Source organism: Schistocerca piceifrons, chromosome 4 (genome assembly GCF_021461385.2).
Source record: "Schistocerca piceifrons isolate TAMUIC-IGC-003096 chromosome 4, iqSchPice1.1, whole genome shotgun sequence".
NCBI classification, from domain to species: Eukaryota; Metazoa; Arthropoda; class Insecta; order Orthoptera; family Acrididae; genus Schistocerca; species Schistocerca piceifrons.
Genome location: NC_060141.1, coordinates 267,973,081 through 268,045,169, shown reverse-complemented (window position 1 = coordinate 268,045,169; position 72,089 = coordinate 267,973,081). Strand labels below are relative to the sequence as shown.

The window sequence follows — 72,089 nt, the reverse complement described above, 5'->3', positions numbered from 1 at the left end:
TCACATCATGCAGAGGTTGTTGATGTGATACATGAGGATTTTCGGAGCTCCAACGTCGAGTGTTCTGATACTTTACGTACCCTAACAAATGAAGCCATGTCTTATCAGAAAAAAAGCGTTTCAGGATCAATTTCCCCATTGTGCACAGACTGTAAAAGCCAGTTGCAATAACGACATCGAGCAACAGTATTTGAGTCCCTCAGTTGATGCTCTCCCGTTATTTTGTATTTCAGTTTGTCCACAGCTCTGTGCGCAGATGCTCTTAACACCAGTCGGAAATGCCAAACGGCGCAGAGATTTTCTCAAACATGTTTCCAAGGCCTCCCCTATCTCGTTTTAATTTTCGGTAAAAACATTAGGTTCTCTAGACCTTCGTTTGAGTAACAGAGATCCAGTCTCTTGAAATTTCTTCACTAATCTGCATACGGTCGAATCATTGCGGAAATGCACATCGGGAAATCTTCGTGTGAATTCAAGCTGACATTCCACACACGATTCTGTTTTTACATAATCAGCCAAAGAAACACTCGTTGGTCCTTCGTGTATGCCATAACGAATGGAAACTCGACAGGAAGCACAAACAAAACACCCGAAAACTCAGTCGCACAGCATAGACGACACGCGCACAGTGTTTCTGTCTGAGGACCGGGCCCAGCGACATATGAGCAGGGAAAGCCCCGGCTTCGGCGCAGTTGCAGTAATGACATCTAGCAACAATATTTGAAGCGATTCAACTTGACAAAAAACTCAAAACAAAACGCCATTACACTCAGTCCCACAGGGTAGGGGGCACGCCCAAGTATTGGCGACCAAAAACTACTCTTTGCGGCAACCAGCGGACGCAGCGGCAACAGCCGGCAAACGCGCTGCGCTACTCGCGGACCCCGCCCGGGCATCTTTTCGTTCAGTGCAGATACACACCAAGCCCGATCTCTTTGGCAAGCCGAAAGGACAAGTGAGAGGTTCGTGGGTAGATGAAGCTACGCTAGTAGAGTGCAACAGGCTGGGAAGTGTGCTCGGATGGCCGAAGCGTTTAAGGTGACGGTTCGCATTCGAATTGCGATCCGGCATAAATTTTCACCTGTTGCCACTGATTCATTTCAATGCCCAAATGCGGTTAATTTCACTGAAAAACTTTATACCCCTAAGCAGGACTTTTCGGACCGTTTCACGTGGCTGTATGAACGCCCTTTGCGTTGTACCTTGCTGGGGGGAGGGGGGGGGGGGGGGGTGGACTATGTAGAACACCTAAAGCATCAAAACCACTACCATCTTTACTTTTCTGTATTTTTTTTTATTAATCTAATTCTGAAACTTTTTCGACGGACGGGGTATGATACAAATCATCGGCAATTGTGAAGAAGGTAATCAACTGAGGGAAAAGAGCCATGATATGGAAACGAATGAATCGATACTTATCAAGCCAAAGGTACTACGGCATAACTCTGCCAGTGGGATAAGAGGCAATGCAAAACGTTTGTGGTACAGTGTAGTAATTTTTTTTATTATGTCCACAGGTGCTAATATTGTTGGCTAGGAAAACGCGACCAACGTGCAGGCGTATATCATACGGGTCGGGAACGGAAACTCCACTTATGTGCTACAGACTGCCACGGTCAGTCCTTGTGTGAATGTTTGTAAGACTGCAGTTTGTGTTTACACTTAAAAGTGTACAGACTAGCAGCGCTGGTGTAAAGGATTGTACCCAGTTACGAGATTGGCAGACTGTTTTTCATGTATGGACAATCAAAAGGAAACAATAACGAAGTCGAATGGTTATACTGGGACAACTCTAAACGTAACAGCCTGCATCAGACGTTCCCAAATAGGGAACAGGAGCTCATACAGCTGATCTGGCACTATTTGATGCCGTCTTTTGGAATCATGTGAAAACACTTGAGACACTTGTCGATACTGAAGAGGACGTCCTGACAAGGATTTTAAAGAGGGTCTCCTAGCAAGGATTTTATTTTTCTATGACGTTGTTCGATCAGCTCAGGTGTTATGCGAATGGGTTAAGAGCTGAGAGAAGATGAGACTGGTATTTTGAACAACTACTCTTAAGGCAGCATATTCCGCAGGTTGTGCAGATGAATACGTTATTACAAAGATGTGTTGGATTTTTATCTTTGTCAGCAGACCTACACTAAATCTATGATTTTCTCATTTTCGCTTATAACTTTCCATCCAGCCATTTCAGGACAAGGTTCCCTTCTTCCAGTTGACACGTCTGCCCTCCTCCATCAACCTTGAAAGTGGAATCACCAAAACTGCTATCCAGTCAGTTGTTGATTTGTTCGCGTACCAAATTGGAAGGAGTCAGAAATTGCGGGGATTTCTGTCAGGCAGGGAGAAACGTATCCACAGCTTTTTGCAAAGGGTACCAATTAGAATAATGCAAATTTGCAGAATGACAGTGTTCCCTGTTCTGCGTAGTTATTACTGCCATGGTGTACTGTAAGGAAGGTAATAGGCTGTCGCTGCCGGCCAGAGTGGCCGAGCGGTTCTAGGCGCTTCAGTCTAGAACCGCGCGACCGCTACGATCGCAGGTTCGAATCCTGCCTCGGGCATGGATATGTGTGATGTCCTTACGTTAGTTAGGTTTAAGTAGTTCTAAGTTCTAGGGGACTGATGACCTTAGAAGTTAAGTCCCATAGTGCTCAGAGCCATTTGAACCATAGGCTGTCGCCTCTCCGATCGCTTTCAACAGAACATACGTCCATATAAAAAGAACTTGAGATAAAATATCGCTTTTAAACTGCCAATAATTGGTACACCTGAATCAGTTTCTCATCAGTCACCTTCGCAACCATATCTCTGTGGAAGACGCCAGACTAGCCCCACATAATACTGGGCCCAGTAGGACATTCCGCAGCAGACAGAATATTAAGCACGAAAAGGAGCAATTCTAACAGGCCAGAGAGAATTTTCTGCTGCCTCTTATTTCTAAACAGTTCAAAGATTCGACTAATAAGCTCATTGAAAAATGGCATTGAATTCAATAACTTAGTAATGATGGGAAAATATCGGAAACGTGTAATTTTAACTTAAGAAAGCAAGCCGTTCAAGGCACATAACCCCAATGTAGCTTTTGACGTAACGTGAGCTCATAAATTAGCAATAAGGAAGAAAATTTCGGATGTTTCCGTTGCTGTACGAATTGGACGATTGTGGTAAGCGCGGGATTAAGCGACGAGTTGCCCTCGCTGTACTGTCATAACACAGGGTCAGTGGGCGGCGGCGCAGCATCAACACGTCGATTAGGGACACTTAACCCCGGCGGCTGACTGTTAAGGACATGCAGCTCCGGGAAGGACCGCTACCGCCGATCATCCTGCGTGACGGTCACCATGAGGCGTCTCAAGGGCCCCGTGTTTTCCCCGTTGACTCTTGTTGTGGTTGCAAGTACAATGTGTATACCTGTATTTACACGTATTGGTTGTAAACTGTAATTGTGTACAATTTACCACAGTGGTGCAGAGGAAGTCGAAACAAACAATTTGAAATATGACACTTATACTCTATTAATCCGAGAAACAGCACACTACAAACTAGCCTACAAAAGACACCAAGTTACAACGCACTTGCCGGCCGGAGTGGCCGTGCGGTTCTAGACGCTACAGTCAGGAGCCGAGCGACCGCTCCGGTCGCAGATTCGAATCCTGCCTCGGGCATGGATGTGTGTGATGTCCCTAGGTTAGTTAGGTTTAATTAGTTCTAAGTTCTAGGCCACTGATGACCTCAGAAGTTAAGTCGCATAGTGTTCAGAGCCATTTGAACCATTTGAACAACGCACTTGCGCCGCACACGATTTTCAATAACCTCTCTTGCGGTGCCTGCTTAGCTATTTCCTCAACATTATTAATTTATACCGTTAGGCCCGCGCCGATAGCTGAGTGGTCAGCGCGACGGTATGCCGTGCAAAGGGACGCGGGTTCGATTCCCGGCTGGGTTGGAGATTTTCTCCGCTCAGGGACTGGGTGTTCTGTCGTCTTCATCATCATCATCTTATCCAACGGGGTGGCGATAGGAAGGGCATCCGGCCACATCTTAAATTAACCATGCCAAACCCGACCATAACCATGCCGACCCTGCGAAAAATGCTGGACAAAGGCACAAGACAAAGAAGAACAACATTAATTTATACCGTTATATTGTATGTCCGACAGAACATATATATATATATATATATATATATATATATATATATATATATATATATTTATTTATTTATTTATTTATTTATTTATTTTCAGCTTCCCGTACCTGTGGGTTTTATGCAACCTGCAACACCTTCAAATATCACGCACAGAATTTTCCTATTCTCTTGTTCATGACACATAAACTATTACTCATACAGAAAAAACGAACAGGAACTTTTTGTAGGAAATTTAATATAGTTAAATTTTATACTGGTATATATTTTCGCTAGAGGCCTTAGTTTTCGAATCTTTCAATAAAATCGTGCAAAAGTGGCCTTCAAATGTGTTTTTCTTGAGTAGCTCGAAAACTATATATATAGTACATCTTAGGTCTGACTACCTTGATAACTTCAGTGTGGACGCACAACAGGGTCCGACGAGCTTCTTGTTGAAATCAAGGACCCGCTGCGAGCAAGTAGGTGAACGGACAGTGAGTGCTACTAGTGTGAGACAAGCTGAAATTTGGGTCAGATGGGAAGCGTTTCCAGATGGTCGAGGCAGTGTCTCAAAGCTTGCAGACTTGTTGCACTTGAAGGGCTCTTGGGGTGTGTGAATTGAATTAAGTAACTTGGTGAACAGCGGCGAACACGAAATAATAATAATGATAATAATAATAATAATAATAATAATGCAGCTAAGGTAACCGCTTGCTTTAAATGGGAAATCAGGATTCGAATCATGGTCCGGCACAAATTTTCAACTTTCACCATCGAGTTATTTCGATGCCCGATTGTCTCTGATATCGGTCTTTTCTTCGAAATTATTAATTTAAAACTTCCCATGATGTTAATAAAAGAAAAAAGACTTTCGTTGACGTTATGTAAAAGCTAAATGCTTTCAAAATTCACTCTAATCTCAACCTTTACAGGCACAATACTTTGTAATAAGAAGGCTAGACACCAAAAACTATTTAATTATAAGGTTCTCACGGTTGAAATACAAAATATTTTGACACAAAGTTTACACAAATGCCAATTTTAAATTTTGTAAGTGCAAGAATGAGGGGTTTATAATATTCAAGGACGACTGTAGCCACAAGCTCACACTCTAACTTGGTAACTTTTGTAGGCCAATTTGAGGCTGTGTCCCAGCCTGATAGATCGCAAGCATTCTGTAATCTGTTCCTCTCGACTTCACGTAGGTGTGTTGTAAACAGTTATCAGTTACACCCTGTATGCTCCACCAACAACATTATAGGGTGTACCAAGTCTATAGTCAGATAGTGACATTCTTGGAGTGTAATGTGGCACAAATGGAAGAATTAAATTCTGAGAGAAATAAGAAACAAGTTTATTTAAATATTGTAATATCAAAATCATCATCAATTACCAAATAGGAGGTTTTATCAAGTGGCACACAAGAATCAATGATTATTCTGTAAATTTTTGACTCACACATAAACTTTAATTTAGAATGATAGTCACTGCTATGTAGCAGTTGTAATAGCCAAGGGAGTTCTAGTTCACCTAGCACTATTCCTAGATTTCCCCCCCCCCCTACCCTTTTCCCTCACTTTATGACATTATGCACAGTGCAACATTCCTCCCTCTGCCTTCCCCAGCTAATCTGATAGACGGCAGTAGCAGTAGGATAAGTGTGGCCCCACTCTCCATTGTTGCCACATTTATTCAAGATGGTGGATCCAAGACAGTGGCAATGGATATGGCAACATCGCAATGACGTCATGGTGGGAAGTACAATTTTTGGCGGGAAAATAGGTCAGTTGGGCTACCTCCACTAACCTAACCCCCTCCCCTCGCCCCTCCGCCGTAAAATGGCAGGAAGTTCAAATTACAGCAGGACAATGCACCACACCACAGCTGCCTCCACTAACCTAAGAAAATGGCGGGAAAATAGGTCATGTGCGCTACCTCCACTAACCTAAGTCATCTGATTGCCACCTCTTCCTAGGAATTTGCTGGGAAAAGACTCAGCCTGTGGTGGATAGGATGGATGTAAGTCTTTATTTAAACAATTGGAGGCAGTACATCCAACCAGTGTGTTCACCATGAGGTCCAGAGTCCAACTGACTTAGTACACTGTACCACCACCAGAGAGTGCTGTCATCCCTCCCAAACTGTAACCCAAGGTGGCGGCCTGGGATGGGGTAAAATGATGAGAAAATGATTCAGCCTGCACTGGGCTGCTGGAGAGAGGAAGGAGCGTACTTTATTTATTTGGGAGCAAATTATTTGGGGACAGATTACACATGGTTTATTTATTACACTGATACAAAACACCCACCCTGATGTGCTTGGGGTCACAGTAAATAGTATACAGACCTGCAAACTACTCGTAAAACTGTCGAAATAATGCAGTACACAGCATAGAGACACGCAAACTACTCGTAAATCACCGAACTAATGCGGTACACTGATGTACAGACACGCAAACAACTCGTAAACTGCCGAAATAATGCATTGCACATCCTACACACACGTAAACAACTCGTAAATTGTCAAGAAATAATACATGTGTAACGCTAAGCAGACACTCTCACAATGCTTAAACAGCCGAAAATAATGCAGTGCACAAACACTCAGTGCACGTCAAAAACGCTTTTGAACTGTCGTCAACCACAACATATCAGCAAACTGTTCCAACATGTGCACGCATTGACACTGCTGCGAGCTATTGCTCACACGCCGCTGCAGATGGCAGCCAACAGGTGAAAGTCGCGTCTATTTTTGGGTATACAGTTAAGAGTTCTTCGAGTGTTATACTGACGTCACATTTCTATGTAAATAAGAGCCAAGTCACCCTCTGGGCCGCGCACGCAGGTTTACTGTTGCTGGTGTGTAACCTCTCTACCTGTGGATACTGATGTCACAAGTCATGCTATAGAAATGTGTTCCAATTCTTCCCAGAATAGCATAGGGTGCATTGTTCCTAGCGATCCTAACGGGACAAGTGAGCTGCGTATAGCCATGCACACGTGTTTGTCTACCTAGCGTGGCTGACGCATCACCACGAAATGTCCGCATGGTGACTCACCATCTAAAAGGTTCTCAATGTTATACTGACCTCAAATGGCTGTGTGAATAAGCGTCAAGTCAACCTCTTGGAAATTGCAGTGTGCTGCAGAAATAGTTAACGATCACTTTTCTAAGAGCTTTTATGATGTCTCAGCCTGTTTGCATGGAAATTCTGGTTCTAACAGGACCTGTTAACGAAAATAGCCCAGAATAATACCTAATGCTTTCTTCCTCGTGACGCTAACGGACCACCCCGTCCATTACTTATCAGTTCCTTCTAGGAATTAGTAAAGTGCTGCAGAAATACTTAACCGTCGATTTTGTTGTAACTTTCGTGACGTTTCAGCTTGTTTGAATTGATATTCTTGTCTCAACAGGACTTGTTAACAAAAATAGCCCAGAATAACACAGATTGCATCCTTCCTGATGGTCCTAACGAGGCATCACGTGTTGCCCTTCCCAGAAATAGTAATATCCTGCTTTCAACATACGTCTGACAAACGGTAAACTTCTCGCCGCTAAAAGCCTTCGTAAGGTATGTGCACGCTTGCAAAAACACCATTATTCATAAAAGCATTCTTGTTACATGGAGAGAGAGAGAGAGAGACAATGGTCATATCAAGCACTTCCAGAAATAGTTACATTCCATAAAAGCTTCTCATTGGCTGAACATTCAAATGAAGCTCTCTCACTGGTCGCCTCAGTCTATATATAAACCCACAACCAATCTCCACCGTCCTCATTCTGCTACTGTCCACCTTGTTGTGTGCTCCATCGTCTCTGTGTTTACTTGTAGTTTTGTCTCCGCAAGATGAAGAGAGGCAGCAATGCTTCAATGTGTAGTGGCAAGAGGCCTAGAGTCTGGAGACAGGATTAACAAGTGAGTAAATAATTTCTCTTTTGAGAGTAAATTTTCGAGTGTGTATGTTAAATTCGCCTTATTAATTCCATCTTCTTGTTATAGTACAACTCCAGGATTTTGCTTGGAGTGTGAGGAGAGACAGGAGGGGGCTGGACCACAGCAGACTCTCGAAGTCCAGCATCCTGTGTTGGGTTCACAGCCAGAATTACCATGTGAGTATAATTTTCATTGTAATTTGTTCTTGTAAGTAGTGATTCAAAATTTTCTTATTTCATACTCCTTTTTTCCTCTCTAGCTCACTTGATGCACATGCAAACTGAGCTGTAGGATGTTCCACGCAGCACTACTGCTGCTGCAGTGGATAGTTCTTTTCAGCCCTCAGCTCTGCCTCCACTCAAAATAGAAATTATTTACTCACTTGGTAATCCTTTCTCCAGAACTCTAAGCCAAATGCTGCTGCACATCTTGCGGAGACAAAACAACAAGTACACACAGAGATGATGGAGTGCACAACAAGGTGGACAGCAGCGCACTGAAGACTATGGAGAATGGTTGTGGATTTATATATAGACCAAGACGACCAGTGAGAGAGCTTCATTTGAATGTTTAGCCAATGGGAAGCTTTTATGGAACGTAGCTATTTCTGGAAGGGCTTTGTCTCTCTCTCTCTCTCTCTCTCTCTCTCTCTCTCTCCAAGTAACAGGAATGCTTTTATGAATAACGGTGTTTTCGCAAGTGTACTCATACATGATGAAGGTTTTTAGCGGTGAGAAGTTTACCGTTTCTGAGACGTATGTTGAAAGCAGGATATTAAGATTTCAGGGAAGGGTAACACGTGATGCCTCGTTAGGACCATCAGGAAGAATGCTATCAGTGTTATTCTCGGGTATTTTCGTTAACAGGTCCTGTTAGGACAAGAATATCAATTCAGACAAGCTGAGACATCACAAAAGCTACAACAAATTCGACAGTTAACTATTTCTGCAGCACTTTACCAATTCCTAGAAGGAACTGATAAGTAATGGACGGGGTGTCCTGTTAGAGTTGCGAGGAAGAAAGTATTCGGAGTTATTCTGGGCTATTTTCGTTAACAGTCCTGTTAGGAGCAGAATTTCCATGCAGACAAGCTGAGACATCATAAAAGCTATTACAAAAGTGACCATTTACTATTTCTGCAGCTCTTTGCAATGTCCGAGGGGTTGATTTGGCTCTTATTTACACAGCCATGTGAGGTCAGTACAACACAGAGAACCTTTTAGATGGTGAGTCACCATGCGAACATTTTGCAGTGATGCGTCAGCCATGCTGGGTAGATAAACACGTGTGCATGGCTATACGCAGCTCCCATGACCCGTTAGGATGGCTAGGAGCAATGCACCCTATGCTATTCTGGGAAGCATTGGAACAGATTTCTATAGCGTGACCTGTGACATCAGTGTCCACAGGTAGAGAGGTTTCATGCCAGCAACAGTAAACATGAGCGCGTGGCCCAGAGGGTGACTTGGTTCTTTCTTACAAAGAAATGTGGCGTCGGTATAACACTCAAAGAACTCTAACTGTATACCCAAAAATATACGTGACTTTCACCTGCTGGCTGCCATCTGCAGTGGCGTGAGAGCAATAGCTTGCAGCAGTGTCAATGCATGCACATGTTGGAACAGTTTGCTGATATGTTGTGGTTGACAACAGTTCAAAAGCATTTTTGACGTGCACTGAGTGTTTGTGCACTGCGTTATTTTTGGCTGTTTAAGCTTTGTTAGTGTGTTTGCATAGCGTTAGACATGAATTATTTTTTGACAATTTACGAGTTGTTTTCGTGTCTGTATGCTGTGCATTGCATTGTTTCGACAGTATATAGTTACCGAGCGTGTCTGCAGAGCGTTTTACATGCATTATTTTGAGAATTTACCAGCTGTTTGCGTGGGTATACACTGTGCATTGCATTATTTAGACAGTTTACGAGTTGTTTGCGTGTCTGTATGCTGTGTTATGCACTGTTTCAGTGACTTACGAGTTGTTTACGTGTCTGTACATCAGTGTACTCCATTATTTCGAGAGTTAACGAGTAGTTTGTAGGTCTGCAGACTATTTACTGTGACCCCAAGCACGTCAGGGCGGGTGTTTTGTATCAGTGCAATAAATAAACTACGTGAAATCTGTCCCTAAATAATTTGTCTCAAAATAAATAAAGTACACTCATTCCTTTTTCCGGCTTCCCATCACAGGATGAGTCATTTTGCCGCCATTTTCCCCCCACCCCAGATCGCCATCTTGGATTACGTCACAGGAGGGACAACTGCGCTTTCTGATGACAGTACTGTGTACTATGTCAGTTGGACTCCAGACCTCATGGTCAACACACTGGATGGAGGTTCTGTCTCTAATTGTTTAAATAAAGACTGAAAATAAAGACTTACATCCAATCTATCCACCACAGGCTGAGCCCTTTCCCAGCCAATTCCTAGGAAGAGGTGGCGATTGGATGAATTAGGTTGGTGGAGGTAGCCCAAGTGACCTGTTTTCCCGCCAATTCCTTAGGTTAGTGGAGGCAGCTGTGGTGTGTTGCACTGTCCAGCTGGAATTTGAACTTGCCGCCATTTTCTGGGGGGAGGGGGGGGGAGCAGGGGGAGGAGACGAGGTTAGGTTAGTGGAGCTAGTCCAATTGACCTATTTTCCCTCCAAAATTTGAACTTCCCATCATGACATCATTGCGACATTGCCATATCTATCGCCACCATCTTGGATCAGCCGTCTTGAGTAAATGTGGCAACAATAGAGAGTGGGGCCACACATACTTTGTCCTACTACTGTTGTGTACCGTGATTCATCACTCCACACAACGTTTTTCCACTGTTCAATTGTCCAATATTTGAGCTCCTTACACCAAGCGAGGTGTCATTTGGCATTTACCGACATGATGTGTGGCTTATGTGCAGCCGCTCGACCATGACATCCAAGTTTTCCCACCTCCCTTCTAACTGTCATAGTACTTGCAGTGGATCATAATACAGTTTGGAATTCCTTTGTGATGGTCTGGATAGGTGTCTGCCTATTACCCATTACGCCCCTCTTCGACTGTCGGCGGTCTCTGTCAGTCAAGAGACAAGGTCAGCTTGTATACTTTTGTGCTGTATGTGTCTCTTCACTTTTCCACTTCACTGTCACGTCGGAAACAGTGGACTTAGGAATGTTAAGGAGTGTAGAAATCTCGCATACAGACGTATGACACAAGTGACACCCAATCACCTAACTACGTTTGAAGTCGGTGAGTTCTGTGGAGCGTCCCATTTTGGTCTCTCATTATGTCTAATGACTACTGGGGTCGCTGATATAAAAAACAAGTATTTGGCGCATTTGTTAGATCAGCTACTGCTGCTACAATTGCGGTTATCAAGATTTAAGTGAGTTTGAAAGTGGCGTTATAGCTGACACACGAGCAATGGGACACATCATCTCGAAAGTAGCGATGAAGTGGGGATTTTCCCATATGACGTTTTCATGAGTGTAAGTTGAATAACAGGAATCCAGTAAAACATCAAATCTCTGACATCACAGTGGCCAGAAAAAGATCCAGAAAGAACGGGACCAAAAACACCCGAAGAGAATCGCTCAACATGACAGAAGTGCAACCCTTCCGCAAACTGATGGAGATTTCAATGCTGGGACATCAAAAAGTGTCAGTGTGTGAACCATTCCACAAAACATCAGCGATATGGGATTTCAGAGTCGAAGGCCCGCTTGTATACCTTTCATGATTGCATGACACAAAGCTTTACGCTTCACCTGGGCTCGTCGACAACACCATTGGAATTTAGATGACTGGAAACATGTTGCCTGGTCGGACGACTCGTTTCAAATTTTATCGAGTGGATGGACCTGTACAGGTATGGAGACAAGTCATGAATCGATGGACCCTGCATGTCACCAGGGGACTGTTCAAGCTGTTGGATACTCTGTAATGTTGTGGGGCGTGTGCAGCTGGAGTAGTACAGGACCCCTGACACGTCTAGATATGACTCTGACAGGTGACATGTACGTAAGCATCCTTTCTGACCACCTGCATCCATTCATGTGCATTGTGCATTCCGATGGACTTAGACAATTCCAGCAGGACAACACGACACCCCACACATCCACAATTGCTACAAAGTGGCTCCAGGAACATCCTTCTGACTTTAAATACTTCCACTGGCCACCAAACTCCCCAGACCTGAACATTATTGAACATATCTGGAATGCCTTGCAACGTGCTGTTCAGAAAAGATCTCCACCCCTTGTACTCATACGGATTTATGGACAGCACTGCAGGATTCATGGTGTCAATTCCCATCAGCTCTACTTCAGACATTGGTCGAGTCCATGCCATGATGTGTTGCGGCACTTGTGTGTACTCGTGGGGGCCCTACACGATATTAGGCAGGTGTCAGTTTCTTTGGCTCTTCAAAGTATTAATCGACAACCATTAGGTATTTCTACCAAAGTCAAGAGCAATCAACAATTTTGAGTACATATTCCGCGTGAAGGAGCAGTAGTTCTTTGTACCTCATTACGCAATACCAGTTGCATACAGAGGAAAAGCAGAGCCAGAAATAGGGCGCATGTTTCATGAGGGTGTGATTCAATATGTCATTTCCAAATATAACAGCCTCCTGAGAGTCGTTTAGAAGAAGGACAGATCTATACACCTCGTACTAGTTTCCATACAGATCAACACAATAAACAAGCAAGAGATGGAAAAGTAGACAAATTAGGAGAACTGTGACAGAGATTGGACTGGGTTATACTCTTTTTGTCGATCGATCTTAGATCGAGCTTCTGGCAGGTGGAACTGCATCATTCCTGCGATAGATATGCGTCTTTCCAGCTTTTGGTCGATGTTATCAGTTCTGAAGATTTCCATTCGACCTAAACATATCTTCAGCTGCATTTTTTCGTGGGCTTGATGGTATCCTTAATAAATCAGTAAAAAAGGTGATTACCCATTATGTGAACAACCTGTTAATTTCAAAAGAAACTTGGAAGTATTACAACAGAATCCTATAGGTGTTGGTTGGTACTCTGAGGAACCACAGAACAGCCATGAATTGAGAGAAATTTGTTTTGGGACATGGAAGTTGAGATTTTCAGGTCACATTCTTTCATTGGGAGGAATTACACTGAACACAGAACAGTTAAAGGCGATTGCAGTTCCTGACACCTCACACCAGGAAGAATTTAAGAGGATATCTCAGAGTCATCAGTTCTTATAAAAAATTATCATAGTGGACTTGTTAACAGCTCCAAGACTCTGTGTATTAATGGAAAAAAGGACATTGGGAGTGTGGGATGCGAATTGAAACAAGCTGAGGAAATTGATTTTTTTAATTTCGTCCATATCTGTTACATTGGTTATCAGTTTTTGATTGACTCATCCATTCTCAAACCATACACTCAAAATTACAAAATACTTGTCATACTTAAATGTTTACATACAGCATGCATGTCCATATTACACAAAATAGCACTTTATGTCTATAAGCATATAAGTACATGTAGTATGGATGCATACTACATGTAAACATAATTGTACAACATGTACTTTGTAATTTTAGGTGTGTAGCTTGAGAATGGGCGAGTCATACCGAAACCGGTAACCAGTGCAAGAAAAAGTTGTATGTCATTGCCACTGAGATGAACGTAATGAAAAAATGAGCTGATTTCCTCAGTACTGAACTGTTGCAGACCTACCATCCCATGGCATCATGGCTCGAATCAGAAAAATTGAAACATGCACTGTAATGGCACCAATACTATCACATCCCAGTTTATCAGCAGATTGGGCGTGGCTGCTGAATCGGCGAAGCTGGGAATTGGAGCAATGATATTTCAGAAGACTGAGAAAAACAGAAATAGTGAAGAAGGCAATAGCATTTGGTAGCTGTGTGCTATCAAAGCGTGAAAGGAATTACTCTGTGACCGATTCTGAGGCTTTAGCTGTGGTTTTGGCTATTTAAGAAGTTCCACTATCTCGTCTTTTGATGTAAGATTAGTATGTATACGGATCACTGAATCCTAGAATTTCTGCCAAGTTAACACAAAATAGACAGATGTGATGGCTCCTTTTTCTACAAGAATGCGATTTCACGATCAAGTATGTCCCAGACAAAACAAATATTATAGTTGAAGCTCTGTCACATTCACCAGTGGGCCAGATGGAAGAGTTAGCAGAGGCCATTGAAGATACTCACTTCAGTTTATTTTATCTGATAAAAATAGCCTCTGAGAACATCATTACTGTGTCACTGCAGGACATTATCAAGGAATAGCACAAGGTTTTGGCACTCAGAGGGCTACAGGAGAAATGACATCAGATTGTTTTATTTGGTTAGGAATGGAATCCTGTTCCACCTTAGGAAACTGACTCATTGCGGGCCCTTTGTATTTCAAAAGAACTACCAAATAAAATAATCTGCTATACACACCTCAAGTATGTGCATTTTAGGCCAAAGAATTTTTTAAACCAAGAACACAGACGACGCAAGCACCACTATCCTAGTGTAGCCAATAAGTGGGGTCGCAACGCAGCAGCAGGCTTAATGGGACCATTGCCCTTGTTGCAGGGTGGCTTTTGCTATATACTGGTTGTTGCTGAACTCACGTCTAGATTCGTGATTCCCACGCCATTACGTGAAGCTACCTCACTCACTGTATCAAAGGCACTGCACAGGAACTTCTTAGTGCAAATAGGACGTGTAGATAGGAAATCTCAGATGATGGACCTCAGTTTGAATCAGAGTGATGTAAGGTGGTTCTAGGAGGCACAGGATGCAGCGTACAGATATTTCAGCCTAACATCCAGTTTCGAATCTTGCTGAATGTATAATGAGAGAACTTGGAAATTCGTGCAGAATCTACTGCCACAAGCAGCACAGATAAAAGGCGTACTGTTCAAAGAATTCCAGAATGTACTCAACAATATGCCATACAGATCAACTCTGTTGCCACCAACAAGGATAGAAGCTGAAGAAATAAATTCAATTTTGTGTCACACCTGGAACCAAGGTCTCCTGCTTACTAGGCAGATGTGCTAACCACCGCACCATCTACCCTTCAAAGACAACGTTGAGGCTCACATTTCTGCAGAAAAATGTAATTTCGTCTGTTGCCATCATTGAGCATTTTCAAGAATAGGATGTCAGCCAAGAAACTGCCAGAAATACTTGACTACACGCCAAGGATAAGGGTTCAACCCCACAAGATAATTAATCATGCACTGCACAGGATCTGTGAGGCAGGAAGAAAGAGGAAGGAGAAAGCAGGCAAGAAGGTGAGGGTAAAGAAATATCTGGATAGGACAGACAGTTCTTTTGAAATCATTCTGTCTGTCCAACAAGTGAGGTTGCGCCATAAATTATTTTCTGTATACAACGAGCCACTGAGGATTCAATGCACTGCACATCCAAATGCGTATGAGTTAGAAACCTTTAAGCCTAAGACGATAGTGTACACCACATATCCCGCATCAAACCATTCATAAAATAAATGAAGATGCGAGATACAGGAATTAGTGCAATAGCAAAGGTGAGAAGAGATGCCGGGAAAGGGTTACCATCTGATTGTACATGGTATACAATTAACAGAACCAATTCGTGAAGTGTGAATGTGGCAGGAGCTTGTAGAGATAAATAGCATTTAGCGGGAGTGAGGGAGAATTAATTTGAATGCATTTATCATACCCAGTTGTGCTGTATTTTTTTAAGAGAGATTGCATTACAATGGATTCGAAAGAAATTTGTATGGTGAACTACACTGCCACCCAGTACCTACAGGTGGACTTTATTAGTTATGCAGGCGAGGAGTGTCTGGCTGAAGAAGGTAAGTTCCATAACTGATGTTGCGTCAAGTCAGATGGCTGTTGCGAGAAATAAGTTCAACACTGATCCTCAATTGGCGTTTTGTAATTCTTAGTTGACAAGGTAGTCTAGTCATCAAATGATAATGTGGATTTATATGTTGTTTTATTAGGTCGACGCCGACCACTATCATTGATGATGATTTATTTGTTTTGATGTTTGGCGGTGGCAAACAGGGTCGTTTGTCAAGTAGAGTGTGACATGGATGGGAAATGACTATGGGAATACACATTGTGCTACTGAACACCCAGATGTTCACCGAAACCAGCAACAGCACAGAATTATGATATGGCACACACTGTTTCATACTTCATCAAGGCCAGAGAACTTGCTGTTCTTTTGTTTTATTTTTATTTTATTTACACTTCAAGTTCCATATTTCCAATTGAGGAGCAAATCTCCAAGGTCATAGAACGTGTCAGTACATGAAAATACAACATAAAAGTAATAACAGATAAAAACAAAATGTTTATGAACCTGGAAAAAGTTAACCCATAAGTTAAGTAAACGCAATCAACAATACAAGAAGAATAATCTTAATTTTTCAAAGAACTCCTCGACAAAATAAAAGGAGTGACCCATGGGGAAACTCTTCAGTTTCAATTTGAAAGCGTGTTGGTTACTGCTAATATTTTTAATTCGAGTGGTAGCTTATTGAAAATGGATGCAGCAGTATACTGCACACCTTTCTGCACAAGAGTTAAGGAAACCCAATCCAAATGCAGGTTTGATGTCTGCCAAGTATTAACTGAGTGAAAGCTGCTTATTCTTGGGAATAAGCTAATATTGTTCACAAGAAATGACAGTAAGAAATACATATATTGAGAGGCCAATGTCAAAATACCCAGACTCGTGAACAGGGGTCGACAAGAGGTTCGTGAACTTAAACCACTTATTGCCCGAACTGCCTGTTTCTGAGCCAAAAATATCCTTTTAGAATGGGAAGAGTTACCCCAGAATATAATACCAAACGACATAAGCGAATGAAAATAAACAAAGTAAACTAATTTTCGTGTTGAACGATCACTCACTTCAGATACTGTTTGAATAGTAAAAATTGCAGCATTAAGTCTTTGAACAAGATCCTGAATGTGGGCTTTCCACGAAAGTTTATTATCTATCTGAACACCTTGAAATCTGAACTTTTCAGTTTCGCTCATCATATGCCCTTTCTGTGAAATTAAAACGTCAGGGTTTTGTAAATTGTGTGTTAGAAACTCTAAAAACTGAGTCTTACTGTGATTCAGCATTAGTTTATTTTCTCCAAGACATGAACTGCACTATTTGGAACCAAACCAATCTTGCACACAAGATCCTGTACTACCAAGCTAGTGTCATCAGCAAACAGAAATATATTAGACTTCCTCTTAATACTAGATGACATATCATTTATATAAATAAGGAACAGGAGTGGCTCCAACACTGATCCGTGGGGCAGCCCCCACTTGACTCTACCCCAATAAGACCCCACATCACATCCATTCTCAAGATGGTGAATGATGACCTTTTCCTGTCTTTTGCTTTAGGTGAAACAATTTTGAGCTACTCCCCGTAACCGTAATGGTCCAACCTCTGGAGCAATATATTGTGTTCAGTGCAATTAAATGCCTCAGTTGAATAAAAAAATATGCCTTGTTAAATGGCTTCTAAAGCCGAACTGTACATTTGATTGCAAATCCTGTGATATAAAATGATAATTATCCTTACATACACAGTCTTTTCAATAATTTTAGCAAATACTGATGGCATAGAAATAGGTCTAAAATTATCTACATTATCCCTTTCTCCCTTTTTATAAAGCGGCTTTACTACTGACTACTTTAATCGTTCAGGAAACTGACCATTCCTAAAGGAGAAATTACAAATATGGCTAAATACAAGGCTAGCATGTGCAGCAGAGTACTTTAATAGTCTGCTAGGTACTCCATCATAACCATGAGAGTCCGCAGTTTTCAGTGATTTAATTATTGACTCAATCTCCCTCTTGTCTGTATCATAGAGGAGTATTTCAGACATCAATCTCGTAAAGGCATTTTCCGAGAAAGTTATATGATTCCCTGTACAAACTAAATTTTTTTTAATTCACGAGCAATGCCCAGAAAATGATTGTTAAATACTGTACATATATCTGATTTATCAATAACAGAAATTCTTTTACTATGAACTGACTTTATACCATTGATCTTGTGCTGCTGATCAGACAATTCCTTCACAACTGATCATATGGTTTTAATTTTATCCTGCGAATCAGCTATTCTATTTGTATACCACATACCGTTTGCCTCCCTAAAAACATTTTAAGCACCTCACAGTACTGTTTTTAATGGGCTACTGTAGCCTGATTCTGACTACTTCTAACATTTTGATATAATTTCCACTTTGTTCTACATGATATCCTTACCCCACTAGTCAGCCACCCGGGCTGCCTACCACTGCTAGTACCCCATTTAGAACGTTCTAATGGAAAGCAACTGTCAAAGATCATGAGAAATGTGTTAAGAAAGGCATTCTATTTATCATCCACGATATCAGTATTATAAACATCTGCCACTCTTGTTCCTTGACAAGGTTTAAAAAACTCTCTATTGCTGTTGGATTAACTTTCCTACATAGTTTGTAATTATATGTGACATTTGTTTGACTACAAAAGCCTTTTAGTGTTAAGATTTTTGCATTGTGGTCTGAAAGACCATTCACCATTTTACTAACAGAATTCCCATCTAGTAATGAAGAATGAATAAAAATATTGTCTATGGTTGTGCTACTTTTCCCTGCACCCTAGTTGGAAAAAACACAGTTTGCATCAGATCATATGAATTTAGATCTACCAACATTCTATTTCTTGCACAATCATGTACAAAATTGATATTGAAGCCACCACATATAACTAATTTCTGGTACTTCCTACAAAGTGAATCAAGAACCCTCTCTAGCTTGAGCAGAAATGCTCTGAAGTCAGAGTTAGGGGACCTATAAATAACAACAATTAGAAGTTTAGTTTCACTAATTTCAACTACCCCTGCACAACATTCAAATATCAGTTCCGTGCAGTGCCATGATGTGTCTATGGACTCAAATGGACTGCTGTTTTTTATGTACATAGCCACTCCCCCACCCCACAAGGAACTCTTTGAAAAACAACCAGCTAATCTGGCTGGTTGGTGGTTTAAGTGAATCCTTGCAGATCATAAAGCACAATACCTCATAAGATCTATTAACTGACTGAATTGAAATGTCGTGTCGTCGTTCCCTACTTACAGCACTGCAGCGAGTTGTGAGGACACTGTTATGGAAGACTGATAGATTGTACTGATACAGTGCAATCTCAGGGCAGGTCTGATTCAGGTTTATTACATAACTGTAGCTGCCACAAAGGGCAGAGACGCATATACAGCCAATATTTATAGGTAAAAGACACACTGGGTAGCTCTTGTATATTCCATAAGAATCTGTTTTCTGTGAACTGGGATCGCATAAGATTTTTGCACTGAAATATTCACATCGTATATGACTGGATGGCACCGAAATGACACTCTGAAAAATAGCTCAGAAAGGATTCCACTACCCAAACAAGCGCATCATTGCCCATTAGAGCAATTAGAATGTGACCAAGCAAAGAGGAGACACCTTGAGAGTAGTCACAGCTTTTGTACCAGCAAGTCATGCTGGCTGTATTATGAAAACAGCTCCAAGATTCATAGCTGACTAGTTCTTTGCATACAAGATGTGGGCATGTCTCAAAGAGAGGTACAGGAATGCTGCAGGGCCATCCCTGCCACCTATGACATTAAGAGATGCTCGACTTCTAAAGCATCCCCATCGGATGGACCTGGTCGGCACAAGTTGCCAGTAGTAAGTGGGCAACAAATGAGGTCCTTGTACTGTTTTTAGCTGGGTTGAAAAGAAAGAAAGCATCTCTGTGTAGCCAGGGCGAGAACCTATTTACTTTATGAACGATTGCAATTGCTGAAGCATTGCTTCACAAGGAGATACATCCAAGCTGTATGGAGTGTGGGATGTTGCGAGATCTTATTCATTGACCTCGTGTAATTGTTTCTGTGATTTATCGATAGTGGACTTTAGCATGAAATGAAACAAATCGACCAGAAAATTGGCAAACTTGTTACACTGTTTAACAATTTTTTATCACTGTAATGCCTTTAATTAATTACATGTCATAATGAAATATATTTTTTCACATTCAGTATGAGCATCCTATGTTTATCTAAAGAGCTACAGAACACAAATTGACTTCTACCGATCAACTGTAACTCTGTTCCCTCTTTCTCATCACTTCTTTAAACTTCTCTCTTACATTTACATTGATTAAATTAATGTTACTATACAATTAATGTTAATTTGAACTTCTGTTACTTACACATAGGTATATTTTATATTTGTCTATGAAATCACAGACTATGGATATTCTACACTATTTATTGTCTATTTTTATTTATTTTTATTTAGCTTATGGCATATAACACATCATATAGAAAAGACATAAAAATCATAAGACACAGAAATAAAGAGTAGTCACAGTGTGTAACATATAGTTGTAGATATAAAAGTGTTTAAAAAAAGTGTATATAACAAACAAAAGTTCACAAACAAACATCCAGATTTGTGACATAGTCTATTGCACTTTCAGTCGCGGTCAGAAACTCATTGGGGTCTCCTGCAAAACGACTCAGAGGGCAATCTTCCACGATGTGACGAATCGTCTGCCGGTCCGCACCGCAGTCACATCTCGGGGTGGTGATTTTACCCCACCTGTGGAGGCTGTCTGCACATCTGCCGTTATTTGTCCGAATTCGATTCAGGGTCGTCCAAGTTTTCCTTGGCAAATTGAATCCTGGTGGTTGGACATTGATGCATGGCATATTCTGCAGGCTTTGGGGCACAGATTCTCTCCACCGCATTTTCCAGAGGTTGCCATAATCCGGGTTGAGAGGATGCGTATTTTTTGCCTTTTTTAAAGAGGGGTGTCTTGAGCGCAATCTGTTCATCTCCAGGGCAGGAACATCCTTATGGATTGGCAGTTTCTCGTTGTTCAGCACTTTTCCGTACTCACGTAAGAGAGCGTTCATCTGCGCAGGTCCGGTGGGGGAATGTTGCTTAGTATAGGTAGCCAGTGTAAAGGCGTTGGCTTTATTGTTCCTGATATCATCCTCATTGTGTAGTTTAGTTGAGCATCGATCAAGCCTGTGTGTTTACTGTTTAGCCATACCGGTGCGGCATATTCTGCTGTTGTGTAGACAAGTCCCAGAGCCGAAGATCTCAGTACAGCCGCGGAAGAGCCCCACGTGGTCCCACATAGCTTCTGTATGATATTATTTCGAGTTTTAAGTTTTGCGGCTGTATTACATAGGTGTTCCTTGAATGTTAGGGTTCTGTCAAAGGTGACGCCTAGATATCTGGGGTAATTATTATGGTTTAGCTGCCTGTTTTCGAAATGAACGTTGAGCTTTGTTTTTGCTTGGGCATTGTTGAGGGGGTGTAAGGCTAGTTCGCGTCCGTAGTAGAATACTACACGTGCACCCTGGGTAACGCTAAATGAACTAGCACTAAAGGCAACCAGATAATCCAGATAATCCTGTGCTGGATCTCCTGGTAAACACATCATGAGTAATACCGACCAAATGAACGATTTATTGTCTGATTAAACTGTTGTGGGTTAACAAAACTTACCTCATTAGTTTTAAAATAACCCATAATACAAAATTACATTCAAGTGCAAGAGCAAACAAAACAACAGAATGCTATATCAGAAAAAAAGTAAATATAGATCATCGGCTGAGCCAAAGAAGATATTCCACAGGAACTTCATTTGTGTATAGCACTATACCATCCCCTTACTGTCACTGGTACTTCTCATTAAACTTGATGTATCATCCAGAATGGGCAACAACAGGTCACATACTGGTTGCTGCTGGTTTGCTGGTGGTTGGCTCTGACGACTATTGTGGCTGCTCTGGAGTGTGTGGTGATATGGCAGATGTGCTTGTCATATCCATAGTGGGTGCAACTGTGTCATGATCTGTGGTGGTTACACGAAAGGCTGGCTTAAGTGTATTGACATTGATAGCTGTCAGTGTGGCCATTATTTCGACATTGAATCTTTTGTCAGGCCTGCTAACTACATGGTATGGTCCATCATGGAGTACCTGTGGCAGGTTGCTCACATCACGTCAGAAGAAACGTAGTGACAATCACATAGCTCGCCACCACGAACAGGCAGTGGTTCAGCTGATTCCTTGGTGCCACTGGACATAGCTATCATAATTGTGTGCACAGCATTAGCTTGCATACACTTCAGACCGATTTTGGCAAACAATTTAGTTGTATATGTTGCAGGATAAACAACAAATTAGAATTAAATTATATGCATATTCATAGAGTCATTATTGGTCTTATCCACAGTACAATATAACTGAATACGATGTTTTATTGCAAACTGCAGAAATTCGTAAGTATTAAGTATGGTAAGGCTCTTTCATGAAACAAGACTCAGAATCCATTCTCACACAATTTGTTTATGAATTGTGATGTCTTCTTGAAAAACGCTCTTGCCAAATCTAGGAAATTGTTTGAAACTATATTTAATCTAGTCAAAGAAACTTTCAACAAATTCTTTATTATGGTTCCATATGCACAGTCATTATCAATTCGCTTAGCCCAGTATCGATCGGTGAAAGCGAGGTTGTGAGTTGCCATCTGTGGCAGGAGTATAGTATCGGACTTGAAGAACTAACAACGATATAATTTATTAATGGCCAAAACAAACTCCTTAGTGTATGTTTCTTATCAATTTTTTATAGTAGCCACAAAGTGCTGAGAATTTAACCACCATTTCAAAACATCGACGTTTATTTGATAACAAAAGTATATGCAAACAAATACATCGAAAATATCTATAGGAATAAGTACAGTATGTTTATCTTATCCACTGTGGTATTTTTACCTAACTAGTAATGTTATAAACAACTGTTTTTTTCTCCTTCTTTATAGCAGACTTTCTCACTTAGAATGATATTTAAATACCATGCTTGTGGAAAGACACTCAATGCCGAAGATATGGAACATTTGCAATTTGCAACGAAAACAAACCACAAAATAAAGGCCGGCCAATGGGGACCGAGCGGTTCTAGGCGCTTCAGTCTGCAACCGCGCCACCGTTACGGTCGCAGGTTCGAATCCTGCCTCGGGCATGGATGTGTGTGATGTCCTTAGGTTAGTTAGGTTTAAGTAGTTCGAAGTTCTAGGGGACTGATGACCTGAGATGTTAAGTCCCATAGTGCTCAGAGCCATTTGAACCATTTGAACAAAATGGATAGTAATGAGAAACAAAAGCACAAAGTCCACCAATATGACATGAGTGAGCGCGGGGAAAATAGGTTAACTTCCGATGTTAGCAGACGAAGACTTAAAATTATCTTGCTCAAGAAATCTTGACGTGACGTGACAGTCCATTGACGGCCTGTGTGAATGGGCCCATTTGAAATGCTTTGTGGAATGTTTTGAGATGACGTGACGTCCAGTATGAATTGGCCTTTATGTGTGTACAAGTTTCAGATGTATATGGAAATCCATATTACGCATGATACTTAACGAAAATAGTAGCTTATCATCTCTTTGAATCGGGATTACTTTTTCATTGTTTCATACACTCAATTCTTAATTGTTTTGTCATTTAATAGCGTTCCTGTCAGAGTTTCAGATATATCCGGCGAAGTATTTTCTATGGTGCGTTTCCTTTTACCTTACACATTTAAATAGAAAGAGCTTTTTTTTTATTTGCGGTGACGCTGATATTTCAAATGATATTTTTCGCCAGAGTTAGCACTTCCGTCACACTTCCACCTTGTATACTCAATGTGAACACTATCTCTTTGATTATATTGAGTGCGAACTGTGAACGGCTTTGGTATGTTTATGCTCCACCTCCAGGCTGTTGTTAAAACGTGGTCAATATGAAGCTCTTGCAGGGTAATGTTAGAGAAGTTAAGAAGAAAAAACATATTTCGAAAAAACGGAAGAAATCATTGAGGAAATACATTGACATCAAAGATGTTGATGATTTTCTTGAGGATAAACGGCTAGAAGAACGCTTGGGGTAAGAAGTGTTGCGCTGTTGTTACTGTGACAGATTTTGTATTTGCTGTGTGATTGTTATGATACGGTGTAAATTAATTTTCTTGATTACTCCAGTGTCTCTTTTGTTGCACGACAGCAGTACGTGTTGGTATTGGAATGCCAAAGCACTATTGGGGTTTTCGGTTGTGGTAAAATGGTGCACTGCTGTTCGAAATAAACTGAGTTCGCAACTACGTTTACTACTGTCACCGTTTTTGGACTAATCTCCCAGCTTGATATGAAATATCGCAAGTTTGGCCTTATAGCATTTCTCTTAGGAATGTAATGTTTGGCAATACCTGTGACAACCTAGCTGTAGGGGTGTTTTGTAGTGCGAATGATTGCATTTTCCAAGTGAAATTTTTCCTCAGTATGTGGGTAAGTTAGACTCTTTGACGACATTTTCATGCGGTGTGTTATATGAAATGGAACCAAATTAAGCGTAATAGCCATCTCAAATACCCTTCCGAATTCTGTTAGGAAATGTATGTTCTCGAACATCCTGTATTGACTGCTGATTCATTTTTTGTTTGCCCACAAAATATTGTGTGCACTTAAAAGTACGAAGTTGTTTCTGTGAAATATTTTCAAGTCAAGTTTTAGTGCTATCTATCAATAATGGGGTAATTATGGAAGCATGTGAAGTAAAAGCCGGCTCTAGATGTTCGAAACTCGATGCAGGATTTAGCTTACTCCTGCATTCAGGTAGAGCACTTCTGAACATGAGTCGTTTCTAACCAGTAGTCAATAAGTGTAACGATAAGTTGCTTCAACTACCAAATTGTGAATGACAGTATCGTAATTTGCAAGGTAAACATTTCAGTCCAGTGTTGACTTATACGTCAGTTTCCATTAGGGATCAGGCGCCTTAGTGCGACTACTGCCTACTGTTTGTACACAGCCTTGCTGCAATGCACTTTTACTGTTGAGGGCTGGAAACTGTTTGCATTTCAAGATTACAGTTCTGACTGGCGTAGCAGGAGAAGGAAATGATCTGTTAGTGCACCCATGCTTTGAATCGCCTAGAGCAGAAATTTAAAAGGTGTAGATATTAATTGTTAATCTGTGAGGGAAAACATCTATTGTGTTTTATGAATTACAGTGCATTATCCCTTTTATTTTCTAAGATGCTGAAGATGGAAGATATTCTGCTATATGTTAGTACTTACATATTGCCCACATTGCAGTTCATTCACTCAGTGTATTTCATATAATATGACAAACTGATGTTTAATGTTAGTTGTTATTGGAAGACAAAATTTCATGTGCAACATAGAAACTGCCTTGATTGTGCCTCAGTATTTGTCAGGAATGTTATAATATCTCAGTATAAACTTGAAGTCTGCCTGAAGGCCGTGGGAAACTATGAATCTTCTGTTACCACCTGTCTCCTTTGACTCGATATCACAAAAATGGCTGGTAGCAACCACTGAAAATTTGTAATAAAGTTAGATTTATTGTGCAGAACAGTTTCTGGAGGAGGTAGTAGGCCTAGTTCAGTGCTGCTCTTGAAAACGATGAAAAGTCAGATTTTCTCATATTCAGGAAGATGTATGTTGAAATCCCCATCTGGCCATCCTGATTTAGGTTTTCTATTGTATCCCTAAATCACTTAAGGCAAATGCCAGGATGATCTGTTTAAAAAAGCATGGCTCTTTTCTTCCCCCAATATGATCTTGTAGAATCTCTAATGACATCATCTGTGGAAACTTTCCTTCCTTCAAATTCATCACAATTGTAACTATGTTAATTGCTTCTTGTCCTAATTGAGCAAAGGTATATTTGTAGTATTTACAAAACATCAGTATCACACTGCCTGACAGAAAAAGTCTAGCACCCAGAAGATATAGTCAGGTGTCAAATTAACTTAATACGCTTACACAGCATTGTTGGGTACGTAAATTATAAGGTTTGCAATTCTTATGATAGATAGACCAGAGTGTTTTAATATTTAGTGTTGTCACTGGGCCTGGTAGGATACATAAGGGACATGAAGAGCATCAATTGATGGGTAATCACTGTAAAGGACATAGAATTGCTCTGAACTTGGGCGAGACAGCTTTGTCAGCACCAGATGGATTTTGAAAGAGACCTTTTCATGGGTCTCCATTTGGCTAGCTTGTCATTTTACTAAATATCCAGATTTCTGGGTCATAGGGATGTTACAGAAGCTTGATGTTGGTGTTAGACTACATCCAGAAAGTGAAGGCAGGCATGATTGTCGTCAAGGTTCCAGTTGGCCATGTCTGACCACCATAGGGGACATTTGATGTATTGTGCACCAAGCACATCACAGTCCCTTCACATATCCACCTGCCATCTGAGAATAAGTAGCATTCGTCCCGCTCCATAGATCAGACTAGCAGCAGCCGAACTAGGAAATTACTGTCTCATGCTTAGGGGCTGCTAACACCAAAACATAATTGGCTGCATTTGGAGTTGTGCTGTGACCAGGAAGTGCGTACTGCTGCTGAATGGCATCACATTGGATTCAGTGATGATCGCAGTTCTGCGCTACCACAGATTACAGTTGTCAGTGAATATGGGAATGACCTGGGGAGAGGTCTCATTCTTCCAATGTTTGGAGAGGTGCAGCAGTGTTACTCCTGGAGTCATGGTTTGGGTAACCATCAGACAACTTCAGATCACAGCTGGTAGTGACTGACAGAACTCTGACGGCACAACATTTAAAGTCACGGACATCCTGCATCTGTGTGTTGTCTCCCAATGACAGTATTGTGGATCCATTTTTCAACTGAACAGTGCTTATCTGTACATGGCACATAGCACACCTGTCTGTGTGATGTTGAGGTACATACTCCCATGGCTAGCAAGAACTGCAGATTTGTTCATGATAGAATATGTGGGACCAGCTTGGAACTTTACTCCATCCCAGAGTTGGTATCTGGGTTATCAGTGACCAGTTACAACATTTGTACGCGGCTCTCGTAAGGAGAGGAGACAATGGCTTTGACATCTTCCCCAAGCCAATCAGTGCCTGCATTCAGGCGAGAGAGGATGCTGCATTATACTGATACATGGGCTCATACTACAAACTTCTTTGTAAGTTGGACTATTGTAAACACTGAAATAATTATCACATACCTCTCAACCCATGAAGTTTCATTTTGTGTTGTCCTACCTTTCTTGGTGCTTCTCTTTTTTTCTTTATTTTTGCAGGCAATGTATTTTGTTTTAATAAATCCAAATTGTGTGAAGTAATATTCTACTGCCTACATAAAGTTGAGATGCATCTAAGTTTCAGATTCCAGAACTGTGGCTTCGCTATTATTGCTATGGTATGCAATAGGCCTACATTAATTTATGAATATCAAGGAATTATAAATCCACAGAAATGTTTTACATTAAAACAAACCTGCATCTCTCTCTTATTGCTGAAGAGGCCAGTATTTTTATTAGCCTCTTTAATGGTCTCCATATGATGTTTGCATGCTTTGCAAAGATCTTTCTGTACAATCAAATGTCATGGATTTGTGACCCATGTTATAGAATAATCCACTGTTTAGCTGAGGTTTCCATCCATAGTGTTAGCTGAGTTTGAGTGTAGGCTGTCCTACAAAGTGAAGAGGTTTCTCTAAAGAGAATTTTGTAATCAACTGGGGAAAATATTGCAGTACTCTGGAGTGTTTTAAAGTGCAACTTTTCAGGTAAAGTTACAGTGTGTAGATATATCATTCTTGTGCTTGAATTAGGCTAATTGTTTTATTCTGGTCATGTTTGTGTGGGATTTGTATCTTCCAATTGAGAAATGTGCTGGTATATGGTGAAAATCTCGGTAAAAAGTGAATTATTGACCAACACACTCGGAAACAATTTGTAGAGTTGCTGAACAAGTCTGCAAATAACTCATTTACATTATGTATTGGAACAAATTTTTGTTGTAAAATTCTTCCTATATTGTTTACAACCGATTGCGTGAGGTGTGAGTTTTTCCAGTTTTTACAGTGTACTTAGTTATTGATGAGGTGTTGGTCGTGCATTTAGCGTAAGTTAATTTTTTGCAAGAGGTTAAGTAGGTTGGATACACAGTACACGTGATCTCATTGATTGCTGTTTGATTATTCGTGCAAAGTAGTTGTTATCAGGTTGCAAGGCCAGTTACCCAGGTGCTGCTGACAAGCCTCTTCCAGCTTTTTGTATCCATGTACAGCTCCTCAACATGGGCCCTATCTGAAAGCAGACCACTTTCAGCGATGTCCTTAATTATGTCGAGCTGTCTTCTCCTTGACCACCCAACACATCTTTTCCCATTTATAGTCATTTCAAGGGATTTATCCAGACTCCGCATTTGATCTCAAACATTTTCTACTGAAACACAGCTGACACATCTGCAGAGCATCTGTACTGTCTAAGTAAGTGCCTTGGATACATTTCTTCTCGCTAGGCACTCTCGGATTTAGGATCTTGGGACACTGTCATAAGCTTTTTCTGTAGGTAGGAAGACAAGTGTGATGCTTCTGTACCTTTTTAAATAGTGTTCCTGTTGCAAAGATCAGCTAAATTAAACTGCTGTTTTTCCTAAATCCATACTGTACTTCCAGAATAGATCAATTTATTCTCCAGTCTCTTTTTTTCTCTGTTCTCCTCCAAAATTTTTAATCAGTGCGAAAGCAGTATTACACTTCCATAATTTTCAGGCAGATTTTCATTACCTTTTTGGAATAACTGTGTAATGAAACCCATGATCAAATTGTCAGGAATGTTGTTCAATCTCCAGATTGTGTTTAACAGCCATTATGTTCAGCCGCCTTGATAGTAACTGCATTTAATTTCACAACAAAAAATTAATTATTCCTGTTATTATTTGCAAACCAACTTAGTTGCCATTCTTCTCTAACACTTCCATTCTTTTCACAATACCGAGTCTGTGTTTCATTATTGTTCAGGTTGTTATCCATGTCTCCATTCAAGAGCTGTTATGTTCTTTCAGAAATGGATTACATCTTCCACTACCCTATGAGCTGATATGCTGCTGGTAACACTAGTTGCATAGAATGCAACTTCAAAAAGATAGTCAGATTGTCACATATGCTTTTTTGATTTCATGAATATAAGTGGATTGCTTTTTGAGTTTCATTGTAGTTTCACACTTTGTGTAGAGGACCAACTGGAAGCAGAACCTGTCTCGAACATTTTCCTGCACAGGCAACATTTTGTTGACAGAGTCCACAATTTGGTAGCCAGTGATGCTGTGAGTTAATCATGAGATTACTGCATAAATGAAAACTCAACATTCTCCCTGTCCCTATGTGATCCTCCGTTATTGTTTGTTGTCATGCTTGAAAGTTGTCATGGAGCTAGCTTCAGTAAACAGAAATGCTGCTCTACTTCCACATCTGTACTCCACAAGCCACTTTATGGTGTGTAGTGGAGGGTATTTTGTGTACCACTGTCCCTCCTGCCCTTTCCTGTTTCCGGTATGAGTAACGAAACACCCTGCTCTTCTTTAGACCTTCTCTATTTCCTTTACCAATCCTAACTGCTGTGCATCCCAGACTGAGGAACAGTATTCAAGTATTGGTCCAAAGAGGTTTTTGTAAGCTACCTTCTTGTCGATAGACTACATTTACTGAAGATTCTCCCAATGAATCTGCCTTACCTTTGATTATTTTTATGTGGTCATTCCATTTTAAATAAGTCTGTATGCACGATTGGAGATATTTTATGGATAGGTCTGGCTCCAGTGACTGTCCTGCAGTCTAATTATCATAGCATAGTCTTTATGCGTAATACATTTCCTTCCTCCAGCAACCTATGATATGCTGCTGATACGAGAGAAGCAAGTTCTTTCACATACTCAGTGTAGAATTGTTTTTGTGTCCCGTCAGGTGCAGTAGCCTTCCTCTGTTGAGGGATTTCATTTGCTTTGCTATCCAATGGTCACATGTTTCAGTACCTGTCATTGTGATGTTTGTGCAACAATTTAAAGGAGAAACTATATTTCATTCTTCATCAGTAGAACCACTTTCGATAAAGATGTTTAATATTATGGTTTTCTCTGTAGTCATCCTCACTTTCAGTGCCATTATGGTCACAGTGTGTCTGGACACGTCTTCAGTCCATTTACCGATTTAATGTAAGGCCAAAACTTCGTAGCATTTTCTGTCAAGTCAGAGATAGATTTTTACTTTAGAACTCATTGAACTATTCATGGATGACTCTCCTTTTACAAATTTTGGCTTCTTTCAGATTTTGCCTGTCTGCGAGGCATTAGCTACATTTAAATTTACATGGAAGCTCTTTGATTTCGTAGCAGCTTTCTAACATGGCTGGCAGGCCACAGTAGGTCGTTCATCCCTCAAAGCTTTGCTCGGCACATACCTATGTAAAGGGTATTGCACAATACTCTTGAATTTTGTATATTGATGCTCAGTATTGTCAGTGCTGGAGATGAAATTTTCATGTTGATCGCTCAAGTAATCAGAAATTTTCCTTGTCACTCTTACCAAGAAAAATATCTTCCTACCTTTTTCTATATACCCATTTACAACTGTATACGGCAATTCTGTGATGATCTTATAATCACTGATTCCTTTGTTTATATGAATTTAGTTGAAAAGTTCGGGCCTGTTGGTCACCAGCTCTTATGTTATTTTCATGAATTGGTGCTCATGTCTAGCTAATATTTGAATAAGGCAGTTAGAAAAATTTCACGCTATTTCCTGTCCCTACTAACTACCTTAATCACTTTAGTCTCTTTGCCTATAGCGTGTAATTTAAATCTCCATCTAATACTATGACATGACCAGGAAATTTACACAAAATGTTCTTCAAGTTTCCCCTCAGATGTTCTGCCACTATTGTCCCCGAGTCAGCGGGTCTATAAAATCATGCAGTGGCCATGTTTGATCCACCTTTAACACTTTCATTCACCCAAATTATTTTACATTTGGACTTCGTACTGATCTCAGTAGACATTATTGTATTTTTGATGTCTATAAACATGTGTCCACCACTGGTGTTCAGTGTATCTTAATGATATTTGTTCCAATTGGAATATAAAATTTTATTGCTATTAACATCTGGTTTCATTCAGGTTTCTGTCCCTAGTATTAGGTGGTCATTATTGCTGTTTATAAGTGAGACTAGTTCTGGGGCTTATCTGTAGATGCTCTTGCAGTTAACTGATACCATATTAAGATTTTATTTTTTTGACCTGTCATGAAGAATGCTGCACCCTTTAATCAATGGAGGTAGTATTCTTCCCCATCTGAAATTATAACATGGCTCATCCACCTTGCAGAGGAATTCGTCCATCCTAAAACACCCACATTTACATTCTGCCACATGTAAGAATGGTCATACAATTGTGTCCAATAGCGGAGGTCAACAAATCCATATCCAAGATTGTTGCAGAATTATCTGTGCCTGTGATGTAAGCCTTTGCTCTTGACCACAATCACTTTTGGTAAGATTACTGCAAAACACGAGCCCTGCTTCCACCCTACAAACAAGGCTAGCTACCAGTAGGAACTGTGGATGGGCTGTAAACCCATCTGGCATGTGTCATTCGTGCCAACATGGCCCACAATTTGCAGTGTGGTGTACCCAATGCTCTCAGTGGCTGCCAGCACAGCCTGCTCCACATCTCAGTCATGATCACCCAAGAAGTAAACAGAGGGGACCCTGGCCTTCCTTTCTGATCTGCTCGCCATTTAATCAATCCTCTGTGCCAGTCTGCTGGACCTTTCAGGAAGATTGGCCCCAGTCTCAACGATGAGGCCACCATGTGCTAATTCAGATGTAGTTTCAGCATTTGGCAATACATCTAACTTGCTGCTCTTTTTTTTTTAAGGCGTAGGGGGGCAACAGTGCAACCCATACCCACCTATGCCTTCTACACAGATTCACAATCCTGCCATTGTTCACAATGCAGTGTCTGCCAACCAGCCAGAATGCACAGATCAGAAAGTGCTGCAACATCGAAATCCCGGATAATACTGTAGGCCCCAGAGATACCAAATCATTCATCTTAGGTGGCCCAGTGCTGCTGTAGCCCAGGGCAGCAACCTCAAAGCTGTCCACAATGGCCAACAGCTTCTAGCTGCTTATGGACCATGGCCAGTTAGTCCTGCCTCCATACACAACAGGTGCAGTCCCTTTCCATCTTTAATTAATTTTCGCCTATATCACAAGTAGCACAGTCTAAATTCTGATGCTATATCATTTCTGGTTTTTACTATACTCCACTGTCCGCTCAAATAATGATATTTTTCTGATCAGTGTTGCTAATTGACATGGTATTAGGATCACATGTACAGAAATTTTATGTGACCTGTGACGTAATGATGTTAGGTTACATCATTCATATGCAAACAAAACACTGGCAGTATTTATTTTGCTTCTGTATTATTTTTAGGATTATAGGTTTTTGTGAAAGACTGATGTGAACTATTTCCAGAGATCTAGAAGCTGTTATATGTACTTACTAAATATTGAAATTCAGTTTAATTTGAAATGGTGACATCCTCATTGGGATACTGTTAGTAATACAAAAATTTTCTATCCCAATTTCAAAGTATTTTTATTAACATAACCTGTTTCAATGCTATATGCATCATCTTGAGTTTCAAAATTCTTGGTTATGAACAGCAAGTCAGCGTGACACTCTAGTTTTAAGACTCTGGAGCTGCATTTTGATAGAATTGCAGTTTAAATCCTTGTCTTGCCATGTAATTTGTGTTCTCCATGATTTCCGTAAATTGTGTATGATAAACCCACTGAGCTTGTTTCCCTACCTCTTTCATACTCCTGAGCACCTACAGTAGATCGTGAGTTGTTAACTCCAGTAATTATGTTGCTTGTATTCCAGCAAGGGATTTTTGAGTATTGTGCTGGAAAAAATTTTAATGTGAATCATGTATTTGTGTTGTATAAATTTTTGATTGAGTTCATTGTTCAGTTCTGCTGTATGTTTTTCTTTTGCCATTATATTCATATAAAGAGAATGTGAAATGCAACAAATTACCTTATTGTTTTTATACAGGGTACCATTTGAAGACCGACCAGATGAAGCCCTATTCCGAATAGAAGAAACTGCAGACAATGTTGTTGACAAACCAGAAACACATTTGTCTAAAAAAGAGGCACTTCGGCAAAAGCCTGTTAGGTGTTTCGAAATATTGCACTCATATTCTGCAGTACAGGACCCAGTTAGAAAAAGGTATGACTATAAATCAATTTAATTTACTCCTAGTCTCTGATAAGAGTTGTATTGTGGCCACCTCCTGATATTTGTGTAGATGTTGAGGGGTTTGATGATTGTAGAGCAGATACTAACTGGGATACTAGAGCACTAGCAAATGGAGCATTTGATGTGGGAGTAGGGCAGCTGCCGAAGTGGAGTATTGTTTAGTCATTGATTTGTTGTGGACTGAAGTTCAGATGTGAGCTTCAGTGAGTTGAATTTAAGGGCAGGGATGAGGTTGGCAACTGTGACATCAAATGAAATATTTGGGAGAGTACCAGATTGTTGTCGGTAAAAATATTGTTGAAAAGCTTGACAAATCATGCATGTGAGAGATTGGCGTAAAGAGTGTTTCTGTCAATGGGTATGAGGAAGATGTCAGGTGGAAGTAAGTGGGAAAATGATTCAAGGCATTGAGGGAGGTAGGTGATATCCGTTATGTAGTATTTTAGGTTCTGGGTGATAGGTTGGATGTGTTGCTCTATTGCAGCTGAGTTGTATTTGGTTGTGGCTTTGAAGCCTGCCAATGTGAGACACACCAGTATTTTTGTTTTTCTGTGTGCCATGTAGATTAGAGGGGGGATAAGAAGTTTTATGTAGGATTAATAAACTTTGTGAGAGGTATAAGATTTCTGGTGGCAGTAATGTTTTAATGAGGAACATTTTAGTATGTTGGTCAGCTCTGAAGCTGATGCAGACACAAGCTACTCACAGTGGTTGGGGATGTTTTGGAATGAAGCAAATGTTAGAGATCTTTAATAAGAGCTGCATGTTTAGATGTAGGTACGGGACTGAAGGTCAGTTCGTGCAATGGGACAGGTGACACCAGGGTGACGCCAGAGCAGAGAGGGATACTGGTGAGAGGTTGAGGATTGAATGGGGATAGCTGTAACAGTAATAAGTGTGGATGTAAGATGTAGTAGTAATGGAAGATTGTGGACCTCTTGCATAGAATGTGTTGTTGGGTCAGTGTTGTGATTGCAGCATGGAAGAGACAGACAGTGCTTTGAGCAATTCGACCAAAAAAGTGATTACAATAAAGTTTATGGCAGTCAGATACTTATGTAAAACATTTTAATAACTGAACTGCCTTTATTTTCAGTAACCCTATGAAAATTAAGAATAAATGGTTTAAAGTGGGCATACAAAGACATTATGTTGATAAATAAATACTGTGCTAAATTACATGAAATTTAAGAGTTATGCACTCCGTGAAGATATGCTGACAGTTTACCATTTGCACGAGGCTCCTACCACTTGACTAACTGGAGGCAGCCATTATAAATCCTTAAGTATCCAGGTGTGGCTGTGGACGTTTACCGTTTATCTTACTTGCAATATTTAAAATGTAAATTTAAAGAAGACATAAGAATGATACAACAGTAAATAGTCACCTCATAGTCTCTGAAATTACATCATCCGATTATTCAGTTTTCACAGAGTCCACCATACATGAAGTGACATACCGGTATACGTATGTACCTTTTTTAATATTTGAAACATTTGATAATTCTTGACAGCTGTAGCTATTGTAAAACATTCTTGCAAATTCCAGTTTAAACTTAAGGATTAAAAGAACAGATATGAAAATCCAGTTGCACAAATTTAGATAATTTTATTCTTATTTTAACTGTTGGGATAAAACCGTCTACATCTACATGATTACACTGTAATTCACAATTGAGTGTTTAGCAGAGGGTTCATGGACCCACTTTCAGACCATTTCGTGACCGTTCCACTATCAAATAGCATGTGGGAATTTTATCAGATGATAAACATTGTGTCTGCAACCCTTTTCTCTTTTTCCACATTTCATACCTTATGGATCCTCTGGATTTTTGTAAATTTCCTGTGGCACTATTTTCCAGATGATTCTAGTTTCTTCATCTGTAATAAATTGAGGCAATGCAGTGGGCAAGGCAGTAGGACTCACATTCGGCAAAAGTAGAATCCAAATGCCTTGTCCACTACAGCTACTGTGGTGAGCCGCATCAGACCAGTCTTTTGATTGAAGGCCACAACAAAAACATGGATGCTTTAATGACTTTAAATTCAATATAAATATGGATCACTAAACCACTCACTTGTGATATATTTATTTATTTCCATAAACTAATTTCCAAGTGATTTCAGGCTCATTTTCAGATCAGGCATGCAAAAATTTACATATTCATGGTATGAGCATGATGATGGGTGTTAGACATTGCTTCATGCAGCTGTATGGGTGGTATCGGTTTTAAGATCCAGCTGGCAGTTTCCATTGCCATTGACCATCTGCCACAGAATTAAGTAATATTCACTATCTATTATTGTTATACAATGATGAGGCAAAGCATTATGACCCCTTGCTTGATACCTTATTTGTCTGTCTTTGGAATGAAATTCGTCACTGATTCTGTGTATCAGGGATCCTATAGTTTGTGGATAGATTTGTGGCATTATATGTCTATGCACGGGTCATGTAATTTGCATAAGTAATGGGCCACTGATTGGCATAGGTGGTGATGGCCCCCAATAGCAACCCAGATGATTTCTAGTATTTATATCAGGTGAATGTGGTCCCTGAAACATCAACATGAGTGCACAGCATAGTTCTGGCCCCGAGACACGGATAACTATACTGCAGAAATCTGACTTTGGGGAAGTCATCAAGCATAAAGGGATGCAGTTGGTTCCCAGCTGTCAGTGTGTCTTCGATTACTACCAAAGCTCCCACCCAAGTGCAGGTGAATGTCTTCCATAGCATAATACTGCCCCCAAACAGCCTGTTTCTGTGGCACATTACTCGTTTTGAGCCGCCATTCATCTTGATGCCATTGTTTATGGAGATGACCATCGACCTACTATAACAAAAATGTGATTCACCCAAAGAGCTGACACATTTCCATTGATCGACAGTCGAATCCTGATGATCCCATGACCACTGCAATTGTAATTGATGATGTCATTGGGTCAACAAGTGAACACCTAGGGGTGGTCTTCTGTGGAGCTCCATGTTCAACAATGTATGATGAACGATGTGCTTGAGAACACTTGCGCATACACTAGCGTTGTGTTCTCCCGGCCATGGATCACTATCTGTCATATTTCACAGAGCAGACAAGTCTCTGAACCCTAAGTTCTGTGAAGAGTAGTGGACGTTCAACCATTTAGTGCCTAGTGGTAGTTTTGCTGTCCTCCAACCTCTTTCTGTAGATGCTCATGACAGTAGCATGTGAACGTTGGACGAGTTTCACCATTTTCAAGATACTCTTTCACAGGTTCTGCTTAATAATAATCGGCCCTTTGCCAAAGTTGCTTATTTCAATGGATTTCCCTGTTTGCAGCCCAATCTTTGCTAGGGTCCCCCATCTGTGTCTGCTCCACTTGCATGCTTCTGTTACCGCATCACATGCCTGCAACAGTACCAGATGCCATCAAATCCTGTGGTGGGCAGTGGTCATAATGTTTTGACTCATCAGTGTATTTTGAACCTTGAGTGTTAACCAAAACTCTGACAGCATTTATGGAAATGTAACCTAATGAGGTTTGCTTTGTTACAAAATGGCAGTAGGCTGCAGCATTTTGTTGGATGAGTGGTTGCTTACAAAGTGGAGGAATTAGCTCATGCAAAAACAGTTTCCAAGTGACAGCAAAGTATTTTATGTACAGATACTCTTTCTTGTGGGAGTTCCTTCCATTTCTTCTTTACAGCATGCTCGGAAGATTACTCCTACAGATTTTGATAAAAATTGTTCCACTTATCATCTCACAAATTGGACTCTGACAAGGAAAAAGCTCCCATCTTCCAAATGATAGAAGTTGGCCTTAAAATACAGTATTTGTAGACACTCAGTTGTTTATCATACCACACCTAATTGTCTGCTAATCAAGAGATGTACATCACCTCGGAGGACATTAATTTCAACCAGACCATTTGGAACCTTTATGAGAATTGAAGACTCCTCTTAAAGTTTCAAGGATGAAGTAACTAATGGAGGAGACTGGAAAGTAGGTTGCCCTTGGGAAGTGTGGTAACACGTAATCCTAGTTGATATCTATATTGTGGTCAGCTACTACGTGAAGAAGCTGTATTTAATTTCTGCACGTGATTGTGCTATCACAGTTCAGCTAAGCAGTTTTGAAAGCTTGAGCAAAAGTCCTACATTCATTGTCCACCCACTTCAAGAACAACAATGAGAGACAAAGAGCTACAAAAAAAAGATATTATTATGTCATTTGAATAACAAGGAAATTGCAAAAAGTTTGCAGATAAACGGGAAAGGAATGCTACTGGAAGACTGCTCTTCTATTAAATACCTTATGGTCATTTAGAAAGCTTAGTCAAAGATAGTAATATCTTCTGCTTGAGTCTTATGCTACTCCATGGCAGAATGTACTTGCTGATTGTGGTATCAGTTCAGTCACTTCATATGCCATAGATGTAATACTTCATCAGACGTGTCACATCACAACATATTGCGTCTTTACTGTCTTGCTGGAATAAAACCCCAAGACAAATGATTAGTAGCAGCCAGGCAAAAGAAGACCAAAGCCACAACATCTGCTACTCATTTCCCGTTTCAACAGCTATTAGCACAGGCACAACTCAAGGAAGAGTTTCGTGGTATCAGTTGAGGTAAGGTAATCATGCAAGATAGTTCATAGGTGTTACCCGCTAGGAGCAAGTACTTAAAATACGACCAGGCACCAGGAACTGACTGTCCCTAGAACACATGGCGGAATCATTGTTGATTGGTCAAATTAAGTAGAATCCTTTCTGTGCATTTTGTATTTGAGTCTATAAAATTATTATTGCATGTGTCTATTGCTGTATTGCCCTTACTTGTGCTTCTGACACAAGAAATAAACAAAAATTGGATGCTAGTGTATCTGTACTCTGTGCTGTAATGTTCATCCATCAACTGTCTGTCAACTATTGCTTTTACATAAGAAAATATATGAAATGATGCCATATTAATTTCAGAAATCGTGTCCGAACTCCTGAAGAGAGAAAACATCCAATTAAAAAGAAGATTGAAGAAGAGAGGAAAAGTAAAGGCATTTTGACAGCGAGAGAACTTGATGCCGCTCGTAACAGAATAATAAATGCCCAAAGAAAGTTAAACAGACCAAAGAAAGGAGAATTCTCAGTTGACTTGTGGAATGATAATGGTAAGAATAATTATTACTTTTATCGTATTGGAAAACCAAAATTTTGTTATTTTATCATACCGGAAAGTAAAAATTGAGTCATGTTTTTAATAAGGCATCAGCCCATAATTTGAAGACTTTGAGTTTCCTATTGCTCAGATACTGCATTTGTGAGTGCACAAACTGACATTGAAGGGGGCATCAATCTGTCAGTCAGTGTACATTCTACAGGATTCTGAAAAATAATGTTATTGTTATAGGGGTGTCAGTCAACAGCTTGCACCTGTTTAAAAGGAAGAAGAGGCATCAGTCATGTGTCATATCTCTGAAAATGAAGCTTACATAGCAGCCTTAATGATCTTGCATATCACACCTTACAGTGTTACCAGTAGTATTCTCAAGAAAACAATATACTGCAGTTATTGCGACAGCTGCCCATTGTTGTCAGCTGGATAGCTCCATCCAATGCTATCAGCCAACAATATGGCTGCTTTTGCTGTCTTAGTATGTAACTATGATGTATTGTTACACTTCACAATGAAATGGTGGACACTATATTTAATACATGTATATTTATTAATCACAATTTCTGAGCTTGGGGTTGTAAACACAATTGTAACAAAGCATTTGGCTTCAGCAGTCAATGTAGACACTACTTTGTATTGTGTGATCTGAAGATGGCCACTTAACACGTCGAAACCAGTAATAGATGTGTCCTTCCTTGTGATCTTGGCAAATAAAAAGTTTTCCTAAATAAAACAACACAAAAGGACTCTCTCATGTGTATAATGCAGCAGGGACATAAGTGGTGCAGAGAAAGTAAACTCAGCCTTATGAATGTAGTTTTATCAACAAGTGGAATGATACGTAGACGCAGTGAACACTTCAATGTTGTTCAAAAGTCAAAATGAAAGAGTTTTTAAAAGTGATAGATGCTCACTAGTCTATCTTGTTTCTACATAAATATCAGCTTTCATAAAATCCAAATTAAAAATATAAAGATCGGACAACAGCACTGTGGAAGATCGTATGGGGAAGTGTTACTAATGATTGCTGATACAGATGTGTTGTGCCTGCTGTCTTCAGACCACCTCATTTGTAATTGAATTGCTTGAAGATGACAGATTTATCATTTTAGTAGTGTGAGGACACACAGTTGTATTTTCATATACAGCTACAAATGAATGTTTCCAAGCCAAATTACAGTCAGAGTTTTATGTTAACCCACATCTTGCTTTGTTGCACAAGCACAGAATACAAATAATTTAAAACACTGGCTGTTGTTGTCTCTCTCTGGAGTAATGAGTCTTTTCATTTCAAAAAGTAGTTCTTAGCCACAGTTATTGACGGCACACCACCACTAATCCAAGTAGAGGCCATGAGCAAAGCTTGAGTAGCATAGCAGCAGTTGTTGTAGAAACAGTTTGTTGGCTCTCATTAGGCAGCATGCAGGCATAGTACCACAAGTGACACCTCTTTTAACTTTCCCATGTTTCCTTGCTGCCTCCTATAGAGTGACTGTCACTAGCAGCCCGGATAAAAGAGATGCAGTTTGTATGGTAGTTGAAGTTAAGTCGAGGGTGTCAGAATACAAGGATATGTTGAAGGACAAGTTCCCTTCTCCAGAGATCAGGGAAACTAATATCAAGTAGGAGGAGCTAAATAGCCCATGTAGTTTGTCACTCAAGTCTCTTGCAGTATGCTTTAGCAGATGTTGATTGTCAGTTACCAGTAATGACAGAAAAGAGAACTATATGGTATAATGTTAGAATACTGTTTGTGAAGTACTGTACCAGTCATATGTATTGTTTGCAAGTGAAGTTATTTTTGAGAACATAAAATTCAAATAATTAATTTTGCAGGTAGTAGCCAGGATAACTCACTTGGGACAGATTCTGAATGGCTAACACCCACTACTCTGGTACATACTGTAAAAAACACTGGCCGATTTGTAAAACGGGCTCCAAAGCTGCTGCTGAAAAAGCCCTTAAATGTTCCAGCTGTAGAGAACCCACATCCAGGTGAGTTCCAAGTTTTTTTCTGAGGGAATATTGACTCCCCGTATTAACCATAATTTAAACAAAGTGCCAAATGTTTCATGTGAAATGTGGCAACATTATTTGTTAGTACTGACTTTTATTCACTCTGTTGTTAACAAATATGCAAATTTATTTGTGAGCTTTTTGCGGTCTCTCATCTATCTGATTTCTTGTCTGGTTTTAGGTATTTCCTACAATCCTTCTTTTGAAGACCACCAGGAATTGCTGAAGAAAGTTGCAGATGATGAGCTGAAAGTAATAAAACAAGAAAAACATTTAAACAGAGTCACCACTCAGATGTATTCATTTGTAACTCCAGAAATTAGAAAAGTAAGATAATATAGCATTTTCAGCAGATCTTATTATTGGTGTGTGTGATGATTACTAATGTTGTTGTTTTTTTGATATATGATAATACATCTCTTGTGCAGAAAGAATGGTTGAGTGAAATGTCTGAAGGGCTGCCAGCAAAAGAGAAGGAAACCAGTGAAGTCACAGACGAGGAGAATAATGGTGATAATGAATATAAGGCTATAAATCCTCCAGCCAGGAACTTGAAAAAATCAAAACAAAAGCGTAGAAAAATGAAAGAAGCACAAATGGAAGAACTGAAACGGAAGCAAGCTATCATCGAGAAGCGAAAAATTGCTGACATATACAAGTTAGTATATCATCTTTATTCACCGTTCATCTATTTTTTGTTCCAGTATGTCATAAGTTGTTCAAATTTCATATAATATATTCCTAAAACTGTTGTATTCTGCATCAGGTTGAGGTTTGTGCAAAAAGCATTAGATACAAAGGAGAAGAAGCTTTCCAAGCTGAGAGAGAAGAGAGAAAAGATTAAAGCTCTAAAAAAGACTGAACCCAAACAACTAAGCAAAACAAAATATGAGGAGCCAAATGTGGATTTTAACTTGGCTGAAGAACTTAAAGGATGTCTTCGTGGTGTGAAACCAGAGGGAAATCTTCTCAATGATCGTTTTAAGAGTTTGCAAAGAAGAAGCATTGTTGAGCCAACAGTGAAACAGAAGTAAGTCTCTCCATCCCTCACTCCTTCCCCCTCCCCATCCCCCTCCCTCCTTCAGATTATCTCGTCTCTTTTTCCACTAGGCCCCTAACCAATTTCTCCTGTTACTCCTATCCACATGCTCAAAATATTTGGCATTAATGGTAGTCTTTCATGTGGAAGAAAATATTTCCTGCTATGTTCTGATAAATTTGATTCAGCTCTGAAACATTTTTTTATTATTATTCTGGCGATTGATTATTTGTTTTACTACAGGGTCAGCAGAAATAGCAAATGACACGAGATATTACACATTAACCGTTGATATATTTTTAACCCGTTGAGATATTCACAGTTGGATAAACTAGAAATAGAGCCCTGGTAATTCGAGCCCCAGTATTTCAAGGTTCAATGTAATTCAATCTCATCTTTAGAAAATTAAGATTTTACATGAAACTAGAGTAAAAACCTGTTTTCATGTGTTGTCTGTATGTACGTTTCACACGCTTTCGATTGGGTTATGTTTCAATAGAGTAACGCTGTTTTCAAAATGTAACTTAGTTTATTGCTAATAGTTTGTCAGTTTATTGTTGCTGTGTGTATTTTGTTTCTCATATAAGTGTGTTTCTGTTACAGGGCTGTAAAGAAAGGAAAACGTAAAAGATATATAAAGAACTCTCACAAGATAGATGTGACTGCTGCGTGAAAGGGCAATGCATGTTGATGAACCCCTTTGTAAATATATTTTCAAATAAAGGAATTAAAAAAAAAAAAACAAAAAACAAAAAAAAACACTCTTCCTACACATGTCCAATATTTTCCTGTACTTGTACTGTGAAGTCTTGCTTCTTGTCAAATTTCATAATTTTGGTTTGACTGGAAGTACCCTATTGGTTTTGATGAATGAGTTTACAAGTCTCAAAAAATGTTACTTAACTGGCCGTAGCTTTTGATTACATTGACTTCGAAGCTCCTGAAAGAATGGTAGACTTTAGTATGTGACATAAATATCAACTTGGTACACCTACCGGTTTGTGAAGTAAAGGAGTCTTCACAGACGGATGGTCAGACACAGTCATATAGCAAATGAGGAAAAAAAAAAATTGCATGAGGTAATTAAAAATTCACAATGTTCAAATTTTTTTTCCCTTATGTTGTGAAAACCTTCTTATAGCCAAATTTCAGGATGCAGGTACACCGAGAAGTACCCTAGGTTTGCCAGTCATAATACAAGGTGCATTCAAGTTCTAAGGCCTTCGATTTTTTTTTTCTAATTAACTACTCACCCGAAATCGATGAAACTGGCATTACTTCTCGACGTAATCGCCCTGCAGACGTACACATTTTTCACAACACTGACACCATGATTCCAAGGCAGCGGCGAAGGCTTCTTTGGGAGTCTGTTTTGACCACTGGAAAATCACTGGGGCAATAGCAGCATGGCTGGTGAATGTGCGGCCACAGAGTGTGTCTTTCATTGTTGGAAAAAGCCAAAAGTCACTAGGAGCCAGGTCAGGTGAGTAGGGAGCATGAGGAATCACTTCAAAGTTATCATCATGAAGAAACTGTTGCGTAACGTTAACTCGATGTGACACATCCATAACTCCCTCACCACATGTCTCCTTCAACGGTCGATGAATTTCAATTGGTTTCACACCACGCAAATTCAGAAAACGAATGATTGCACGCTGTTCAAGTAAGGAAAACGTCGCCATTTTAAGTATTTAAAACAGTTCTCATTCTCGCCGCTGGCAGTAAAATTCCATCTGCCGTACGGTGCTGCCATCTCTGGGACGTATTGACAATGAACGCGGCCTCATTTTAAAACAATGCGCATGTTTCTATCTCTTTCCAGTCCGGACAAAAAAAAATCAGAGGCCTTAGAACTTGAATGCACCTCGTATATGTAGGTTAAATGGCCATATCTTTTGATTGCATTGACTTAGACACTTAAGTTTCTTACACTGCCGAAGAACATAGAAGACTGTAGACCTTAGTATATGACAGTAATTTCAACTCCATACGTCTACACGTTTCTGAGAAGAAAATGTTTTTAACAGTCAGCCAGACAGACAACAAAGCGGTCCTGTAAATGTTCTGTTTTTACCGATTGAGGTACAGAACTTTAAAAAAAAAAAATTAGTGTTTTGTGTTTAAATGTAAAGTTACACAAAATCTGTTTGTGTTTTCACTGTTTTCTGTAACTATTTTGTAGGACAGTATATTTGATTATCAGCACAGATCAAGGTATGTTACTATTCAACTTTTGTGTTTACAAAATTTTGGAAAACTAAATGCAGATTTCCTGCACTTATTCATAAAAATATCTCTGTATGTTGTACTGTGTCATAAGAAGACTTTATGAAGGGGAACTCGTGAAGTTTTCATGATCATCTCCAAAAAAAATTAAGTTAAATAATTTGAGAGACAAGAAATAAAAACTTTGAGGTTTGCGGATGACATTGTAATTTTGCCTGTTATAGCAAAGGACTTCAAAGAACGCATAGTGTCGTGAAAAGATGTCTAAGATGAACATCGACAAAATTAATTTAAAAAAAAAGTGTAATGGAATGAAGTTGAATAAAATAAGGCAGTGCAGAGGGCACTAGATTACAAACTAGGACACTATCAAAATATCTGATGAAGTCAGAAAGGCAAAGACAAGAAAATCAGATGAGTCTGCGAACGAGTACAAATAATGGGAGGTGTCCCTAACAAAGCAGCACATAAAGATTCCACGAGTCGGTCATACACACCAATATATCAAGCAACAAATAATGAAATCGTGCACAACATAGATTCAAACTCATTGTCAGAACGTGATTCAGGGCAGTAAAAGGGCGCCATTATGGAGTCTTATCATAATCTATTGGCTGGCAGTGACACGACAATAAATGTTGTCTCCATGCATGGCAAAATATAGACTCACATACATCATCATTGAAATAAAGAATGGCAACAATTGCAGTAAACAATACAGATAAAAAATAATACATCATAAAATAAGTTCCAAGATGCTACTCCAGTCGGGTGTAAAATGAAAGTGCACAACGGAAAATACTGAATGCAAAAATCAAGATTTGGCCCTGTCTGACTACCCGCTGAAGCAGATCTTAGGATCTCTTAATTGTGATGTTATTTCCTCCTCCTTGCTCTTTAACATACAAATTACAACCTAAACATAAATGAACGATGAAGGGAACTAGTAATGAATAAATGATAAGTGTTGTTTCTGCTTATACATTTATCACAGATTAAAAACCCTTAATATTGCAAATGTATATATTTCCTAACTAATATTACTGATCAATTGCCCAAATCTGCCACTTTTTATGGCTATGCGGTCTAATATAAATAACAGAAGATGACTGGCATTATGTACGTACCAAACACTAGAAGACATTTTCAAAGATGATTTACAGTGGTGTGCAATCTCAGTGGAAATAAAACTTACGTGATCACGGCTGTTAGCCTTATAGACCTAATAAGCCGAAGAAATTAGCAATATCACCGTATGTACTGCATCCGGTGCATCGGAGTAATGGTTCTCGTACACGTTAGCAATGATGGAAGAACTCCAGCCACAAAATAAACTCTGAACTCTAGGATGGCAGAAGGCGGTCCTGTGACTAGTATAATCTAATACCGTCTTCTCCTCTCTGTGTTCTACAGACAATAAACGCGAACTCCCAGCTACAAGGACAGAATTCAAATAACGTTTCTACTTGAGTGTAGTAGACAGAAGTGCTCTCAATCACTGAACGTTGCGTACTCAATTTCGACTCCCTACCCAGAGGCGAAATCCAGAATCATATAAGTCTGCAACAGTACAGTACCTAACTGTTTTAACTATAAAATCTCCTGAGAGCAAAGACAGCAAGTCGTCTGTACCAACAAAAGCTGGTACTGAGTGACCGTCAAACACGGTCACTCAAAATGGAAGACCATATTCTCTCCACCGCTGGCTTCCCAGCAAAGCTCGGCTCCCCTCCCCCGTAACTGCAGAAGGCAAATCATATTCTCAAAACCACAGAATATTCTCCCTCTCTGCAGATTCTTCTGAATGTTGACTAACCATATTTCAGTCTTTTGTCATCCAGCACAGAAAGCTTGCAAGGAAATACCAATCCCCGTTAATTAGGAATACTTACAATGGTACACTTCTCCGACTAAAAATCCTCAGAAATAACCCAGCTGCGTGATTTCCGAGGTAACGATTCCCTGTTCCTCTTTGATGCATCCCAGATTTTCAGAGTTTCCAAAGTATTATCTGGTTAGCCTTCCGGTCCCACTGCAAATCTGGCCAGTCGCTGCTGTGTTGTGCTTCAGCGCTCGGGTACCCCGACCGTCCGTCTTAGCTACTTCCTGTGTTAAGCAGGACCGTAGCTGTGAAGGCTTTTCCACCCAGGGCTTGAGTTACGCCTGCCATTTCATTTCCACTGGCGTTCCAACCTTTACTAGTGTAGGCAATCATTCATTACGCCATTTTGATAGTAAAGACACTCCATCACCTTTCATGCAATAAGTGTTAACAGCTATTTACAAGGTGTATGTGGCAATTTCAGTCTTCTTTAAATATTCATATATACAATGTACAACCTATCAAATGATACCTAATTTTGGTTGTAAATCACGGCAGAGTATGTAGATCAGTGCTTGTAAGGTGCAAATTATAACCACCTTACAAAGTTAGAGGTAATTTACTGTGAAATATTTCAGAGGCATCCCATTACGATATGGATCAGAGGTAAGCTCGAGTAGAGGTCTAATCATTAGCTCCTCAGTGAATAACTCATTATGCCAGTGTCTTCAGAAAGTTGCATTACTCCAACCAAAGTTCTATCTCTATTATTACTACCAGCTCAAAATTAAATGTCACTGTTCTGTGTGGGGACTCCTTGTCAATGTATTTATATGCCTTGATGGAGATGCATGACAAGTTTGATGTCAACAGCAGAAATATGCTTTATCCATATAATTTGGGAAGAGGCTGTTTCTCTTTTTCTCAGTATGTCATGACTAAAAGCAGCCAAAATTGCCTGCAAGTTGGTAGTTAACTTCTATATAATAACCTGGGAGATGAACTGTAAGGACTCACTTAAACCAGTAAGTTCGGACTGAAAATGAACTAGGTGTGGAGTTTCGTGTACGTGGTCACTGTTTTATAAGACAGTGTTTAATAATGTTGACTGTTCAATTTTTTTGTTCATGATTTTGCATTCTACTTGCTGACTGGATATGAACACCTTGATATCAGGCTCCATATTAAATATGACACATCAAATAACAAAAAACAAATCTGTCCATTGTGCCCCTAAATGTGTTGTTTCTCCAGCTAATATCTTTCAACATAATTATGGTATTAATTAGATACACATCACAGGTCTGTAGGCGTGAAGGTCACAGCGTCAAGGTGGTTACAGAAAGTTATGTTGGATATTTCACATATTGTTGCTATTTGCTGCAGATATGTGTTCTACCACATTTTCTCCATATAGTGGAGATGCTGAGTCAGATAGGCACAACAAAAGATTGTCATACACATATGCGACTGCAGTCTGCATGTGTGTGTGTGCGCGCGTGCGTGCGCACGCACGCTATCCTTTCCATTATGTTGTTACATTCCATATTGGATTTTCCATTATTGAATTCTAGCACATATTCTGAAAGCTTGTGAGCAAGAATAATGACTATTGTATCTTGCAGCAGCGTACCATAAAGATTCTGTTATGTAGCATTGCTGGGATATTATATCACCTTTGTTAGATTAAAGTGAACACCATAGGGGCTCACCACTCTTTGGCAGATTCATGCTTGGCTACCATGGGGGCCCAGCCTTGGCAGCACTTTTTCCCTTCCGTGCTGTACGTCTATTCTCTTGCTATTCTATTCCCCTTCCCTTGGGAAACATGTCTGGGGTATTACTGGGAATGTTGTACATTCTGCCGCTGACCTGAGAACAGTCACAGTTTTCATTTTGACCGCCTTTTCCTTTGTTTGTTTCCCTTCTCCTCTCGTTCCTCCACTTCAGCATTTGAGGATCCTGTTTTTTTCTTCTTCCTCCCCGTGCACTCCTGAAGGACAGCCCATGTCTCTGATGTGTAAAAGGTGACTGGGTAACGTGCAGTTCCCAGCCCTGGGTCGACGTGTAGGGTTTGCACGTACCCCCTGGTACAGGCCAGACCCAGGGAGGGGTTTTTGCCTGAGCTGTAAACTTTCCCAAATTGTCAATTGGTCCCTCCGTCAGGTGTTTGGGAGGTGTGAATAGTTATCTAAGGCAGGTGCGCCCCTTGTGAAGGGGGCCCCCAGTCAGAAGGAGCGCGCCATCAAAGACATAGGCAATCATGGGAGATTTCCTCGCGATGAGTCAATCATCCTCTCCATCAACATCGTCTAAACGTAAATGTAATGAGGCTAATGATTCGTAGGCCCTTCCCACTGCACTGTGGTTCCTTATGGTATCACATATTGAAGACGGTCAGTCCTTCATCATGGTCAATCCATTTATTATTCAGAAAGGTGTTGATGCCATTGCTGGCCCTGTGAAATGCTGCTCTCATTTACAGCACTTTGCTTTTGGAGAAGGCTTCTGATTCTCAAGCACAACTGTATTCACCTGCCCAAAAGTCATGTTCCTCCTGACACCGAATTCCCTCTATATCTAACTTTAATCTGTCCATTTCCCTTTCCAAATTTTCTAACCTACCCGCCCGATTAAGGGATCTGACATTCTACCCTCCGATCCGTAGAATGCCAGTTTTCTTTCTCCTGATAACGACGTCCTCTTGAGTAGTCCCCACCCGGAGACCGAATGTGGGACTATTTTACCTCTGGAATATTTTACCCAAGAGGACACCATCATCATTTAACCATACAGTAAAGCTGCATTCCCTCGGGAAAAATTACAGCTGTCGTTTCCCCTTGCTTTCAGCCGTTCGCAGTACCATCACAGCAAGGCCGTTTTGGTTAATGTTACAAGGCCAGATTAGCCAATCATCCAGACTGTTGTCCCCGCAACTACTGAAAATCCTGCTGCTCCTCTTCGGGAACCATACGTTCGTCCGACCTCTCAAACAGATACTCCTCCGTTGTGGTTGCACCTATGGTACTGCTTATCTGTATCTCTGAGACCCGCAAGCCTCCTCACCAAAGGCAAGGTCTATGGTTCACATAAAGTACAAATACGCTAGTACTCAGAGGGGTTACTAAACGTAAAATGGATGAAGATATTGAACAAGAATCGTGAAAGGAAGGAAGGAAGTTTGAAATTTTACGGCCGGTTGATGACATTGTTATTAGCGGGGGAGGGGAGCTCGATTTAAGAAAAACCAGGGGAAACTTAAATTGGGGTGATGGAAGGGAGTACAAACCCTACTTCTCCTTAAAGCGAGTCCACTGTGCTAGTCCAGCACCTTGCTTGGTAACCGCGGAAAGAACACACGGTCCTCACGCGTTGGTTCATGATAAAATTGAGACCAGAGGGACCCATATAGCGGTCTGCCCGCTTTGTGGTAGGACCTGGGTCACCGACATAACGCGAAATTTTCCCACGTTTTTCCATTGTAATATCGCTTGTATTTTACGGCAATAAATTCAGGCTCTGAGAGATTAAAATCCTGACCTGTTTCACCACCTCCTCAACAGCGCGTTTGTCTGCTGGCCCACCTCTGGAACGCCATATTACTGTCATTCTGCATGGAATGGTTTCGGCAAGCTATTGGTAGGTACCAGGAAGCGTGGCGCACCAGACTTCTACGCTCACATCACGCAATTTCCGTAACTAACGGACCAGTGTTTGCTGGTACGGAGCTGGCGACCGATAGTGTGCTAAGTGTGTTCCTTCGAGTTTGCATCAGGCAAATTAGATGGCCGACACATCAGCCTGAGTTCACTATCATTCTCCTCACAAACAGCTGCAGCACGATTCTGACTACGTAACACGGACAGTTATCCTAGTGGAAGATGCCATCTGGGAAGTCATCAAGCATGAATGGATGCAGGTGGTCCGCAATAATGTTCACAAATCCACAGCTGCCATGGTGCCTTCTGTACCTACCACTGATTCCATGGAAGCCCATGTGGACGTCTCCCCCCCCCCCCCCCCCAACCCCCTCATAGCACAATGCTGTCCCCACCGACCTGCGTCTGAGGTGCGATATACGTTTCGAGGATACACGTTTCGCCTGGAAGACATCATACCCAGGCACGACTATCGACCTGATGTAAAAAGAAACGTAATTCATCCGACCATGCGTTACTTTTCCATTGATCTACAGTCCAATCTCCATGATCCAGTGTCCACTGAAATCGTAAATGATGATGTCGTTGGGTCATCTTGGGAACACGTAGTAGTGGTGTGCTGCGGAACGCCGTGTTCGACAATGGGTCCTGAACGGTGTACTCTTAAACACTTGTTTCTGCACCAGCATTGCACTCTGTCGTCAGACATCCCACAGATAGCTGCCTATCCTGCATTACAGAGCAGGCAAGACTCCGACCTCCAGATTTCGTGATGAGGCATTGACGTTGACATCTTGCTGCCTTTTAAAGGCACACTTGCATGCTGAGCTTTTCTTAGCAGGAAACGTAATTATAAGTAATGAAATAAATAATTTGAGCCATAGATACAGTCCACGGCTGTATAAATATTGTATGCAGCTGCTGGAAACATTTGAAGGTTTTTGATCGTCATATTATTGGCGAAAGAGGAAGAGTCACCTTTTGTTTTTTAGGTCTTGTCCAGATCGGACGTATGTGGCACACCGCCATTAATCCTACAAATATTTCATTATTTTATTCACGAGTTGCAACCTAACGGCACTCGTAATCACATAATGTAAGTGTACTTATAATTGTGTTTTCATTTCAGAATATAGTTATTACTAACCTATTATGTTTTATTTTGTGTCTTTAATTATTGTTGGGTGACTTGGCTTGGCAAAAGGTTCCGCACTTTTGAGAAAAAAGTCGTCCAGCACGAACCACCGTCGTCTTCGGGTGCTGTCTTTTCACGAAGTCCGATATCAGAGAAATCACACAGAGAAGAAAACAGTTAAAAATACATGAACGGACCTTTAACGAAAATGCCATGCACAAGCGGAGAGAGTTTGTATAAATTTACTTAAACTGAATTACTTTAATTCATTGTATAGTCTCGATCCAGTTAAGAAGAACCAAAAAAAAATTAATTAAAGCCTACTAGTGATTTCACCGTTCTTCAATCACTTTCCAAGCATGTTCCCGGCAGTAGCAGGCGAAACGCCAACCATCTTCGCCGTTTCGAAGATGTTCCTCCCCAGGCCCCAAATCGGCCCGGACCCCATGAAGCCATGGATCGAAGTTGTCACCAAGGCACTGTGCAAGTTGCTGGTGCTTCCATAACGGTGTGGACTGTGTTAATATGGAATGGCCGAGTGCTCTGGTCCAACTGAACCAATCATTCACCGGAAATGATTATATTTGGGTACTTGGGTACCATTTCAAGCAATTCATGGACTTCATGTTCCCAAACAATGATGGAGTTTTTATAGATGACACTTCGCCATGTCACCAGGCCGCAGTTGTTCGCGATTGGTTTGTGGGACATTCTGGACAATTCGGGCGAGTGATTTGGCCACCCAGGCCGCCATACATGAATCCCATCGAACATTTCTGGAAATTCAAAAGGAACTGCAATAGGGTATGAAGATTTTTAAGACAATATTTCTATACATTAAAAAATTTTAAAGTTAAATTTATAAAAAATTGGTTTTCATTCATCCGTTAGATTTGAAGAAATATTAGATAGGGGATGAAAGTTGCTATGGAAATATCTCTACAAGGACGCAAAACGCATGATTAATAATAATAACTTTTGGTCAGAAGTACATTCGGAAAAGACCATGCTTATATGGCCTTAATTAGCTTGAAAAGCTTAGAAGGTGTTGCAATTTGTGAACAACATAAAATTCGATTCAATGAAAACAAAAAGATGTCTGCATGACATTCACTCTACGCGAGCGAAACAGCGGGCGCTAAGCTAGTGTTACATATTACTCATGCTTTGCTTCAATGTTCAAATGTGTGTGAAATCTTATGGGACTTAACTGCTAAGGTCATCAGTCCCTAAGCTTACACACTACTTAACCTAAATTATCCTACGGACGAACACACACACCCATGCCCGAGGGAGGACTCGAACCACCGCCGGGACCAGCCGCACAGTCCATGACTGCAACGCTTGAGACCGCTCGGCTAATCCCGCGCGGCTCTCATGCTGTGTGACCATAAGAAATAAAGCTAACGAGGAATATTGAGAGTATGCAAAAAAGAGCAACATGAAACTCACAGGTTTGTTTGATTCACAGGAGCGATTCGTGGATTGCTGCAAAACCTTATCTCGTAGACGCTTGGAGTTTAAACGCCAGCTTTCTCGCGAAAACCTACTCGCAAAAAACAAAGTTTCAAGATTATGTATTAGGTGAGTAACCTATTAACATAGCACAGCGCCTTACATGTATATAAGCGCGTGATGTGCAAAAAATACTTGAAATTCGTTGCAATATCTTCTTTACACACAAAAGAAGTAAACGTGATTGGTTGTAGAAAAATACAAATAATTGCAACAAAGAATCTCTCGAAAAGCACACAGTTTCCTTTTCACCTACATTGGCTACAGTTTGTTGCCAGGATGAAAGAAAGTATGTTAAGAGGACACAATTCGTTCTACGACGTGGATTATAATCAACAAAAATACGTATTCCACTATCAAGACCTGACAAAAGGAAGATCCACAAAATAGTAGTGTGTTTGTTACAAGACCAGGGTGAAGCAGTTGACGTTAAGTCGGCACAAATCATTCGAGTTAACGACCTAAGTTTATGAGAACTGGGCAGTGGGTAAAATTATGTGAGAAAACAGCCAGAAACAGAATAACGAGTGACCTGAACATTATCATCGACTTCGTCGTCAAGTGTTTCCCATTACAGTACTTCTGTGTTATTTAGAACACATTGCGAAAATCTGTGAACACTCCCTTCCACCTGAAAATAATACGCTACGCTGCCTCTGTTAGACTGCACAACACGTAAAGGCCGATTCCCAAACCGCACGGCAACGGCAGCGACAAGCGTTTTCGCGATGACGTGGCTGCGGCTCGCGGAATTGGCGTTCCCGTCTGGAAGCGGCATAAGCCACATGAGGGATATACAAAGTTGGGTGAAGCTATACCAATTTTTTTTATTTTCTTTACAACGTACTCTTTCACATATTTCACTACTCATGTTTTCTCATTTCACAATAAACAGATTTCATGACTGCCGTTCATGATTGTTCACTATTTCACTTATAAAACCAATCGCCCCAGAGCAGAAACTTATTGTTCCTTTCATTATAGCTTTTAGTATTGCAAATTGCAGTACCTAAACACAGTTTAGCTGAGTGGTCAGCGCGACAGACTGTCAATCCTAAGGGCCCGGGTTCGATTCCTGGCTGGGCGTTGTGTTGTCCTAATCATCATCATTTCATCACCATCGACGCGCAAGTCGCCGAAGTGGCGTCAAATTGAAAGACTTGCACCTGGCGAACGGTCTACCCGACGGGAGGCCCTAGTCACACGACATATACTATAATGATAGTAAATTACCTGTTGTCTGATAGCCATTTATTTATAAACGAAAGTGTCTGACCGTTGATCCTCAATATTTGCTACGTTAAGATCATGTATTTTGAACAATCTTTGAGTGTTAGCTACTGAAGCTACCAATGAAGTAGTATCACAAAACACAGCTCCATCTGTAAAGTGCTACTAACATTATCATTACCAAGACGGACATGACACTAACACTCATACCACAGTGATACAAGTTTACATGCTTACCTACACCACAGGGGATGAACACATTGAAACAATGTGCGATAAAAGAGATTATTCAGAAAATTAAGCGAGACAAAAGTTTAAAATGCGATGAGACACTGGAATCGGGTAGCAGGTATAGGAAGAGAAAATAATAAGAAAACAAAGCCTTGGTAGGAAGGGATGAAGGGGGATGCCACTTGAAAGAATTTCGCACAGAGCATAATGTAATCATCGCCAACAACTTGCTTAAGAATCATGAAAGAATAATACACACTTGGAACAGCGTTTTCGTAACCAGATTTTAAATTGTAAGACGTTTCCCGGTGCAGACGCAGACAGACAATAATTTATTGGTTACGAAGAGCAGTTTACAACTAAAGAGACAGTAAACGGTAGCAAATTAAGGAGACAGAGCTTGAATTAGTTAAGACCCAATGTTTTTCGATAATCCGAAAGGTACGGAAAGGCAACGACTGACTGAAACAGAGGAACGAATCCACTACAATACGAATGGATATCTTTGAGAGAAGAAGTGGTGAATGCAGCAGACGATGTGAATGGGAAAAATATACAGTAGAAATCCTTAGATAAAACATGATATGCTAAATTTAATTGACAACATAGGGAAATATAAAAATGCAGCAAATAAAGTAGGCCATGGGGAACAGAGAGATCTAAAAATGACATTGACAGAGAGTCCAAAATCGCAACGCGATGTTGCACTTGGAAAACATATGTGCCGACATTAAAGAAGAAAGAAAACTTCGCTCAAAGGAGAAACAACCGTCAAGAAATCATTTGGCAAGCCAGGACTAAGCAACTAAGAGAAGGCTAGGGAAAGTGGAAGGAATACAGGGCTATTACAAATGATTGAAGCGATTTCATAAATTCACTGTAGCTCCATTCATTGACATATGGTCACGACACACTACAGATACGTAGAAAACCTCAAAGTTTTGTTCGGCTGAAGCCGCACTTCAGGTTTCTGCCGCCAGAGCGCTCGAGAGCGCAGTGAGACAAAATGGCGACAGGAGCCGAGAAAGCGTATGTCGTGCTTGAAATGCACTCACATCAGTCAGTCATAACAGTGCAACGACACTTCAGGACGAAGTTCAACAAAGATCCACCAATTGCTAACTCCATTCGGCGATGGTACGCGCAGTTTAAAGCTTCTGGATGCCTCTGTAAGGGGAAATCAACGAGTCGGCCTGCAGTGAGCGAAGAAACGGTTGAACGCGTGTGGGCAAGTTTCACGCGTAGCCCGCGGAAGTCGACGAATAAAGCAAGCAGGGAGCTAAACGTACCACAGCCGACGGTTTGGAAAATCTTATGGAAAAGTCTAAAGCAGAAGCCTTACCGTTTACAATTGCTACAAGCCCTGACACCTGATGACAAAGTCAAACGCTTTGAATTTTCGGCGCGGTTGCAACAGCTCATGAAAGAGGATGCGTTCAGTGCGAAACTTGTTTTCAGTGATGAAGCAACATTTTTTCTTAATGGTGAAGTGAACAGACACAATGTGCGAATCTGGGCGGTAGAGAATCCTCACGCATTCGTGCAGCAAATTCGCAATTCACCAAAAGTTAACGTGCTTTGTGCAATCTCACAGTTTAAAGTTTACGGCCCCTTTTTCTTCTGCGAAAAAAAACGTTACAGGACACGTGTATCTGGACATGCTGGAAAATTGGCTCATGCCACAACTGGAGACCGACAGTGCCGACTTCATCTTTCAACAGGATGGTGCTCCACCGCACTTACATCATGATGTTCGGCATTTCTTAAACAGGAGATTGGAAAACCGATGGATCTGTCGTGGTGGAGATCATGATCAGCAATTCATGTCATGGCCTCCACGCTCTCCCGACTTAACCCCATGCGATTTCTTTCTGTGGGGTTATGTGAAAGATTCAGTGTTTAAACCTCCTCTACCAAGAAACGTGCCAGAACTGCGAGCTCGCATCAACGATGCTTTCGAACTCATTGATGGGGACATGCTGCGCCGAGTGTGGGAGGAACTTGATTATCGGCTTGATGTCTGCCGAATCACTAAAGGGGCACATATTGAACATTTGTGAATGCCTAAAAAAACTTTTTGACTTTTTGTATGTGTGTGCAAAGCATTGTGAAAATATCTCAAATAATAAAGTTATTGTAGAGCTGTGAAATCGCTTCAATCATTTGTAATAACCCTGTATGTAGAGAGGAGAGGGGGAGGGGCTATACAAACTAACATAAGCACAATGTTAGATTCCGGTGAAATGTCTGAATACTCAAGGCAGTAATGATCCTACCACTTGGCTAAGCAGACAGACTGAAGAAAGGCAAACCGGTGTTTATAGCATTTGCAAGTTTAGAGAAAGGTTTTGACAGTCTTAACTGAAAGACATTCTTTGAAGTTCTGGAGGTGTCAGCGGTAAAACACAGTGATACAAGATTATGTAAAACTTGTACAGAAACCAAACTGCATTTCCAAGACTTCAGTGACTTGAAAGGAAAGCAGCAACTGAGAAAGCAGAAGTAGAGAGGATATAAAATGAAGACTGTCAACAGCGTTTCTGATAAAGAAAATTTGTTCGCATCGAATATAAATTTTAATGGTTGGTTGTATTTTATAAAGGTATTTGTGTGGAGTGTAGCCTTGTATGTAAGTGAAACGTGGACAATGAACAGTTCTGTCAAGAAGACAATGGACGCCTTCAAAACGTAGTGATAAAGAAGAATGCTGAAGATACGAAGATTGTGTAACTAAAGAAGAGGAAACTATGACACAACTTGTCTAAAAGAAGGTTTAATTGACAGGACATATTATGAGGCATCAAGGAATCGTCAGTTTGGTAATGGAGGCTAAGCTGTAGAGAGAGACAAAGTCTTGCCGACGGTAAGCAGATTAGAATGAATGTAGGATGCAGTAGTTACGTAGAGATGGAAAAGCCTACACAGAATATACTACTGTGGAGCACTGCATCAACACAGCGACGAATTGTATCTCTTGTTAATGCAGCCCAACAGCAAATAACATCACCTGTCATTGGGTAGGTCAGTTGCGTATTTATTGCCAGAATATTTGTTTAATATAGCCTCTAGCACATATACTTGTGATGTATTTGTGTATGCATCTCTATTACTTTCTGCAAACAGTATTATGTCAAGGAAAAGTTAAAATTTGAAAGCGGTTTTCTTATGGCGCTTGTCAGCAAATTTTGAAGTTGAATTACTGTTTTTGTCACTCTTCCATTTGTAGTATTTTCCTTAAGACACGTATTCCTTCGTGAAACAACAACCAACGGCTGGTTACGAATTATCCATGACATTAGAATGCAGTGGCAGTTCTCAAACTACGTAGAAATCATCGATAGAAAATGTATCGTAATGCAGTTGTATAATACGTATGCTGCCATACGTTTTTTTGTGCAGTGGAGGCTTTTCCGCTGACTTCAAATATCATGCGACCATTCTCAGGCATATTAAAGAACGCACTGACGTCCTATGAAACTATTTATAATTACCGTTTGTGTCAGGGACAGCACGTTAACCAAAAAATAAATTCGGCATTTTGACAACCAAATATGGAATCGGCAACTGGATTATAACATCTAAAGTGATAACTGTGAAACCACTTATTATGAGTGGTCCTTCATAACTGCTTGCAAGACTGGGATCAATGAGATTTTATGGATATTGAAGACGATTCAAACGATTTTCTAGTGGAATCTTTGCGATATTTGTAGATTATGAAACAGTTCATGTCTTTCTTTTTCGTGAATAGGTGATTACTTACACTTAATCGAGTATTTGGCTGGCATCTACGTTTCTTCTCATTTGGTCGCAGGCTGTAGATCGCACTATAACTTCATTTACGAGACTTAAGCTCATTTTCACGTTAAAAGCTTTTTTCTTCACAGTTTTCATGTTCTTTGTGCTAACTGGCGTGGAGCACAATTATTCTTCTGTCACCAATTGCGGATATTTCACCAATAACTGATTTAAAGTCGTAACTACTCTGTGTTCAATTTATGTCTCTTCTTATTTGGTTTGTTTGTGTACATGTTGCCAACCTAACGAAGTATACGCTGAAAACTAAAGCCTGTTCATTCTCTTCCCTTTGCCGGCCGCAGCGGCCGAGCGGTTCTAGGCTCTTCAGTCCGGAACCACGTGACCGCTACGGTCGCAAGTTCGAATCCTGCCTCGGGCATGGATGTTTGTGATGTCCTTAGGTTAGTTAGGTTTAAGTAGTTCTGAGTTCTAGGAGACTGATGACCCCCGATGTTAAGTCCCATAGTGCTCGGAGCCATTTTTTCTCTCTTCCCTTTTGTGTCTGTTTATGTTTATGTGTGTGCGCAATTAGTCAGGGTGAGTTGTAGAAAGCTGAATGTGAATGTAATGTCTGTCACAGTGTAGTTGAAAGTTTTCGCCTTCAGCTGATTCGAGTTTTGGTTTAAATATTGTGTGCAGGGGTTCATGTGAGAGTGAGGACAAAGGGGTTGAGTGATAGTATTATGATAATAATCATCTGTTGAAATATTATTCTGCTATTTTAACTATTAATGTAAGCAGCGAGTTTACTCTTACATTGACCCCTCCAAAATATTTAAACCGAACCTTATATCAGCTGAACACTAAACCTTTCGACTACTCTCTGACAACTATTGCATTCCCTTTGAACTTTCTATAACTCGCACTGACACACACTTACAAATATAAGGAGAACAGAAATAAATAGACGTTAGTTTTCAGCATATAATTCATTAAGTTGGCAACATCTACCTAAACAAACCAAACAGGGAGAGACATAAAGCGAACACACTGTAGTTACGACTTTAAATCCCAGTTTTCGGTAAAATGTCTACAGTTAGTGACAAAAGAATAATAGTACTCCACAAACATTAGCACAAAGAAGACGAAAATTGCGAAGAAAACAATAGCGAACATAAAAATGTTCTTCTGTTCCATAAGCTAAGTTTTAGTTCAACCTCCAGCATGTTACCGGGTGAGACGAAACGCAGATGTCCACCAAAAACTCGATTAACTGTAAGTAATGACCTACATTAAAAAAAAAAATGTGAACTGTTTTATAATCTACAAATATCACACATCAAAACAAAATTGAATTGTTCTAGATTCCACCGAAGATGCCTCAAAATAAAAGGCGAAACCCATCTTGAACAAATATAGTATATTGCAGCAAGAAATAATTGTTACTTACAAAACGAAATAATCAATACCTGCAGATACTTAGCAAATCACATACCAGCAAATTAGTTTCAGTTTAAGTTCTGTAGATCTACATAGAATATTATAAATATTGATATGTTCCATGTCACTGTAATTCTCATTTCAGTTGCTATTAAATGCCGTTTAAAAAGTCATCGATTCATTACAAGAAACTGTAGTCAGTTTCTCATCTAGATAGAGAAATAAATTTTGCATTCTTATCGTGCGACGAAATACATGACTCTTCGCGAGTTATCATTTTCAAAAAACTACGTTCCGATTTCTTCAACCGTTTATGAAATTTGGGGCTGATACAACCACATGACTTACGACGAGCTGGACGAAGTATTGCGCGCAACCATAGCGCGGCCCGTCCGCCCACATGTCATTCAATATCTCGAGAACGGTGATAGCTAGCTGTCTTTTTGTTCTCAACTTTAAAAACAATTTCAGAATGTTGGCTAAATTTCATACACAGTAATGAATTAACGAAACTGAACTGTACGCAATGTCCACGCATTGCGGTTTTAGCTCTGCACACTCAATAAAATTTCGTGTAACGGTTTAAGTAAAAGTCATACAGAAAGCAACCACGACGAATAACAAAAATAAATACAGTCCTACATCGAGAGAAGATATCAACTTGTAAGATACAGAAGAATCAAATTTTTTCACCAAATAGTTTTGTTGAAATTGGATGATAGGTATTTCATAGATGGCACCGCGTCCGCGCAAGCGCTTCGGCGGAAGTTCGTGTAGCCCGGGGTTCCATACCTGACGTCACGCTCAACGCGTTCTGTGATTGGCGGCATGCACCTACGGCGCGCCGAGCGGCAGGGGTTCGACATGCGCAAATCGTAACGCAAAACCGCCTGTGCGCGCCGCTGGCGGCGTTTCCCTGGCAACGAAGGGCCTACCTCGCGCTTTTGTCGGCCTTTACACTTCGGCAAGCTTCGTTGACGTTCGGAGAAAACAGCCCCAGGGTGGCATCCGTCGCTGAAAGGTATCAGCTAACAACATAATTCCACAGTGCGAAGTTCTTCCACAGCGTGGTGAGTGGCTGTTCAGCAAGGTAAGATATATGTTTCGAAAAAAATTGTGTATCGTATGTGTTTTATACGTCATAACACAGTTCACAAACATGCGCGATATATTCGCTTTTTAGCGAAAGCTTATATTTTCCTTTGTTGGATAGTTCAAAATTTTCGCCGTTGTTCGTGCAGAAGAATTGCATTTTGTTTTTGATTTGTCATATTTTTCGTACATCTGTCTTTAATTTGTGAACTGTGTTTTTCACACTCGAAATATTATGTACAGAATGTATAGCTTTATCTAAGATTGTGTATTAGCAGTATTTACGTATGAAAACTACCATAAATAAGGGTAATTACATGTCTCCACGCCTATGAAACAAAACAAATGATAGAGTGGGCTGATAACGCACTTACTGAGGGTTAGATAAAATATCTACGCATTAGATTAAAATCTAGAAACAGTTGTCAGACAAACGACATGTCTAGAAAGTAGAAAGTCGTTATTGACAACTTCCTGGACGGTGTGAACGATGTTAAAAATAGTTATAAAAAGAAAAATTACAGTGACAAAGGGACCAGAATTTCCGAACATGCTTATCGACTTATAAACATTAAACAGAGAAATGTACGGCTACCACGAGGAAAGGCAAATGAAGACACAGCATTCGTTGGGGGAGAGGTCGATAGTCACGAATTTGGATGCCCTCTAGTTTATTTGACGGTGAACTGCGCCAATGAACCTACAACTCAAGTCATAGCTCTTTTGTGGCCATCATTTTCCTTTCAGATCAATGGCAGATGGTGGCACATAATATCGCCGTTACTTGAATTTCTTTGTTAGCTTTCATACAGTCACTCAGTGACATGTCCTGTAGAAGATGTTCTCCTATTGGAGGTGGTATGCCCTTGTCTTCCTCTGACCTTTGAACTGACTTACACGGTGGGTTGCAGCAGGACATTTTTGACATCAACAAACATTGGAAGAGGTGAGAGAAGTGATAAGTGCAGATAAAAATCGTAGGACGATCGGAAGTTGAACCTCAGATCTGGCGCGTATCCATTAAGTCGGCAGACTAACCGATTCTTAAATTCTTAAAGTTACGAGTGAGTATAGGACTCTGCTGCCAATGTGCCACTTCCAGTGGTGAAACTCGTTCGGCAGCCCCTGTGCGCGCAAGCGCCCTGGCCGGGGATGACCTTGGCTGCTTCGTGCCTGTTCGCTGAATGCGCAGGGCACGGGGCGGGATTGAGGGCAGAGATTATACAGTTAAATCAGATCGAAAGGAAAACTCCAACAGTGGGCGACAGACTAACGTATTTTGAGTGGAATGAAGAGGCAGAGAGAATGCTTCGCTAGGGAAACAGGCAGTGGAAGGAACATACGCCAGTTCGAGAGGATACCTGGCCTAAAATAAATCAATTCCAGAAAACTGGAATGGGACAGTCAGATAGAAACGAGAAACTTAGCAAACGCAGCCATCGCCTTTAGATGACACTGCTACCGTTATAATTACTGCACAAACTAACATCCAAGGGCTCCATATTATTTCATTTGTTAGACTATTTCCCTCATCAGATGCTAGCATTCTCAGATGTTGTTGTTGATGTGGTCTTCAGTCCAGAGACTGGGATGATGCAGCTCTCCATGCTACTCTATCCTGTGCAAGCTTCTTCATCTCCCAGTAAATTCTGCAACCTACATCCTTCTGAATCTGCTTAGTGTATTCATCTCTTGGTCTCCCTCTAAGATTTTTACCCTCCATGCTGACCTCCAATACTAAATCGGTGATCCCTTGATGCCTCAGAATATGCCTTACCAACCGATCCCTTCTTCTAGTCAAGTTGTGCCACAAATTTCTCTTCTCTCCAATTCTAATCAATACCGCCTCATTAGTTATGTGGTCTACCCATCTAATCTTCAGAATTCTTCTGAAGCACCACATTTCGAAAGCTTCTACTCTCTTCTTGTCTAAACTAGTTATCGTCCACGTTTCACTTCCTTACATGGCTACACTCCATACAAATACCTTCAGAAACGACTTCTTGACACTTAAATGTATACTCGATGTAAACAAATTTCTCTTCTTCAGAAACGCTTTCCTTTCCATTGCCAGTCTGCATTTTTTATCCTCTCTACTTCGACCATCATCAGTTATTTTGCTCCCCAAATAGTAAAACTCATTCACCACTTTAAGCGTCTCATTTCCTAATCTAATTCCCACAGCATCACCCAATTTAATTCAACTATATTCCATTATTCTCGTTTTGCTTTTGTTGATGCTCATCTTACATCCTCCTTCCAAGACGCAGTCCATTCTGTTCTGCTGCTCTTCCACCTTTGCTGTCTCTGACAGACTTACAATGTCATCGGCGAACCTCAAAGTTTTTATTTCTTCTCCATGGATTTTAATTCCTACTCCGAATTTTTATTTTGTTTCCTTTACTGTTTGCCCAATATACAGATTGAATAACATTGGGGATAGGCTACTACCCTGTCTCACTCCCTTCCCAACCACTGCTCCCTTTTCATGCCCTTCGACTCTTATAACTGCCTTCTGGTTTCTGTACAAATTGCAAATAGCCTTTCGCTCCCTATATTTTACCCCTGCCACCTTCAGAATTTGAAAGAGAGTTTTCCAGTCAACATTGTCAAAATCTTTCTCTAAGTCTACAAATGCCAGAAACGTAGGTTTGTCTTTCCTTAATCTATTTTCTAAGGTAATTCGTAGGGTCAGTATTGCCTCACGTGTTCCAACATTTCTACGGAATCCAAACTGATCTTCCCCGAAGTCGACTTCTACCAGTTTTTCCATTCATCTGTAAAGAATTCGTGTTAGTATTTTGCAGCTGTGGCTTATTAAACTGATAGTTCGGTAATTTTCACATCTGTCAACAAATGCTTTCTTTGGTATTGGAATTATTATATTCTTCTTGAAGTCTGAGGGTATTTCGCCTGTCTCATACATCTTCCTCACTAGATGGTAGAGTTTTGTTAGGCCTGGCTATCCCAAGGCTGTCAGTAATTCTAATGGAATGTGTCTACTCCCGGGGCCTTGTTTGGACTTAGGTCTTTCAGTGCTTTGTCAAATTCTTCACACAGTATCATATCACCCATTTCATCTTCATCTATGTCCTCTTCCATTTCCATAATATTACCCACCAGTACATCGCCCTTGTATAGGCCCTCTATATATTCCTTCCACCTTTCTGCTTTCCCTTCTTTGCTTAGGACTGGTTTCCATCTGACCTCTTGATATTCATACAAGTGGTTCTATTTTCTCCAAAGGTCTCTCTAATTTTCATGTAGGAAGCATCTATCTTACTCCTAGTGATATATGCCTCTACACCCTTACATTTGTCCCCTAGCCAGCCATTTCGTACTTTCTGTCGATCTCATTTTTGAGACGTTTGTATTCCTTTTCTTCTGCATCATTTATTGCATTTTTGTATTTTCTCCTTTCATCAATTAAATTCATTATCTCTTCTGTTACCCAAGGATTTCTATTAGCCCTCGTCTTTTTACCTACTTGATCCTCTGCTGCCTTCACTATTTCATCTCTCAAAGCTACTCATTCTTCTTCTACAGTATTTCTTTACCCCATTCTTGTCAATCGTTCCCTAATGCTCTGCCTGAAGCTCTCTACAACCTCTGGTTCTTTCAGTTTATCGAGGTCCCATCTCCTTAAATTCCCACCTTTTTGCAGTTTCTTCAGTTTCAATCTACAGTTCATAACCAATAGATTGTGGTCAGAGTCCCCATCTGCCCCTGGAAATGTTTTACAATTTAAAATCTTGTTCCTGAATCTCTGTCGTACCATTATATAATCTATCTGAGAACTTCCAGTATCTCCAGGCTTCCAGGTATACAACTTTCTTTCTTGAGTCTTGAACCAAGTGTTAGCTACGATTAAGTTATGCTCGGCGCAAAATTCTACCAGGCCGCTTCCTCTTCCATTCCTTACTACCATTCCATATTCACGTACTACGTTTCCTTCTCTTCCTTTTCCTACTATCGAGTTCCAGTCACCCATGACTATTAAATTTTCGTCTCCCTTCACTATCTGAATAATTTCATTTATCTCATCATACATTTCATCAATCTCTTCGTCATCTGCAGAGCTATTTATCAGATACTGTGCTATAATGGCACAACGTTAGGTGTTTAAAGGCAGTGCTGTCAAACATCGCCAGCACAAAGTAATATCAGAGGATCCTCACATATGATGAGCGGAAGTAATCAAATACCTGTGGATCAAATGTTTTGGTTCATCTGTAAATTAATTACCAGAGACATTTATCAGCTTCGGATTTTTTTAATGAGAGCGTTGAGCTCGGTGTATTAAGTGCATAATCCTTCCACTGGCGGTTGATCTTCTCGCCTTCTGTTACTCAAGACGTCTCGAGAGGTGAAAACTGGCTGAAGCCAAATGGTAATAGCAACGAAATTCTAAATTCAGTCTGGAATACCTGTATATATCACAAAGACAGGTTCAACGTCTTTGGCGGAGGAATTTCTATAGCCATAAATAATACGACAATACCTACTGAAGTTAGTACAAATTCCGATCGCAAAATAATTTTGATGAAGAAATGTATTAAAGGTATGTTAGACTGGGTGTAACTACAGACCAGGGAACCCCAGAGCAAGTATATATAAAATGGCACCCCTCCCTCTCCCAACTCGGCAAAACTTTGTCCACACATCGTCTCATATAGCTAACCCTCCCCCTCTCTACCGTCACATGCAAACACACTACATTACCTCATTCTCCAGCCGCTCTCCACACACTTGAGCCAAATAGTGAAATAATAATACAGTCTGTTCAATTTTAAATACTTCGTAGTAGCGAAATATAATGTTAGTAATTTTCTCTAAGCTGTCGGTAAGAATGCAACAGCATGAGCTACCAATATGTCCAAAACGCCGCGCATAAAAATGGGATTTTTCCGGGGCTCGTACTTCGGGTTCTGTTGGTCGTAGAAAGGTAGCGTCAAGTGTTTGGGATAGTCCTTGAGCTAAGGACCATTTGATACCCACCAGAAGAATCGTCTTACCGTTACTGTTCTGCAGCACAGGACCAACATTTGAGTATTACACACTTTTATCATCCATAGGCGAGTGAGGCAAATCGGTTGGTTGTTTTTGCATTAGATGTGGCCTCGTGTGCGCCTTAAGGGGCTTACGGAGGCGGTTACTCAGCTAAACAGGGAAAGCATTTTACCGTTTTTCCCCATTAGTAGTATTTATTTAAATTACTAAATATTCTAGAAGCGTCATCTTCCCGTTTTCAAAGATCTTTATCCGTTATCGAGAAACACCCCAAAAACATGGCTTTTGGGTACCAAAATCTCGCCACGAATTCCAAGATAGCTGTAATTTTTACGGTCTCTAACAATCTTTAATATTTTCTTGATATCTTTTTCCGTTCCCCAGATACAAACGTTCAAAGTTACCCTACACGTACACGTAAAACACGCGCGTAAAATCTGGTGTGAGGCGAAAATGTAGTATGTAAAGTGACCTAGCACGAAGAAATATGCTGTAATGTGTCTCCATTATAATCAGAAGTGCTCTGGAAACCTCATTTCGCAGTATTGATGCCTATGCAAAAATGTTATGTGTGTAAAATCTGATCAGAGGTGTGAAATTTATTTTCCATTATTTCAACTTCATGTAAGTAAACTATGAGAATTTTACTGACCCATAAAGTTCTTTTCATATGAATAACATGCTCTGCTGCAGTAGGGAAAAGAAGTGAATCAGGGGGAAAATGTTCCTACTGGAGCACAAAAAAGGCGAATATGCTCCTGTTTAGAAGAATCTGACAAAGAATTGGGGTACCAGTTGCCTCGTCCTATCTTCCTCAGTGCCATTAAAATTTTTCCCAAATTTTTGGCATGTGAACGTATTCACACTTTTTTGTGCTAAGAGAGTGGTACTGGGAAAGAGGTGGAAAAGTAGGAAATACTGGAAAATAGTAGAGTGGTTGTGATTTACAAAGAGTGAAAAAGACAATGGCAGTGTGAGAGAAAGAGAGGGATACAGTGCCAGTGGAAGATAGTTGACAGTGATAGAAAAGTGCTAGGGAAAGAGTGAAGGAGACAATACCATTTGGAGAGGAATAAAGAGAAGCAGAAAGTGGAAGTGGGTGAGAATCAGTGATAATCAGAGACAGAATCTGACTGTAACAACGAGGAAGAGAGAGACAGTGGTAGTGAGAAAGACAGCAGCAGTGGGAATGAATGAATGAGATAACAGCAGTAAGAGAGAGCAAGAGGGAAACAGTGAGTGAGAGAAGACAACATTAATAGGACAGAACGAAGCGGAGTGTGTGTGTGTGTGAGGCAGGAGGCAGTGGCAGAGAGACACAAAGAGAAAATGACAGTGAGTTGGGCTAAATGAGTGCGCCAGAAAGGGCAACTGGGAGTTGATGGATATGAGCGACTGACAGCAATGGACTAGAGGATGTGAACGAGTTACAGTTAAGAGGAGCTTGTGGGAGTGAGATGTGAGTTGCATGTTAAAAAGAGAGTGAATACGTTCGCATGTCAAAATTTTTCGGCAAATTTTTAAAAATGTTGAGGTAGAATGAGGCAGCTGCACCCCACTTTTCAGTCAGAGTATTTTGAACAGGAGCATATTCGCCCTTCTGTGCTCCGATAGTGGCATTTTCCTAATGGTCCTCACATGAAACAGCTATTCGTCCCTGCATTATTGGCCATAACAAATATGGCACTCTCCCCAAGGCACATGTTTATAAAACACGAAACCAAACTGTTTCTAGGGAGACTGTATTTAATTAGTAAGATTATCTTTTCTACTTTCCAAATAAAAATAAATGTTAAAAATTTATTATTTTATTACTACACCGAACAATGAGGCAAAAGCGAAATATCTAATATGTACTGCAAGACACAACAAGAACTAGTTGATCAATTCACAGAGGTACTGGTTTGTGTTTGAATATTCATGTAAAATGTAAACTGCTAATGAAACGCGTGTGTTTGGTGACCTAAATTCTTGTGTTGCTTTTACGGCCGGTATTTGCGTTTTTGTTGATTTTTGATTTCTGAACCTTAGGCCGGTGCAACGGTCGGGTCGTAACGTCATCAGAACTTGTCTAAAACCGCGGAGTCGTGTCGATTCGTGTTATCGACCACGTTGTGGAAAAGAGTTGGCACCATTTGCTTCATTTAGAACTATGGGCCACAGTTAGTGTCATTTCTGTCCTTTTGTTTTTCTGTCTGTTAAAGTTGATTTTGTTCTTTTGAAGGATTCTTATCTGATGAAGGCTTCTCTCCTGTTAAAATTGTTTTTGTGCTTTTGATGGATTGAAATTAGTCTAATTGAGGGCCTTAGTACTAAATAACACAAACAATATCGACTGTTTCCCACTAAAAGCTCCATAATAGGCGTCGAAAGGACTCCGTGAGCTTAAACAATTCAACTTGCTAAGTTTGAGATTGATATCTGAATCTTTACAGCTTTTAATGGTATCACCAGCATCAGGAAGCGGAACATAGGCGCAGAAACATTTCCATAAAACAAAAATTGCTGAAATGAGTATCTCCTCTTCTGTACAGTGACGAAAAAAATTGCAACACCAATAAATATTTAATGTAGAGTAATGAAATTTCGGGAATACGTTTGTCTGGGTAACATATTTAAGCGATCAACATTGCAAGATCACAGGTTAATATAAGTGCAAGATAAGCCATTGCAAATGTGAAATGTTGGTACATTAATAATCAGTGTAACCGCCAGAATGTTGAATAGAAGCATGCAAACGCGCATTGTGTTGTACAGGTGTCGGATGTTAGTTTGTGGATTGGAGTTCCACAGCTATTTCACTTGGTCGATCAGTACAGATGTGGTTAAAGATGTTTGTGGATGACTCTGGGGTTGTCGTCCGATGGTGTTCCATATGTGCTCGACTGGAGACAGATTCGGTAACCGAGCAGGCCAAGGCAACATATCGACACTCTGTAGAGCATGTTGGGTTACAACAGCGGTATGTGGGCGAGCAGTATCCCGCTGGAAAACATCCCCCGGAATGCTGTTTATGAATGGCAGTATAACAGGTCGAATCACCAGATTGACGCACAATTTTGTAGCCAATGTGCGTGGAATAGCCACGAGAGTGTTTAGCTGTATACGAAACCGCACCATCACCGAGGCAGAACCGGCTTTCATCAGAAATTACAACAGACCTCCACCCTGCCCAACCACTGAGCTCTCGTTTGACACCACGGAAGTCGCAGATGACGGTTGTTTGGGGTCAGTGGAATGCACGCTACAGGGCATCTGGCTCGAAGCTATCCTTGAAGTAACCGATTTGTAGCAGTTCGTTGTGTCAATCTGATGCCAACTGTTGCTGCAATTGCTGCCGCAAACGTAGTACGATGCGACATAATCATAGGCCGAACACTATGTTCTTCCCTGTCGGCAGTTCCACGTGTCGTCCGGAGACTGGTCTTCTTGCGACCGTACATTCTTGACCACCGCTGCCAGCAATGATGCAGAGTGGCTACATTTTTGCCAACTCTTTGCAGTATCATTGGAGGAACATCCAGCATCTCGTAGCCGTATTACACGATCTCGGTCAAACCTAATGAGGTGTAAATAATGGTGTCTTTATCGTCTTAAAGACATTTTTGGCTAACATCAGCTCGTTAGATCCGACTCAAAGATACGTAACGCTCACGAGTGTTACAGCGTGTAGTAAAAGCAAACCTGATTTGCATACTCATAGTGGCGCTACTAGCGCCACTCTTATGCGACGGGCACGAAATTTGAATAGGCATCCTCTGTCAGATGTAGAAACACGCCTACCAACTTTCATTTATGTTTCAAAACTCCTTCTTGGTATTGCGATTTTTGTTTCGACAGCGTATGTGCAAAATAGCTAAGTATTTTAGAAAAATCCATTTTTCACGTTCTTTCATTTTCTAAGGAAATTTATCTACCTACGTCTTCATCTTTACTGGACAAATCACTACATACTGTGTGACATAGGACACTGTTTATTGAACCATATACAGGGTGTTACAAAAAGGTACGGCCAGACTTTCAGGAAACATTCCTCACATACAAATAAAGAAAAGATGTTATGTGGACATGTGTCCGGAAACGCTTAATTTCCATGTCAGAGCTCATTTTAGTTTCGTCAGTATGTACTGTACTTCCTCGATTCACCGGCAGTTGGCCCAATTGAAGGAAGGTAATGTTGACTTAGGTGCTTGTGTTGACATGCAACTCATTGCTCTACAGTACTAGCATCAAGCACATCAATACGTAGCGTCAATAGGTTAGTGTACATCACGAACGTGGTTTTGCAGTCAGTGCAATGTTTACAAATGCGGAGTTGGCAGATGCCCATTTGATATATGGATTAGCACGGGGCAATAGCCGTGGTGTACGTTTGTATCGAGATAGATTTCCAGAACGAAGGTGTCACGACAGGAAGACGTTCGAAGCAATTGATCGGCGTCTTAGGGAGCACGGAACATTCCAGCCTATGACTCGCGACTGGGGAAGACCTAGAACGACGGGGGCACCTGCAATGGACGAGGCAATTCTTCGTGCAGTTGACGATAACCCTAATGTCAGCGTCAGAGAAGTTGCTGCTGTAAAAGGTAACGTTGACCACGTCACTGTATGGGGAGTGCTACGGGAGAACCAGTTGTTTCCGTACCATGTACAGCGTGTGCAGGCACTATCAGCAGCTGATTGGCCTCCACGGGTACACTTCTGCGTATGGTTCATCCAACAATGTGTCAATCCTCATTTCAGCGCAAATGATCTCTTTACGGATGGGGCTTCATTCCAACGTGATCAAGTTGTAAATTTTCACAGTCAACATGTGTGGGCTGACGAGAATCCGCACGCAATTGTGCAATCACGTCATCAACACAGATTGTCTGTGAACGTTTGGGCAGGCATTGTTGGTGATGTCTTGATTGGGCCCCATGTTCTTCCACCTACGCTCAATGGAGCACGTTATCACGATTTCATTCGGGATACTCTACCTGTGCTGCTAGAACATGTGCCTTTACAAGTACGCCATAAAATGTGGTTCATGCACGATGGAGCTCCTGCAAATTTCAGTCGAAGAGTTCGTACACTTCTCAGCAACAAATTCGGTGACCGATGGATTGGTAGAGGCGGATCAATTCCATGGCCTCCACGCTCTCCTAACCTCAACCCTCTTGACTTTCATTTATGGGGACATTTGAAAGCTCTTGTCTACGCAACCCCGGTACCAAATGTAGACTCTTCGTGCTCGTATTGTGGACGGCTGTGATACAATACGCCATTCTCCAGGGCTGCATCAGCGCATCAGGGATTCCATGCGACGGAGGGTGGATGCATGTATCCTCGCTCACGGAGGACATTTTGAACATTTCCTGTAACAAAGTGTTTGAAGTCACGCTGGTACGTTCTGTTGCTGTGTGTTTCCATTCCATGATTAATGTGATTTGAAGAGAAGTAATAAAATGAGCTTTAACATGGAAGGTAAGCGTTTCCGGACACATGTCCACATAACATATTTTCTTTCTTTGTGTGTGAGGAATGTTTCCTGAAAGTTTGGCCGTACCTTTTTGTAGCACCCTGTATAATGGCCAAATATTCACCCTCTTTAGGAAAACATTTCTATGTATTATTGGCTTTGAAATTACTCGCGCGTTCCTTATAAAGATCGCCGATGTGAAAAGACAAGACTACGCTGTGTGCTTTGAACATTTATCTCCGAAGAAAATTAAACTAGATCGGTCGACCACCACAGATAGGTCTTGGCCAGGATGTTACTGCTAAACACGAAATAGATTAAAAACTGAGATACAGCTGTTAAGGAGAGAAAACTACGCTTCGAAAATCAGAAACAGGGTCCTGCAAGCCAAGTATTCGAAATGTGCTGTGGAAGTAAATAAATGTGCTCCTTCTATATCCACACGACTACTCTGCATTTCGCAAGCAGAGGGTTCATCGAACTACAACTCTGAAACAGCGCGCGGGAATAACTAACATTCAAATCTTTCCGTGCGAGCTCAGATTTATCTCATTTGATTACGATGATCATTTACCTCTCTGTAGGAGGTCACGAAAGAATATCTTCGCAATTGGAGGATACAAATGATGATTGAAATTTGATGTGAATATCCTAGCCGGCCAGTGTGGCCGAGCGGTTCTAGGCACTTCAGTCTGGTACCGCGCGACCGCTCGGAGCCATTTGAACCATTTAAAAATCCTACCGGGACGAAAAACGCCTTTGTTTTAATTATTGCCACCCCAATTTGCGTATCATATTCGTGGCACTCTCTCCCCTATTCCGCGACAGTACAAAACGTACTGCCCTTTGGATTTTTTTCGATGTCCTCCTCCGTCAATAGCGTTTGATGTGGCTCACACGCCACTCAGCAGTACTCTACAAGAGGGCAGACAAGTGTACTGTAGGCAGTCTCTTTAGTAGACCTGTTGCATTTTCTAAGTGTTCTGCCAACAAAACGTAGTATTTGGTTTCCTTTACCCACAACATTATCTATGCGATCATTCCAACTTAAGCTATTTGTAATGGTAATCCCTAAGTGTTTAGCTGAATTTACAGCCTTTATATTTGTGTTTTATCACGTAACCGAAATTTAGCGGACTCCTTTCTGTGATCATGTGGATTACTTCACATTTTCATTAAGTCAACTGACAGTTTTTTTGTGCAATAAAACAAAAAATTAGACAGTGTTTCACAACAGGCCAGATTTATTTTACGCTGAGAGTTCCGTGGGTTCAGTTTCAAGGAACTTCTTCTGGATTCTGATTAAATCACCGGTAATGACTAGATTTCCATAATCTCCAGAAGTGAGATCGCTTCTCCTTAAATTGACTGGGTCAATAAAATAAACGAGTTTTAAGTGACATTTTGCAGTTTTCATGGGCGGATGTTGCTAAGTGTGATGGAGTGATGCAAAAGATAATTTTTACAATAACGTCGAAGTTCCCCTAAATGCATCATAAAGTGGTTTCTCTCTACTTAAGGTCAAGAACCTTCATTACAACAAGGCATCTGAAGAAACAAGCTAAAACAGGTAACATAAAAAAAAACTTCCCGAGTAGAAAATCTTCAGGAGATTGCTTCGTTATCTTTCTGAGCTACAGTGGGTATTTATGAACGCTGTAAGATGTTCTAGCACGTAATATTAAGTCTTTGAAATGGGCTATTCTTATAAAAAATAAAGTTTGAGCAAAATAACATTACTTGCAAGTACTATGTTCCATCTTACAAGTACTACGTACATGTCATCAGTGTATCTCTTCACATCCTTGTACGGATATAAACCCTTGATTGTATTACCTTCTGCATCTACTAGTAAATAGCTATACCCATGTGGAATACTGATTACCTTGTAAGGCCCTGCAATTGCCACTTCTCCTTTTTCGTACTTAAGGCTGACGATTTAAGGAGGGGGGGGGGGTCCTTAGAGGCGGTTTGATAACTCCCCAGTCTATCATTTTTCATATTTCTTAAGTAACAGACTCGTTGTTGGTTCGTGGGACGGACC

General features: G+C 40.6%; 1 protein-coding gene across 1 annotated transcript; it reads left to right on the top strand.

Moving 5' to 3' along the window:
* The first annotated feature begins 23,817 nt into the window (after window positions 1-23,817).
* Window positions 23,818-42,227, top strand: LOC124795314 (ribosome biogenesis protein NOP53). Its single transcript, XM_047259286.1, has 8 exons — window positions 23,818-24,044; window positions 33,072-33,248; window positions 38,239-38,426; window positions 40,268-40,426; window positions 40,629-40,774; window positions 40,876-41,105; window positions 41,214-41,477; window positions 42,090-42,227. Exons 1-8 carry the CDS (start codon window positions 23,902-23,904, stop codon window positions 42,157-42,159), a joined length of 1,377 nt encoding a protein of 458 aa, XP_047115242.1. The 5' UTR covers window positions 23,818-23,901; the 3' UTR covers window positions 42,160-42,227.
* The last annotated feature ends 29,862 nt before the right edge of the window (window positions 42,228-72,089 follow it).

Coding starts and splice junctions, on each gene's coding strand:
- LOC124795314 (XM_047259286.1), top strand. CDS start 23,902: ATGAAGCTCTTGCAGGGTAATGTTAGAGAAGTTAAGAAGAAAAAACAT. Junction 24,045..33,071: donor CGGCTAGAAGAACGCTTGGG/GTAAGAAGTGTT, acceptor GTTTTTATACAG/GGTACCATTTGAAGACCGAC. Junction 41,106..41,213: donor AAAATTGCTGACATATACAA/GTTAGTATATCA, acceptor ATTCTGCATCAG/GTTGAGGTTTGTGCAAAAAG.